This window comes from Aplidium turbinatum, chromosome 13 (assembly GCF_918807975.1).
Source record: "Aplidium turbinatum chromosome 13, kaAplTurb1.1, whole genome shotgun sequence".
NCBI lineage: Eukaryota > Metazoa > Chordata > Ascidiacea > Aplousobranchia > Polyclinidae > Aplidium > Aplidium turbinatum.
The window spans coordinates 15838697-15910785 of NC_137484.1; the positions used below are offsets into that span (position 1 = coordinate 15838697).

General features: G+C 38.2%; 3 protein-coding genes across 3 annotated transcripts; 2 read left to right on the forward strand and 1 right to left on the reverse strand.

The window, feature by feature from the left end:
• The first annotated feature begins 13286 nt into the window (after nucleotides 1-13286).
• On the forward strand, nucleotides 13287-39214 carry LOC145782014 (RNA-binding protein 5-like). The gene is made up of 21 exons (XM_082593743.1): nucleotides 13287-13510; nucleotides 14040-14169; nucleotides 29659-29834; nucleotides 31073-31208; nucleotides 32362-32425; nucleotides 32870-32952; nucleotides 33517-33603; nucleotides 33756-33819; nucleotides 34234-34391; nucleotides 34498-34707; nucleotides 34912-34960; nucleotides 35194-35240; nucleotides 35349-35495; nucleotides 35644-35802; nucleotides 35880-36006; nucleotides 36268-36386; nucleotides 36642-36793; nucleotides 37224-37301; nucleotides 37643-37783; nucleotides 38005-38134; nucleotides 38319-39214. Exons 1-21 carry the CDS (start codon nucleotides 13491-13493, stop codon nucleotides 38445-38447), a joined length of 2406 nt encoding a protein of 801 aa, XP_082449869.1. The 5' UTR covers nucleotides 13287-13490; the 3' UTR covers nucleotides 38448-39214.
• On the reverse strand, nucleotides 24808-26893 carry LOC145782016 (uncharacterized). Its single transcript, XM_082593745.1, has 3 exons — nucleotides 26679-26893; nucleotides 26273-26470; nucleotides 24808-25979 (listed from the first exon to the last, which is right to left on the reverse strand). The coding sequence occupies exons 1-3, from the start codon at nucleotides 26866-26868 to the stop codon at nucleotides 25678-25680; spliced, it is 690 nt and encodes a 229-aa protein (XP_082449871.1). The 5' UTR covers nucleotides 26869-26893; the 3' UTR covers nucleotides 24808-25677.
• An 8321-nt stretch (nucleotides 39215-47535) lies between the features above and the next one.
• LOC145781592 (glucose-6-phosphate 1-dehydrogenase X-like) lies at nucleotides 47536-59823 on the forward strand. The gene is made up of 12 exons (XM_082593263.1): nucleotides 47536-47799; nucleotides 48457-48494; nucleotides 48790-48898; nucleotides 49074-49291; nucleotides 49568-49726; nucleotides 50157-50282; nucleotides 50598-50691; nucleotides 52774-52990; nucleotides 56158-56366; nucleotides 57771-57847; nucleotides 58440-58532; nucleotides 58987-59823. Exons 1-12 carry the CDS (start codon nucleotides 47671-47673, stop codon nucleotides 59081-59083), a joined length of 1566 nt encoding a protein of 521 aa, XP_082449389.1. The 5' UTR covers nucleotides 47536-47670; the 3' UTR covers nucleotides 59084-59823.
• Nucleotides 59824-72089: the final 12266 nt, after the last annotated feature.

Sequence of the window (72089 nt, forward strand, 5' to 3'; positions counted from 1 at the left end):
ACGATCGATTCGCTATTGATCACGCAGGGCGTGAACTGGAAGACGAACGATTCGCCATTGAAATGCATTGGGCAAAAGCTTCGTTGGGGGACTGTCTTCGAACAACGATTGCTCATATATTAATTAAGGTATAAAAATGAAAGTTAGCACTTCAATAAACAGTAACATGTTCTTTTAATTGGTTGTCGTTTAATGTTTTTATCATTGCAAATAAACTTTTGATAATGGTTTGATTTTGGTCAAGTTTAGGTGGCCACCAGATGGAGCTAGTAGTATTTTGGGACTTGGTTATAACTTAGTTGGTTAGATCCCTGCTTGTGCTTTTCAACGATAGCAAATCTGTTGAAATTGAGCAAGAAATGAATAAATGGGAGACAATTAATTATCGTGAACATGCAGGGCGTGAACTGGAAGACGATCGATTCACCATTGATCACGCAGGGCGTGAACTGGAAGAGGATCGATTCGCCATTGAAATGCATTGGGCAAAAGCTTCGTTGGGGGGCTGTCTTCGAACAACGATTGCTCATATATTAAATAAGGTATAAAAATGAAAGTTATCACTTCAATAAACAGTAACAAGTTCTTTTAATTGGTTGTCGTTTAATGTTTTTATCATTGCAAATAAACTTTTGATAATGGTTTGAATTTGGTCAAGTTTAGGTGGCCACCAGATGGAGCTAGTAGTATTTTGGGACTTGGTATTAATTTAGTTGGTTAGATCTATGCTTGTGCTTTTTAACGATAGCAAATCTGTTAAAATTGAGCAAGAAATGAATAAATGGGAGACAATTAATTATCGTGATCATGCAGGGCGTGAATTGGAAGACGATCGATTCGCCATTGAAATGCATTGGGCAAAAGCTTCGTTAGGGGGCTGTCTTCGAACAACGATTGCGCGCATATTGAATAAGATATAACAATGAAAGTTAGCACTTCAATAAACAGTAACATGTTCTTTTAATTAGATTTGATTTAGATTGTTTATCATTTAAAATGAAGTTTTGGTGATGGTTTGAATTTGGTCAAGTTTAGGTGGCCACCAGATGGAGCTAGTAGTATTTTGGGACTTGGTATTAATTTAGTTGGTTAGATCTATGCTTGTGCTTTTCAACGATACTAAATCTGTTGAAATTGAGCAAGAAATGAATAAATGGGAGACAATTAATTATCGTGAACATGCAGGGCGTGAACTGGAAGACGATCGATTCGCCATTGAAATGCATAGGGCAAAAGCTTCGTTGGGGGGCTGTCTTCGAACAACGATTGCGCGCATATTCAATAAGATATAACAATGAAAGTTAGCACTTCAATAAACAGTAACATGTTCTTTTAATTAGATTTGATTTAGATTGTTTATCATTTAAAATGAAGTTTTGGTGATGGTTTGAATTTGGTCAAGTTTAGGTGGCCACCAGATGGAGCTAGTAGTATTTTGGGACTTGGTATTAATTTAGTTGGTTAGATCTATGCTTGTGCTTTTCAACGATACTAAATCTGTTGAAATTGAGCAAGAAATGAATAAATGGGAGACAATTAATTATCGTGAACATGCAGGGCTTGAACTGGAAGACGATCGATTCGCCATTGAAATGCATTGGGCAAAAGCTTCGTTGGGGGGCTGTCTTCGAACAACGATTGCGCGCATATTAAATAAGATATAACAATGAAAGTTACCACTTTAATAAACAGTAACATGTTCTTTTAATTGGATTTGATTTAGATTGTTTATCATTTAAAATGAAGTTTTGGTGATGGTTTGAATTTGGTCAAGTTTAGGTGGCCACCAGATGGAGCTAGTAGTATTTTGAGACTTGGTATTAATTTAGTTGGTTAGATCTATGCTTGTGCTTTTTAACGATAGCAAATCTGTTGAAATTGAGCAAAAAATGAATAAATGGGAGACAATTAATTATCGTGAACATGCAGGGCGTGAACTGGAAGAGGATCGATTCGCTATTGAAATGCATTGGGCAAAAGCTTCGTTGGGGGGCTGTCTTCGAACAACGATTGCGCGCATATTGAATAAGATACAAAAATGAAAGTTAGCACTTCAATAAACAGTAACATGTTCTTTTAAATGGCTGTCGTTTAATGTTCCTATCCTTCCAAATAAACTTTTGATAATGGTTTGAATTTGGTCAAGTTTAGGTGGCCACCAGATGGAGCTAGTAGTATTTTGGGACTTGGTATTAATTTAGTTGGTTAGATCTATGCTTGTGCTTTTTAACGATAGCAAATCTGTTGAAATTGAGCAAAAAATGAATAAATGGGAGACAATTAATTATCGTGAACATGCAGGGCGTGAACTGGAAGACGATCGATTCGCCATTGAAATGCATTGGGCAAAAGCTTCGTTGGGGGGCTGTCTTCGAACAACGATTGCGCGCATATTGAATAAGATACAAAAATGAAAGTTAGCACTTCAATAAACAGTAACATGTTCTTTTAATTGGATTTAATTTAGATTGTTTATCATTTAAAATGAAGTTTTGGTGATGGTTTGCATGTGGTCAAGTTTAGGTGGCCACTAGATGGAGCTAGTAGTATTTTGGGACTTGGTTATAACTTAGTTGGTTAGATCCCTGCTTGTGCTTTTCAACGATAGCAAATCTGTTGAAATTGAGCAAGAAATGAATAAATGGGAGACAATTAATTATCGTGAACATGCAGGGCGTGAACTGGAAGACGATCGATTCACCATTGATCACGCAGGGCGTGAACTGGAAGAGGATCGATTCGCCATTGAAATGCATTGGGCAAAAGCTTCGTTGGGGGGCTGTCTTCGAACAACGATTGCTCATATATTAAATAAGGTATAAAAATGAAAGTTATCACTTCAATAAACAGTAACATGTTCTTTTAATTGTTTGTCGTTTAATGTTTTTATCATTGCAAATAAACTTTTGATAATGGTTTGAATTTGGTCAAGTTTAGGTGGCCACCAGATGGAGCTAGTAGTATTTTGGGACTTAGTATTAATTTAGTTGGTTAGATCTATGCTTGTGCTTTTCAACGATAGCAAATCTGTTGAAATTGAGCAAGAAATGAATAAGTGGGAGACAATTAATTATCGTGAACACGCAGGGCGTGAACTGGAAGAGGATCGATTCGCGATTGAAATGCATTGGGCAAAATCTTCGTTGGGGGGCTGTCTTCGAACAACGATTGCGCGCATATTAAATAAGATATAACAATGAAAGTTAGCACTTCAATCAACAGTAACATGTTCTTTTAATTGGATTTATTTTACATTGTTTATCATTTAAAATGAAGTTTTGGTGATGGTTTGAATTTGGTCAAGTTTAGGTGGCCACCAGATGGAGCTAGTAGTATTTTGGGACTTGGTATTAATTTAGTTGGTTAGATCTATGCTTGTGCTTTGTAACGATAGCAAATCTGTTGAAATTGAGCAAGAAATGAATAAATGGGAGACAATTAATTATCGTGAACATGCAGGGCGTGAACTGGAAGAGGATCGATTCGCTATTGAAATGCATTGGGCAAAAGCTTCGTTGGGGGGCTGTCTTCGAACAACGATTGCGCGCATATTGAATAAGATACAAAAATGAAAGTTAGCACTTCAATAAACAGTAACATGTTCTTTTAAATGGCTGTCGTTTAATGTTCCTATCCTTCCAAATAAACTTTTGATAATGGTTTGAATTTGGTCAAGTTTAGGTGGCCACCAGATGGAGCTAGTAGTATTTTGGGACTTGGTATTAATTTAGTTGGTTAGATCTATGCTTGTGCTTTTTAACGATAGCAAATCTGTTGAAATTGAGCAAAAAATGAATAAATGGGAGACAATTAATTATCGTGAACATGCAGGGCGTGAACTGGAAGACGATCGATTCGCCATTGAAATGCATTGGGCAAAAGCTTCGTTGGGGGGCTGTCTTCGAACAACGATTGCGCGCATATTGAATAAGATACAAAAATGAAAGTTAGCACTTCAATAAACAGTAACATGTTCTTTTAATTGGATTTAATTTAGATTGTTTATCATTTAAAATGAAGTTTTGGTGATGGTTTGCATGTGGTCAAGTTTAGGTGGCCACTAGATGGAGCTATTAGCATTTTGGGACTTGGTATTAACTTAGTTGGTTAGATCTATGCTTGTGCTTTTCAACGATAGCAAATCTGTTGAAATTGAGCAAGAAATGAATGAATGGGAGACAATTAATTATCGTGAACATGCAGGGCTTGAACTGGAAGACGATCGATTCGCTATTGATCACGCAGGGCGTGAACTGGAAGACGAACGATTCGCCATTGAAATGCATTGGGCAAAAGCTTCGTTGGGGGACTGTCTTCGAACAACGATTGCTCATATATTAATTAAGGTATAAAAATGAAAGTTAGCACTTCAATAAACAGTAACATGTTCTTTTAATTGGTTGTCGTTTAATGTTTTTATCATTGCAAATAAACTTTTGATAATGGTTTGATTTTGGTCAAGTTTAGGTGGCCACCAGATGGAGCTAGTAGTATTTTGGGACTTGGTTATAACTTAGTTGGTTAGATCCCTGCTTGTGCTTTTCAACGATAGCAAATCTGTTGAAATTGAGCAAGAAATGAATAAATGGGAGACAATTAATTATCGTGAACATGCAGGGCGTGAACTGGAAGACGATCGATTCACCATTGATCACGCAGGGCGTGAACTGGAAGAGGATCGATTCGCCATTGAAATGCATTGGGCAAAAGCTTCGTTGGGGGGCTGTCTTCGAACAACGATTGCTCATATATTAAATAAGGTATAAAAATGAAAGTTATCACTTCAATAAACAGTAACAAGTTCTTTTAATTGGTTGTCGTTTAATGTTTTTATCATTGCAAATAAACTTTTGATAATGGTTTGAATTTGGTCAAGTTTAGGTGGCCACCAGATGGAGCTAGTAGTATTTTGGGACTTGGTATTAATTTAGTTGGTTAGATCTATGCTTGTGCTTTTTAACGATAGCAAATCTGTTAAAATTGAGCAAGAAATGAATAAATGGGAGACAATTAATTATCGTGATCATGCAGGGCGTGAATTGGAAGACGATCGATTCGCCATTGAAATGCATTGGGCAAAAGCTTCGTTAGGGGGCTGTCTTCGAACAACGATTGCGCGCATATTCAATAAGATATAACAATGAAAGTTAGCACTTCAATAAACAGTAACATGTTCTTTTAATTAGATTTGATTTAGATTGTTTATCATTTAAAATGAAGTTTTGGTGATGGTTTGAATTTGGTCAAGTTTAGGTGGCCACCAGATGGAGCTAGTAGTATTTTGGGACTTGGTATTAATTTAGTTGGTTAGATCTATGCTTGTGCTTTTCAACGATACTAAATCTGTTGAAATTGAGCAAGAAATGAATAAATGGGAGACAATTAATTATCGTGAACATGCAGGGCGTGAACTGGAAGACGATCGATTCGCCATTGAAATGCATAGGGCAAAAGCTTCGTTGGGGGGCTGTCTTCGAACAACGATTGCGCGCATATTCAATAAGATATAACAATGAAAGTTAGCCCTTCAATAAACAGTAACATGTTCTTTTAATTAGATTTGATTTAGATTGTTTATCATTTAAAATGAAGTTTTGGTGATGGTTTGAATTTGGTCAAGTTTAGGTGGCCACCAGATGGAGCTAGTAGTATTTTGGGACTTGGTATTAATTTAGTTGGTTAGATCTATGCTTGTGCTTTTCAACGATACTAAATCTGTTGAAATTGAGCAAGAAATGAATAAATGGGAGACAATTAATTATCGTGAACATGCAGGGCGTGAACTGGAAGACGATCGATTCGCCATTGAAATGCATAGGGCAAAAGCTTCGTTGGGGGGCTGTCTTCGAACAACGATTGCGCGCATATTCAATAAGATATAACAATGAAAGTTAGCCCTTCAATAAACAGTAACATGTTCTTTTAATTAGATTTGATTTAGATTGTTTATCATTTAAAATGAAGTTTTGGTGATGGTTTGAATTTGGTCAAGTTTAGGTGGCCACCAGATGGAGCTAGTAGTATTTTAGGACTTGGTATTAATTTAGTTGGTTAGATCTATGCTTGTGCTTTCCAACAATAGCAAATTTGTTGAAATTGAACAAGAAATGAATGAATGGGAGACAATTTCCTTCTGGTGTATTTCGTTCCATTTCCACCCCGCACTTCCTCCTTCATAATAGTCCATTCCAATGTGTGACGTCATCATTTTGTCTGGTTGACCAACAGGGCGTCTTGTGGAAGAGCACCCTTTTCTCTTGATTCTGGATTTTTTTCACTAGATGCAGTGGTGTACGAATTAGATGTCATCCAGTGTCGCCGGCAGAGGGGGGGCAGCTGCTCCCCCAATGTTTTGGGCATCATCTTTTTAATTTTTTTTATAGTATTACCGGTACATATTATTATTTTTTTAATATTTGGATCCCAACCTGAAGTCAACTCAAGTTGCAAGGGGAGGGTAAAAGTTTTCTCTTTCATTTTTAACTTGCTCGTCTTGCTGCTGTTATTATTACGATTTTGTGATTCTATTCACGTACTTCGCCTGCTGCCTGTCACGTAACAGCAATACAGCATTGTTACCGGTTGTTCAGCAGATTGGCTCTTGCTTGGTTCTTGAGTGGTGTCAGGGCATACAGCAGTGGGTCATTCAATGTTTCAAGGATATAATGTAGATTTAACTCAACGAAGTGTACCAAAATAATATAGTAAGTAGGCCTAAGCAATGGTTTGATGACTATCTCTGGCTGGAGTATTTAGAAGCTAAGGATGCCACATTTTGCTTTCCCTGTCGAGTTTTCAACAGCTTGGTACCGGTATGTTATAGTCCTGTTAATATTAGTTAAAGTTTATTCTATTAAACTGCAATTATGCTCCACTGGTGTTGAATGATTTTTTATTCTTAATGTTTCTTTATCCTATCCATGAAGATTTCATGCGCAATAGGCTATAATGACCAGGCCCGGTGCTAGGAACTGCGGGGCCCAATTAGAAATGTGATGACGGGGCCCCTACTCTTCATAGCAAAATTTATGGGTGTTTATATATCATAAAATACATACCAGTACATACAAACTACAAAGATAGACATTTATTACTTGCTATAAAACAAATTAAAGGTAATGTGGATGTTTATTTACGACATGTTGTTTTACTTTTAATAGCAAAAAAAGAAAATTAGGCAATTAACCTTTAGTTTTTCAGAAAAAAACTTTTCTTGCCTTTTTATTAGCAAAGTCATTCAAAATAACTTCAAAGTCAATAACTTTAGCAATCTTGCATTCTATAGAAAGCATGTTATGAGAAAATTGATGTTATGAGAAAGAATATTATTTCAATTTTTATTTTACGTTTCAGTAGTATTTTAAACCTCGTAATACAGAAAGACCCCCGCTAGCGTGGGGCCCCTTCAAGGTGCGGGGCCCAATTTGATCTAATCGGTCAAATCGGCCTAAAACCGGCCCTGATAATGACAATAAAGTTTAAAACACAAAATGAGCGAACAATTATATTATATATGTATTAAGATGCAAAAAATGCAGTATGATGAAATAATGCAACTAAAGTCAACATGTTCCTACGTTTATTAGACGTTAAAATACGTTTCACTTGTAGTAAAATTCTTTTCTAATTCTTTTATTTCTGAGGATATTTTATTGCGTTGCTTTTTGCCTTTCAATTGGAAGACTTGCGTCTCCGCGAGCAAGATTGTGCATTTTTTACGGGTGCAACGTAGTTCGTACCCTGAACAGTTCGTACCCTGAAAAGATCGAGAGAAAAAAATTCAAAAAAGCTGAAGTCGCTGATCGGAGTTTCCGCAAACAAACAAACTGAAAAGATCGACAGAAAAAAATAAAACAAAGCCGAAGTCGCTGATCGCAGTTTCCGTTTTTCCGCAAACATTTAAAATTTCTGGTAATGATCCTAAGAGTTTGCCGAAGTCGCTGATCTCAGTTTCCGCAAGCATTTTAAAAGGGTTAGGGTTGAGATCGGAGTTTCCACAAACATTTTAAAATTTCCGGTAATGATCCTGAGAGTTTTTGTTTGTTTGAGGAAACTGCAATCAGCGACTTTGCTTGACTTGCGTCTTTGCCTCGCGTCTTTGCCTCGCAATTTAAACGCCATGTGATGTGCCTTTCTCCTATGCTCTGCCATTTCATTTTGCATTTCGTTTTTCAATTCAGTGTTTAGATCAGTTATTCATTTTCATTGTAGATATGATAAGCAGTTATTTTTTTTGTATTACTTGATAAGGGCTAACGTGTGTATGGCCGAAAACATTTGTAGCTTATAGTTAATGTTCAATTTTAATGGATCATGTTAAATGCCGTGTGGTTGCTTGGTTGTATATATATGTCTGTGGTTGAAGAAAGTGACCTCTTTACCAAAATTGTATTTTCAGAAGGAATATTTTAAAATGTTTGCGGAAACTGCAATCAGCGACTTCGGCTTTTTTTAATTTTTTCTCTCGATCTTTTCAGGGTACAAACTGAGGGTACGAACTTTTCAGGGTACGAACTGGGTTGTATCCATTTTTTACATTGATTTAACGCCCTACAACGTTGAATCGATGTAAAATCAGCAGATTTAGCTGGCTGAGATTGGCGTTTTAATTGATTATTTTTACTTTCAGTGAAGCTTGTTTTTACGTCTAATAAATGTACAAACATGTTGACTTTAACTGTATTGTTCCGTCATACAGCATTTTTGCCATCTGAATAAGAAATATAAAAATTGTTCTCCAATGTTGTGTTTTAAACTTATCATTTGATTATGTGCATTTTCCTGATGAAATCTTTGTGGATAGGAAAAAGAAATATTAAGAATAAAAAATCATTTAACACCGGCTGACTATTTATTGCAGTTGAACTACGTCCGGTGGCCGTCACAGTATATTTATTCCATTAACTTTTATTAGTCTCAATTCTTACAATGTCATTGGCTACGCAATACGCATGTGACCGCCTCTGCGTTTGATATATCTACTATGTTTTGACATCTGTATTTTCCAAGCATGGAAAATCGTTTTCACAGTGTTTCAGTACAGTATTTGATAATTTCTCTGTCAACTAACAGACTAGTCAAAATCATGAGGCATATTTAACTAACAGACTGTTAGATAATCAGAAAGTGCATTTGTAAAAAGTGTTTTTTCGATCTGGAAAAAAGCTACGCAGAATTTCGCTAGCCATGGCAGTTGCAAGTCCCATACGGAATCAAACTGTGATTTATTTTGAATTTTATTTTTTCAACAAATCAGACATGTCAAAAATGTGGGACTTTTGGTAGGCTATATTGCAGTAGACAATAGCAGTAGAAAACAAGAGAAATTAAATAATATATCACTGTCTTGCATGTCTTGCACCAGTGGCGTAGCCAAGGGAGGGGGGTTTGGGGGTTTCAAATTGAATTTACGGATGTTAATACATTGTTTGCAAGAAAAGCTTTAGCAGTTTAGCCTATGATGTAATTTTACGTCAAACTGTGCAAGGATGCAAGCCATCTGTAACTGCTGAGAACGCTTGTTCGATCTAGATTAACGTCTAAACAGCTATTCGTTATAATATACAAAACTTGAATATATCAGAAATAAATTAACTTCATTGTCTCAAAGCTTTTTGTTTGACACTCATCAAGATGTATGACGTCTATGACGTTACATTTTCTAAACTTTGGGTTGACTTTAAAGCATAAAAGTTAGTGACTTACCGGAATAAGATCGCTTTTTGATCAACCAAGGAGAAAATTGATAAATAATAAAACTGTAATAATCTAGCAAAAGAAGCAATCAACCTATGTCTCTAAAACAAAGTTTTTCTAATTTTAAACGAAACTGCATTAAAAGAGCGAGTTTTGCCAATACCAAACATTCAAACATCTCAGCCTAAAATTAGCAACAAGAAAACATAGAGACTTAGCTTTATTTCCGAAAAATGCCGAAGAAAACATGATCTTATTCTTTTGCTATGCCACCGGACAGCACCATTTTACAGGATGCAGTATTTTGAAGTAATGCAAAAATCGTCACAAATCAAGTCTGGTCTTAAACTTTTGGCCACGACTATATGTACCCTGTGACGTCACGGCTGGATGCGCGCGAGACCTCGCAAACGGGTATCAAACAAAAGCGGCCTTAGCGAGACGAGGGCAATAAAATTTGGATTTTTTTTTTGCTAAAACGCATGTTGTACACAATGACATCACGCTGAAACAGAAAACTCGCAAAAAGTTAATTTGGGTTTCCCCGCCCTTTGATGGCGTTGGCCCTAATTTCTAGCGCTATTTTATCCAGAGTCTCGAAAAACGGAGGTATTTTGCCTTACCAAGTTTAGGCTAGCAATAGCTATAAATAAAGAACAGGTATTATGTTTTGAAACTGTATTCATATTGTAGTTAGCTGCTTAGCTTATTAGTTAATTCCTTATGATATAGAAGCACAAGCATTTCAAACTGTTTGTCTGACAATCTGCTGCATTTGGGACGCATAATATCCTTTTCAAGTAAAAACATGCATTCCACAGCAGCGCTGGATGGTATTGGTGTGTTGTAATTCAAAAACAAGTCTGGAAAATGTTTACTCAAAAACGAAAAATGACGCTTAAAATCGGCAAAATAGTTGACGGCGCTATCACTTCCGTCAACTAAAGAATGAACTGACGGCGCTAGCTTCAGCGTCAACAAAAATTTGACGCCGTCAACGTAAAACACTGGATACTACATAGAAGCGCTTTCCTTTAAACTAAATTGCCTGCTAAAAAACACTGCCTAAAAGTGAAACCATCTTTTTTAAAGAAGTATTGTAACCTTTTAAATGCGTCGTTTGGCAAACACGATCAGTCGATCACATCCTCTCATGACGAACGGAAAATTACCTAGAGAAATTCTCAAATTCCAGCAAATTAAAAAAAACTCTAACTTTGTTACTCATATTTCAAAAGACATAAAAAATTGGACTATAGGCTACTCAAATTAAGAATTGACCACAAAAATGCAGCGGCCTAACGATTGAGTCACTTCAGGTCAAAATTTAATTATTAAAAAAAAGAATACTTCCTGATTGTGTTGTAATCTAATCAACAGCTGTAACTTGCAATGCATTGTTTTTGCTTTTCATTTACACTGCTTGTTTATTTATATGTGACGCTATTGAAACAAAAAAAATTGACTTGACGTGCCAGCAAGGTACAAGCCAAACAAAATATATGAAATGGTGGATAACTGCCCCAATTTTTTAAGAATAGATATATACCGGTAGCCTAAACAATTTCAAAAACAGGTTGGAAAAATAAAGAAGGAAATCTTGTTTACTTTTCAAAACACAGAAAAGGCTCACTTACATCATATAAAAATTGTTTCTTTTAGCAAATTATACAACTTCTGTCCAACCGTTAGACCAAGACATCATAAAGAATTTGTTTTGGGTGTCGAGAAAAATGCTGCAGCCACTAACATAACATATGCAATTAGTGAAGAATGAAGACGCTTTAATTAATTGTACGGACAATACATGGTCATGAAAGAATGTGTGCTATATATATAGCTTAATATTAGCTATGGTTTTCTAGCTATCTTGCGACTCATATACAAGCTGTGATATAGCCTATGGTTTTGATTTAAAGCAAACCTCGCTGTTTGCAGCATTAAGCTAAGGCAGTGGTCGAGAACCTTTTTGAGTAAGAGAGCCATTAAAGCTACATTTTTGGAAATATAATACATTTCCTTTAGAGCCATAGGTTATATCTTATTTTAATGCTTTAACACTTAATACAATTAACACATGGTGGCACTGGTCAGAGGTGGGCACCCGCTACTTTTAAAGTAGCACGCTACCGCTACTTGGGCCAAAGTAGCGCGCGCCACCGCTACTTGGGCCAAAGTAGCGCGCGCTACCGCTACCAATTTACAAAAGTAGCGCGCTACCGCTACTCGGGCCAAAGTAGCGTGCGCTACCGCTACTTCTTCCGTTACTTTTGTCTAAAATGACACTAGGAAACACTCAAGTCCCTAGTGACGCAAAGATGACCTTGAAAACGAATGTTATCAATTATCATTCGTTTACGCTGTTATTTTAACGTTATAGAAAACACATTCTAAAGGAAATTTATTGTTACGCATCTTTCAAAAACACGAGCATTTCAAAATGAGTCACAAAGTCCTGCCCGCTTTTGCTTAAGCGCATCTTTTCCAACGGAGAAAAGTCTCTCCACCGCAGCACTGGAAGGAATGGGAGTGTTGTATTTAATGAGCAGATGTTTTAACTCGGTATTCGAAAAGCTCAAGGACTTGCTCTTGTCCGAAAAAAAAAAGACGTCTACAATTGCTGCTTCCTTCTGCACCGACGTTTCACGGGATGGTGCAAACACTCCAAAAAATACATCCTCAGAGTCATGACTGGTGTTGGTGTCACTCTTCTCGGTGTCAACCTGGCTTGATGTTTCCCGCAACAGTCGAATTACATCTGTCTAGACTTTTTCTCGCAGTGCGTCAGCATCATCCGTGGAAACGTAGTGCAGAAATTGTAGCCACGACGTCTTGAAGGAGGAATAAAGACTGATGCCATAACGCATTTCATGTCGTTGAAGCACTTGTTGAATCGTTTCTTCACCCCTTCAAGGACTTTCACTTTCAACTCCTCACGGGTCACAAGATCACTGATCTTGGTCAACTTCTTCCCGCAAATTGTGATGGTTGGAAGCAAGACTCCGTAATACGCCTTGGACTCGCCCTGGAGAATGTCTAAAGCCTGGCAGATAGGCTTTATCACATGGAGATATTCGACGAAGAAGTTGACGCCAGCTAGAAAAGGCCGAAACTTTGCAACCAAACCGATTATATAGCTGCTTGACCACGCCAGTATTGCAAAAAAACAAGCATTTTTTTCAATTTAAATTAAAAAGTAGCGGGAGTGCAACTGAAAAAAAGTAGCGCCTCTCCCGCTACCGTTACTTTGGAAAAAAAATAGCGCCACTACTGCAGCCGCTACTTTAACTAAAAAGTAGCACCGCTACTTTTACCAAAATAGTAGCGCGCTACTGCCCACTTCTGATGCAAAGTTTTCAAAGTGGAAACGCGTCTTCGCAAGAAGAGAAAAACAGCGGGCGGGGAGGGGTTTGGGGGGTCTCCCCCACCAAAAAAATTAGAATTAATTTGGTGCATTCTGAGCGTATTTTCAGCTCTAAATTGAAATAAAAAGTTAAGACAAAACTTTTGCGGTTTGCATTTTAGAACATTGGATTTTTTTGTGAGCCAGATGCCCTCATCAAAAGAGCCATATATGGCTCGCAAGCCATAGGTTCCTGAACCCGGAGCTAAAGTATGGCAACTGATGAAATGTAGCCCTGGTAAAGTGAAAACTAACAAAGCTTCCTTTGGATCATATGTCATGATTGGGTTCCATTGAAGTTTTTATTTCAGAGTTAATTGCTTATGTAATTCCTCAACTGATTTTCCAAGAAGGCATTTTATAAAGTGTAACAAACTAATTTTGTTTTACCATGAACCCAAATAGTAGAGGGTAAGTGCCTAAAGGTTGTAATATAGTGATTAGTGGTAATGTTTTATTGCAACTATAAAATAGATCTCCACTTCCTGATTGTAGTAACTTAAAGTCAGAGTTAGCTGTAGTTTTAATTAGGCTTTTTGGTCACTTTTTTTTCTGAAGTTTTTCACATTGTTAGTATTAGACTTATGTTTTGTCTTTGTGCAAGTCTGAGTGTTGCTCAATGCTCATCGCCCTACAGTATGGATTGTGTGTATATCTCATATTGTGGTTTGCTGTATGCATATTGAGTTTGATGAAATCAAATGTAGTAGTACACTACATTATATATTTTTTGTTGTTGTGCAGTGGGTTAGTTTGAGCCTGAAATTCTAGTTTTTAGGGGGATAACAATTTAGAATCAAATACTTCAAGTTGGGATGTAGTTGGTTTTGGAATACTTCAAAGTTAATTACAGTAGTTCAATACAATTTTTTTACATTTACAACACTTTTCATTAGAAAAAGTAATAATGAGCTACATCATATTTTTTCAATTTTGTTAGGTACGAAGGTATTTATCGTGAAATGGATGATCGCCCATTTTATCCTCATAATGATGACATGCGTAGACGAGAGGATGACTGGAACTCATATCCACCAGGACATAGCCCACCCAGAAATATTCCAATGGATGTAAGTAGCACACTTTGCTTCCTAAAGATGTCACAGGCTAGTTATCGGGGTCTGCTACTATTCGGCGAGTCCGATTCGGCGAGTCCGATTCGACTAGTCCGATTCGGCGAGTTCCCTATTCGGCGAGAGCCCTTTTCGGCGAGTGCCCTATTCGGCGAGTTTTTGAAATTTTTAAAAGAAAATTATCGGGTACTGTAGCTTAATTATAATTGCCGTTTTTACATCGTTTTAACGTCGCTAAACGTTGAAATGGTGCAGAAAGGAATAAAAAGAAAATGTTTGAACTATTAAATTAAAATTCGTCATGTCAGTTCAGTTGTTTTTATTTCTGAATATCATGTCAAAAACAATACACGTCAACAAAGCAAAGATAGAAGCGACAAAACGCGAACGTTAAAACGTGCTTGAATTCGTCATGTCAGTTCAGTTGTTTTTCTTTCTGGTCATGATATCAAAAACAATACACGTCAACATAGCAAAGGTGTAGAAAAAGGTAGAAGCGACAAAACGCGAACGTTAAAACGTGCTTGTGACCGAAGTAAGTTATTGAGTTGAAAGAAATTTGGCACGGTCGCAACACTTTCAGAAAAATTTAAGATATAAAGGGAAAATAAAACAAAGAAAATGTTCCAAAAAAAAAAAAAATAGATCATGTTTATGTCTATAAGTTAGTACTTTTGAATAGTTAAAATGATTAGTTTGGACCAACAAATGTGTGGCCTACAGCTTGGATTGAAAGGAAATTATCGGGTACCGTAGCCTAGTTATCCCGACCAGCAAAAATTTGTTCCAAGAACACAGTTCATTTTTACATTGTAGTAACAGAATGAAAAGGCTAAACAAATGTGTGGCCTATCGTGTTAATGTCGCTAAACGTTGAAATCGTGTAGAAAAGGGAGCTTTTGCTGACTAGGATACTTTGAAACTGAGAAACATTCACAGAAGCCCTACGATTTGTTCCAAGAACCCATTTAGCATAACATTTCATTTGTACATTGATTCAACGTCTGAATACATTATCTTAAAAATGCAACGTATCGTAGGGCTTCTGTGAATGTTTCTCAGTTTCAACGTATCCTAGTCAACAAAAGCACCCTTTTCTACACGATTTCAACGTTTAGCGACGTTAAAACGATAGGCCACACATTTGGTTAGCCTTTTCATTCTGTTACTACAATGTAAAAATGAACTGTTAGGCTAACTGGGTTCTTGGAACAAATTTTTGCTGGTTGGGATAACTAGGCTACGGTAGCCTACCCGATAATTTCCTTTCAATCTAAGCTGTAGGAGTGTAGGTCACACATTTGTTGATCCAAACTAATCATTTTAACCATAGGCGTCTAAGCCGTGGGGGCAAGGCCCCCACGCGTATTTCCGCGTGGGAGCAACTTTTTATGCGGCATTGATACATAAAACAATAGATGAACTAGCGATCGGCAGCAGAAAAACATTTTTAAATGCAAACCGCAACAGCTTCGCAGTAAATAATCACTAGAACGAGTAGCGATGCTACAATCCCACCCCAGACAAAAAAAGCTGTCATTTTTACGTTGACTGATTTTGCTGCCTGTGACATAGCAAAAATCTACCATTTTGCGTCGATTCAATGTCATCAGATGTTGAATGCACCCTAAAACAACATAATTTACTATGTTGACGCAGCGTGAGTTTAACTTAATGCGCTTGCAAACAGCCTCGCTGTCGCTTTCGAAAGTTGAAACCTCTGCAGAGAATTGTCGCGGCAGTGAATCGGTTGCTATGAAAATGAACTTGAAGTCTCGGCCCGAGGTTACCACTAACCAACGTAACAAGGGCTGGTACAAACCGCACTGCCCACAGTCGCACAAGCGGCATAATCAACACAACAACGGACTCGCGCAAACTGCATGGCGCACACACGACCGTTGCCATAGAAACCCGATCAAAGGCGGGGAATATGCGCATCTTTTGTTTCATCTGCAACACGAAAACGGGCGTATTACAGCGAATTGAAACTTGAAAGCTGGTCACTGGTCAGCCATAAGTTGCGATATTGTAGTGAAAAGGGAGCAATGTCAAGTCGAAAACTTAATCAAACGTCTCTCTGTAACTATATTTCAAGGGCTGTTTACGGTCAGCAACTTTTTCAAGTCAGCAACTTTTAAATTTATTAAAGGTGACGTGCTGTTGAATTGATGTAAACATGAATGATTTTGCTTTCAACAGGTATATTTTCAAGCATATGATCAAGTTAGTATTTTCATTCCATTTACAGTATATCTTTTAGTAAACCTTTTCGTCTCTTGTTTCATGCTAATAAATCTAGTTCGTTGCTAAACTTGATGTTGTGCTTAGCTTAAAGAGTCGCAGTCCATCAACCGCTAGCCAAGGCAGACGCATAGCATGTGTTTTGGTCGAGCTTTGTTTATAATAATTAACGGTAGGTCGAACGTAGCGATAACTCCGAGTGTGGCAATAAAAGCAATCCTAGTGTGACGACATAATTACGTCATCCATCTGCGTGACATTTCGCCGAAATTACCTTGCTGCTGATGAAACACGCTTTCGCCCCCACGGCCAAAAAAATAGTTAGGCGCCTATGATTTTAACTATTCAAAAGTACTAACTTATAGACATAAACATTATTTTTTTTGTAACATTTTCTTCGTTTTATTTTTCCTTCATATCTTAAATTTTTCTGAAGGTGATGCACTGATGCAACCTTGCCAAATTTCTTTCAACTCAGTAACTTACTTCGGTCACAAGCACGTTTTAACGTTCGCGTTTTGTCGCTTCTACCTTTTTCTACACCTTTGCTATGTTGACGTGAATTGTTTTTGATATCATGATCAGAAATAAAAACAACTGAACTGACATGACGAATTCAAGCACGTTTTAACGTTCGCGTTTTGTCGCTTCTACCTCTGCTATGTTGACGTGTATTGTTTTTGATATGATGGTCAAAAATAAAAATAACTGAACTGACATGACGAATTCAAGCACGTTTTAACGCTCGCGTTTTGTCGCTTCTACCTTTGCTATGTTGACGTGTATTGTTTTTGATATGATGGTCAAAAATAAAAACAACTGAACTGACATGACGAATTTTAATTTAATAGTTCAAACATTTTCTTTTTATTCCTTTCTGCACGATTTCAACGTTTAGCGACGTTAAAACGATGTAAAAACGGCAATTGTAATTAGGCTACGGTACCCGATAATTTCCTTTTAAAAATTTCAAAAACTCGCCGAATAGGGCACTCGCCGAAAAGGGCTCTCGCCGAATAGGGAACTCGCCGAATCGGACTAATCGAATCGGACTCGCCGAATCGGACTCGCCGAAACGGGGTCCACGTCTTTTAGGCGCTGACAGTTAGGCGCTGGTCTAATAGGCGCGCACACTGTGGCGTCTGGATATTTAGGTGCGGAGCACTGTGGCGCCCGTTCATTTAGGTGCTATTCCTAGTAAAGTCTGTAGATTGTATCAGCTTAGCAGGTAGGGGCGTAGGGCAATGCTTTTCACACAAAATATTATATTGAACAGGAAAATATATTGTTTTGTTAATGCGTGTGCGTTGTTGGTCATGGCTTCAGTGAGTGAAGTTGCTTAATCCGCCAATGCTTTTTCACACAAAATGTTATATTCAACAGAAAAAATATATGGGTGAAGCTGCTTAAACCGGGAATGATTTTCACACAAATTGTTATATTGAAGAGAAAAATATGTCATGGCTTCAGTGAGTGAAGCTGCTTAAACCGGCAATGATTTTCACACAAAATGTTATATTGAACAGAAAAATATGTTATGGCTTCCGTGAGTGAAGCTGCTTAAACCGGCAATGATTTTCACATAAAATGTTATATTGAACAGAAAAATATGTTGTTTTTTTAATGCGCGTGTTCAGCGTTTATTTCTTGTTAGTCCAGGTTTGCGTCGGCGAAAGCTTTATCAATAAATTATTCAAGTTTCCGAACATGTATGAGTTCACTTTTAGTTAGGTCAAATAATAACTACACTAAACATCAGTAAAAAATGTACCGTAGCCTGTATTCAACCGGGCGGTAGGCTTAAGTGAAGAGTAACTTAGTTTTCCGTCAAAACCCCGACTAGGTTTAATAACGAGCGAAGTCCCACCATTATGCTTGCAACTTGTAGCCAAGGTGTAGCCTATATGCCCTGTAGAAATGTATTCATGTGAACAGTAGTAGAGCGTCTTACGCGTTCTCGTCACATGGCCAATCCATCCCGAACAGAAGTAATTGCGAAAGATAACAGATTAAGTAAAGTTCCATCTGGCTGCAACTTGTGTTCAGGATGCATTGCAAATGTCCTGTAAAAATGTGCTAATATCAAGAGTAGTAGAGCGTTTTCACGCACCTCAACTCCACACGATCTATCCGTCTCAAGTAGAAGTAATTATTAAAGGTCAGATTGCACAAAGCTGCGCCTTTAAACCGGCAAGTTCTACTCCAGAAGTACATGTCCTGTGGAGATCAGGTGGTCTACTGGTCTAATTGCCCTGCATATAAGCCGATGTTGGATCTGAGCACTTCATTTGCACCGAAAAGTTTGGTAAGTTTGCCACATCATAAAGCAAAGATTGATATGGCAGCTTCGACTATTTCAACTTCACATAATCGTGAAAAAATTGCTGCTGATGGCTTCATGTATACGTTGCAGTGTTTGATTGCGCATTTTTCGTATTTATTAATTGTTTAATAAAAATCTTCATCCTTCCACCTCGTGTAGCCTACCTTCTCAAACAAAAGAGCTTGCTGTGGGTTCTTTGCTGTAGCCTAGGCTACTTGCAAAGTCAGGCACTGCACACCAAAATTTTAACCACCCCCTTCAATATAGGCTAAGGTATGATTTTTTTACTGATGTTTAGTGTAGTTATTATTTGACTTAACTCTTTCGCAACCACCGAGGTCAAGACGTTTAATCTAAATAACCAGACATTTTTCACACAAATCTGTTGTATTTACGCTGTAATCACGCCGTTGTATTTACGACGCACAATCTTGATATCAAATGAAAGCATACATCTTCAGCTATCCGAAAATGCAAAGCTTTGCAATAAAATTTAAAACATTCAATGTACAACTAGCAACTTTCCATACGGTGTTTTTTCTAATTTCTAAAAAAATTAAAAGTTGGCAGAAAAGTGTACTTCATTATAATCTTTACTACCCAAGCATGATAAAATAATTTGAAAATATATGTAGTTTAATCGAATTCCAAAACAATTCTGCACATGAGAAAAATTTTACTTCGTTTCTGCGCGCAATGCTTTAGGAGGTACAGCAGAATGATTATGGAGAAAATTTGGAAAATTTTAAGCAAAAAGTTCACGTAATTTAGCCTACAGTCTTTTTGTTCGAGAAACATTTTGTGTGAAAAGCATTGCCGGTTTAAGCAGCTTCACTCACGGAAGCCATGATATAATTTTCTGGCAAGCTGCCATGCTGATACAATCTACATACTTTACTAGGAATAGCACCTAAATGACCGGGCGCCACAGTGCTCCGCACCTAAATATCCAGACGCCACAGTGTGCGCGCCTATTAGACCAGCGCCTAACTGTCAGCGCCTAAAAGACTTGCTCCCCCGAAACGGGCCATTCCGAGTTATCGAGACACGAAAAACTTCATATCTTTTGTCGCCACTTGTTGATGTTTCTCGGCAGTACAGTAGCAAGAATTGACAGCGTTAGACATGTGTTTCACCTATGAGGTCAAGCTCATTATCACATCACTAACTCAGAATGCTATAGAGTATAGGCTCTCCAGTCTCCAGGGACTTAATCACTACTTGATCACTTTTTATACGTTGTATTAACAACTGGGCTGTTGAGTCGGAGGGATTTTAACATTTCCTGAATCCTAAAAAAAACGTTGACTCCTACTCCAGCATGATATAATATGTTTGTACGTGCAATCTTTTGAAAATATTGTTTCTTGTTCTCCGTATGGCCCTCCAAAACTTTAATAGAAAATAGAAGTGTTTGTTAATATCATTTTTGTGAAAGTTGTTGTTTCTATTTCTATCACAACGTTAGTGAAATTAAGCTTAAAAAATGAAATAGGACACAAGTTTTTAAAAAGTCTGGCAACACTGAAGCCTGAGTCAGTGTCGCATTCAGTCAATTATAAACTGAGGAGTTGGAGTTGTATATTTTTCTTTAGTTAATACAAGTTTGCTTATACTTCAGGTTTGTTCATGTAGTTTTGATTTTTTATTCATCAGAGTACTTTCTTGATAAATGACAATTACAGATCATTTTACCGCTGCTTAACATCATCCATTTTTGCATATGGCTTTTCTTTTCCGTTTCCCCTACAAGAGGCCCCGACACTCATCAGAAAAATTAAGCAACAATCACTAACAAAAATTTAACAACATAATTATGTTGAATAAAACTGTGTCAAAAACAGAACAAAAATTGTATACTGTGTTTGTTTTATTTCGAAGAGGTAACTACGGTGCAGTGACTTCGTATCGGTTCACATCAGCACCATCACCCGTACAACTGAGATTGTCGTTTATGATCTTGTTTGAAATGCTCTTGTCAAACTTATGTGAAAACATAACAGTACCCTACACCAGCTTCTCAAATTGATCAAAAACTGGAATGTACGGATTTAATTTGTTTAAAGGCTTCGTTTTCGTGATAAATCCAGGGAGTCGAACCGAACCCGAACCGGATTTTTGTAAACCGGTTTTGGTGCGATTTTGTCTGAACCTTAACCGGAACTGAACCGAAAATTTGAGTTAGCTTAAACCCTAACCGAACCCGAACCGGTTGAAAAAAGCGATTCACTCCAGCATTACGTCATTGTTCGCATTGTGGTAAGTGAAGTTGTACGTAGCATGTTGTTATCTTGGAGGCCACATTGTACGGATGAATTATAGCCTATTCCGTAACACAAGATCCACTATCATCGATGCTTTGGAGAGGAATTTTTTGAGGTAAACAACTTCTGTTCTGTGACATCATAGACAATATAGTTTGATTGTAACTTGTGCAACAAACAACAAAGGCAAGTTAATTGAGCAAAGCAGTGTTGAGATCAGTGTTGCCAACCTTGCGGTTTTCACGCCCAATTGGGCTAGTTAGTAGTTGGGCAATAGTAGGCCTAGGCCTAATTTTATCGGACCCGAACCGGAACTTATAAAACCGGTTTTAAGTTTCTTCGAACCTGAACCGGAACTGAACCAAATTTTGAAACAATCTTTGAACCAGAACCGGACCCGAACCGGAAAAATCAAACGGTTCGACTCCCTGGATAAATCTCTTCTTTTACTGAGAATAACTGTCACGAATGTACGGTATGATTACCACATTGTAATATTGGTGTATTTTCATCTCAGGTGACATTGTCAAATGATCTGCTCATTAAATAAACTCGAGGTGGATGTTGCGCTTATTTCATTGTTTTAATGCTCATAATTTCAACCATCCCAAATTTCCTCCTTTGACGACATCCTTTTTTATCATGTGTTCTTGGTGGGTTATTTATAATCACTGAGGTTGGCTTCTATATCAAGAGAGGGAGCACTGAACAGCCATTGTTTCAAATTGTCAAGAAAGACATACGTATATAATATATATATACCATGCTTCCCATTTTACAAAAAACGGGATGGTGCATTCATTTGCGACTGCTACCGGTACTTCAAAGAACGCAATTGGACTTCAAAACCCGATAGACTCAGTCAGGCAAGGTCATTCTTCTCTTGGTAGAGATTTTTCATTCAGTGACACAAGACAATCAAGACATACTGCTAGTAATCTGCCAATACTTCTAGTAATAAAGTCGCGTAGTGTGATGATTTATATTGTGATCTTACAATATATATAACCAACTTCTAAAATTTTGTACTCCATATTATTATTGAGACAACTGAATAGTTCACACAAATGCTGATCATGTAATGTGTGGGTGTCTGTGTCAGCGGAATGGCCCGTTTCGGCGAGTCCGATTCGGCTAATCCGATTCGGCTAGTCCGATTCGGCGAGTTCCCTATTCGGCGAGAGCCTTTTTCGGCGAGTGCCCTATTCGGCGAGTTTTTGAAATTTTATTTTTGAAAGGGAATTATCGGGTACCGTAGCCTAACTGTTTTCACATCGTTTTAGCGTCGCTGAACGTGCAGAAAGGAATAAAAATAAAATGTTTTAACTATTAAATTAAAATTCGTCATAACAGATCAGTTCAGTTGTTTTTATTTCTGACCATCATATTAAAAACAATACACGTCAACATAGCAAAGGTAGAAGCGACAAAACGTGAACGCTAAAACGTGCTTGAATTCGTCATGTCCGTTCAGTTGTTTTTAAGGTAGAAGCGACAAAACGCGAACGTTAAAACGTGCTTGTGACCGAAGTAAGTTATTGAGTTGAAAGAAATTTGACACGGTCGCAACACCTTCAGAAAAATTTAAGATGTGAAGGGAAAATAAAAAAAAGAAAATGTTACAAAAAAAAATTCATGTTTATATCTATAAGTTAGTACTTTTGAATAGTTGAAATGATTAGTTTGGATCAACAAATGTGTGGCCTACAGCTTGGATTGAAAGGAAATTATCGGGCACCGTAGCCTAGTTATCCCTACCATCAAAAATTTGTTCCAAGAACCCAGTTAGCCTAACAGTTCATTTTTACATTGTAGTAACAGAATGAAAAGGCTAACCAAATGTGTGGCCTATCGTTTTAACGTCGCTAAACGTTGAAATCGTGTAGAAAAGAGAACTTTGCTGACTAGGATACGTTGCAAGCCTTAAAGCAGCCGGCGGCCATGGCCGCTAAGTAGTGCTTGAATAGCCGCCTGTGCTACCTCCTCCGTCGGCCAAGTTCGGCCGCCGGTTTCTCAATTATTTAATTTCGCAATAGAATGTTCGTGGATTAAATGTCGAAAATATGTAGTATCAAAAAGTGACGCAGAATTAGGTCAGCGCGTCAGAATCACTACTGTTGTATTGAATATATTCAGCTGCGAGCACCAGCGCTGGAAGTCTTGTTTGCAATTCCCGAATGTTTATTTTAACGAAGTGTTAATCCGAAGTGCTAATTTACATCGGCTGGCGATATTGTCGTTTTTATATGGATTCAATGTTGTCGGACATTAAATCGTTGTTAAAAAGGAGAACTTTGTTAGTTGACATCCGTGGGTAAAACACGTGCCTTCATAATTGAGAAATGTCCCCGCTGTGGGTTAGTAACTTCACACCCTCAATGGTGACATCATAACGATATAAATGGTCAGGTTTTATGAAAGGCGGTATGCAGTTGAAACAATTTACTGAGCTGCGAGCAGTTAAAACAATTTAGGGTCGTTAGATGGTCCCGCAATACCGGATTACAATCCCGATAGAGCATTTAATGCGTGGTACAACGATTCTATTGCAGGACGTCGCCCAGACTTCAACAACGCTAAGTGATTATTTTAACATTGTTGCAAGTTTAATGCTATTTACTTGTGCTATCGTTATTGTATTTTGGCCTCCAAGCACGCAGATTTGGCCGCCGAGAAGGAGCTCTCGGTAGGCCACGATGGCTGCCGGAAAAAAACACGAGTTTTAAGGCCTGCGTTGAAACTGAGAAACATTCACAGTAGCCCTTCGATACGTTGCATTTTTAAGATTATGCATTTTTAAGATAATGTATTTAGACGTTGAATCAATGTACAAATGAACTGTTAGGCTAAATGGGTTCTTGGAACAAATCGAAGGGCTTCTGTGAATGTTTCCCAGTTTCAACGTATCCTAGTCAGCAAAGTTCTCTTTTCTACACGATTTCAACGTTTAGCGTCGTTAAAACGATGTTAAAATGGCAATTTCTGCTGGTTGGGATAACTAGGCTACGGTACCCGATAATTTCCTTTCAATCCAAGCTTTTGTTGATCCAAACTAATCATTTTAACTATTCAAAAGTACTAACTTATAGACATTAAACATGATTTTTTTTTGTAACATTTTCTTTTTTTATTTTCCCTTCATTTTGTTAATTTTTCTGAAGGTGTTGCGACCGTGCCAAATTTTTTTCAACTCAATAACTTACTTCGGTCACAAGCACGTTTTAACGTTCGCGTTTTGTCGCTTCTACCTTTTTCTACACCTTTGCTATGTTGACGTAAATTGTTTTTGATAACAACTGAACTGACATGACGAATTCAAGCACGTTTGAACGTTCGCGTTTTGTCGCTTCTACCTTTGCTATGTTGACGTGTATTCTTTTTCACATGATGGTCAGAAATAAAAACAACTGAACTGAACTGACGTAACGAATTTTAATTTAATAGTTCAAACATTTTATTTTTATTCCTTTCTGCACGACTGCAACGTTTAACGATGTAAAAGCGGCAATTATAATTAGGCTACGGTACCCGATAATTCCCTTTCAAAAATAAAATTTCAAAAACTCGCCGAATAGGGCACTCGCCGAAAAAGGCTCTCGCCGAATAGGGAACTCGCCGAATCGGATTAGCCGAATCGGACTCGCCGAATCGGACTCGCCGAATAGTAGCAGACCCCTGTGTCAGAGTCAGACTACATAATAAACAACGAATCTTGAAAGTTGAAACACATTGAATTATTGTTTACGCAGAAACGAAATTTATTTAATTTTAAACAACAAAAACATTTTTCAGTAAACTGCTGCATCTTAGAACAAGAAAGGTTAGAAATGCATCATCATTTCAAAATAGGCTAAGATACTGGGTAACATATGTATATATAATATATATAATGTATTCTTGGTTTTCGATCATACTTGTATCATTGATGTAGCATGTAAAAAGACACATATACATTATACAATAAGTAATTAGTAATAGTAACACATTTTTCCGTTTATAACCGAATCTATTTTTACTTGGTTGGTAAGAAAAAAAGCAACTCCTAATCATCTACAATTGTAACAATCAGATAACTATACATACAATGACCAAATGAAAAAAAAGGAAGAGAATTCTAAGCTAGAAAAATTCTTAACCAATTGTCGAGTTTTCTGTTTGTTTGTTCATGCGTTCTTGTCAAAGTAAAATACCAAAATTTAATGCAAATGTATGCAATCACGTTACGTTAACAAATAAATTCTACACATTATATATACAGTATAACTTTACTTTAAATTTAATCAAGAAATTTTTTCAAAGCATTTGTGACAGCCAAAGTCGTATTTTTTTGTAATTTGTGGGTCCCTGTTTATGCATAAGTTGTAGACATGAAGATGCAATGATAAATTGAATAAAGTTGTAAAGAATGCAGATATCGTATAAACTTGCGTTGCGCAAAAGACGCATAAACCATCACTCAATGCGAGTTACACTGTGCAGTAACTGCTATACAAGAGTTTTTCTTGGATTAATTACTTTTAACAGGAAGATGTTTATGAAGTCGAATGTAATGAGGAGGTGTGGCGTTTAAAAGTTTGTCTGTGTACTTTTTGAAGTGTCAAAGTCGTTGCAAGGCTAAAACATGCCAGCATATCAACAAAACACCAGGAAAAAGGTCTACAAAAGTCATTAGGTTTAGACGCTTGTTTCTTTGAAGATATACTTCATTTCTCCTTCTACAACGTCGTTGCTTGTTGGAGAATTTGCGTTATCATGCGGTTGTTGTATGAAACTGCCAAGTGATGATTTTTTTTTACTTTGTCTGGGGCCACCACCATTGTCCCATTTATTGACGCGACTTTCGTTTTCTACTCCAACTTTCTTTCTTTCTTTCTCAATCCAAGGGCTAGGTGGAATGGCGCTGTGATCATAGGTAATGTGTGGCGCACTTGGGCTTCGGTTCCGTTTTATTGTCTGTGCATCAACTGATGGATGATCTGTAGACAATGCACATGTGATAGGGGCATGTTAGCTTCAGAACACCGACTCTTTGTATCAAGTCCATCGAATTCAAAATATTTTTAGAGATAGTTTTTAAATCTTAACCAACTCTAAGTTTGCAAATGCGTAACACTAAACTTAAGAGCCCTGATTTTAAAACATTTTTTTGCGGTTATGGTCAGTTACAATAAATGTTTTTATGAGAAAATGAACATATTTCAACCATTGCTAACATCACTTATAGGCTCTTTTTAATAATAGAATCAACAATTTGTTGAAAAATTATTACCTGAGATGCTGTTAGTATCTTTATGCTTGTGGTGTCTGGTTGAGTTTCTTCTGGCTTCTACTTCATGTGTTGCTTGTATGTCGTTTATCTGAATTTGGCAAGAGCTGCAGCTTTGCCGAAGCCCATGTTGGTGCGGCACACGCCATTTGTTCAATTCTTCCGTAGATTTTGTTTTTGTGGAAATGCTGGCTTCATTTTCTAAAATAAGATGCAATTAAATTAGTGCTTCGGACATCACGGATTAAAACTGGCTTACTACTACACCATTTTTTTAAAGATTGCATTTGCAATCCACTTTTATGCTTTTTACTCAACTGAGCGAGTATCCGTTTATTTGAATGACTCAAAGCTAAATGGATGAATACTCATGTATAGAGAGATATAATGTACTGTATGACATACTGACCATGATGACAAATGTCTTGGATTCTTTGGTTTTTCGGAACGTAGTTTTCATACTTGTGGCGGTGACGTATGCAAGCCGGGCTGCTCGTATTTATGACACCGTTGTTATTGTAGCCTCTTAAAGGCGTTTTTACCGGACCTTTCATGCCTCCACTTGTTTGCAAATGTGATCCAGACCAAATTGCATTCATTGTTGCCACTTTTTAAGTTATCAAACTAATTATATAATTCTGAAATTTGGCGTCTGTTGGATAAAAATATAGACGAATTGTCAAATAGTTATTGATTGTCACATTATGACATTGATTTTTCTGCTTTTAACATCACATGTGAGCGGATGTAAAATGCAGTTTTTTAGCTGAACAGAAAAGCTTCAATCCAACAAAGTAGCCCTCATACCATTTCTGTCAGCTCAAATTTTAAAGCTATATTCTGATATGAAATTTTTTGCGTTCTTCTGGTGACAACAGGCTTGGCCAGGGGTGGGGAACCTATTCACTACTGCGGCCTCATGAATTATGAAATACCATGTGCGGCGAAAACGTTTTGATTTTGAATATAGAAAACATGATGAAAATAGCCTATAGTTATTCTATCGCAGCTGCCCTGCTAACATTCTCAGCTAGCATAACTAGTAACTACGAATAATGTTTATTTTCTTGTTTGCTGCTCTACATACACTAACAGTCACTGTGTTAGAGCTGGTCCACATTTAGTCTACTTCTCACTGTATGTTCATCACGAAACCTTCTTTTCTTTCCAGATGTTGTTTGCACATTTACAACTAACTACATTTCAGTCCTATGTCAAATGACTTCTACTGTAAACTGTTAATCTATTACAATTCTTGAAGGCGTGAAGAAGAACATTAAAAAACATTTATATATTATAGATAATATGAAATTAAATAAGGAAGAAGTAACTTAAACAGCTAATGGCTTTAATTTCAGCATCTGGATAGTTTAATTTTAAAGTTTTGTACAATAACAAAATTTCCCTCCTTTTGGACTAGGCTACCACTAGATGTTGAAAAGATAAGTTTTTATGTTTTTACCAGTTTGCACTTGTATACGGCGCATCTGATCTTGTTTATGGCCACCCTTTTCTTTCTGCAACTAAGTATCTCCTTTTAAGCCTTTAAGGTCTCATTCCTGGTGCGAACCATTTTCGTTTTGATGTTTTTTATTTTCTTGTAGTCACTTTTGAGTGCTTTCCTTACGTCAAACCTTGAGCGTTAAACTGCTTTACTAATGACGCAACAGCCTCATGTCAATGTATACATCAAATAATGTAAACATAACCATTGCATGAAAAACCTACCACCTACGACCACGTCTTATTCTTGTCTAATGTTAGAAATGCAGTGTTTTTCTTCAACGCTTATTGATTGAATGAGAAGAAGAGTAGGATTAGGTTTTGACACCAAATGGAGTTATGCAGACTAAACGCGCTTTTGATCGATTTTCTAGCTTTTGCGCTGGCTAATCGATTTAAATGACAGAGAACCCCTTTCTAATTATTTATGAGCTTTACTGATTCTTTTGCATGTTGCCCTGTTGACTGCTCCACATGCCAGAGAGTGCTTTCATGTTTTCCAGCTGTCTTCAGAGTTTTTCACAGATTAAAACTGCCGTTAACGATCTACCATACCTAATCAAAATCGGACCAGAATGTTTAACAGGTTTCATTTTGATCCTAACGTCTACCTTTCTTGTAAAAAATATTTAGTAGACGTTGATTTCAAATTAAAATTCGTACAAGCTGTTGTTGTTGTACAGGCAAGTTGTCGTTTGAACACCCATTTTTACGTTGCTTGCGTGATGAAAGCGTCTGACCAACTCCCTTCAATTGGGCCTCTATCGTGAGCATATGGTACATTTTGATAAGTCCTTTAGTGGTATGTACCAAAGTGGAACAACAAACTCGATGACTGTAAAGTTTTTCGCTGCTCCCGACTGTCTACTCAGGTCATAGTGAAAAGTAAACTGCAAAAATTCGGAATACTTAAAAACTAAGATTGAAACTGATCAGTGCCACAGTGATAACTTCTGCTCCTTTTTCGATCTTTGGAAATGGCGAGTTATAATTTCTTCTTAAGTTTATTTCCTACTCTGGTAAGCTTAACCTGCAATTTCAGGAAGTCTTTTCTTTTTATTGAACTGTACATAATCTTCGTTTTTCAAAATCGACTTTTCTAATCTCAGTTGTTCACCTGCTGCTTCTCTACACTGTTTTTCTTTTCTGAAGTTGTGCATACTTCTTTTTAGGTTTCACTTCTTCACGTCGTAAGTGAAGATGCTACAGCCGCAATTCATGCTTTTCTTTTGCCATGCAATTCGTTTTGAGCCTCGGTGACTTCGATGCGTCGTGTTGTGCAATGTGCATCGCGAGGCTCTTTTTTCTAATTGCGTGTTGTTGACGAATCCCTTTTGCTGTCACGTTGCGTACCCCATGTTTCCCTGGACGTGGCAGAGATCGATATCTTGTTCAATGGGCAACCTTGCATTTTGTCCTGTGAAATATTATAGTAGTAAAACGCAGAAGTTTTTCTCATTTTTGCATTGTTTTCTAATCTTTTTAGCTTTACTTGAATGACTAGAACGTTTGTCGAAGCTCTTTCTTTCGCAGGTTACCCCATGAAATATATGTATGTGAAACTTTGTTGCGACAACTTTAACGTCTTGCTTTAGAAAAAAATCAAAACATCGTATATTTAGCACAAAAATGACATCATCGCAGTGCAAAAATTTAAAGTTATTATTTTTAAAAAGACCCCGTCACTTTTATTTCTAAGCAAGCGTTACATTGTTAATAAATTTCGTTTGTGTTTTGTTCAATGTTTAAAAATATTTTGTGTTCATAGATTTGCATTGTAGCCTCAAAGTGTATATATATTTGATATTTTGAGCGATCTTGAGCGGTTAAAAAATATCTTTATATTCATTGCCAAACGAGATAATGAAGAATAGCATTCTTGACAGTATCCGGATTCACGTCGGCGAAGAGAGTTTGACGATCGTGGAAGAGGACGCGATCGCTCGCCGATTCGAGAGCGAAGAAGAGATGAGGATTACAGACGGGATGAGGAATATAGAAGAGATGAAGATTATAGAAGATATCGAAGGTCTTCTCCAAAACAAGAACCTTTCTACAGAAGGTGTGTTATGAAATTAATTCAGTTTTTTATGATGTGTATGAAATATTGACAAAGACAGAGTGAAACTGTTCACCAGGCATTTGATAAATTAAGTGACTTGCGTTGATATAAAATATTGACAAGTTAAATTGCCGCCTGAAAGCCAGCCCTGTAATGAAAACATCAATTACTTTGCATTTGTTGCAGTAATTTTAAAGGTTTGGTAGAGAGTTTGCTTTGTTGAACCATAGAGAAATAAAACATAGTAACTTTAGCGGGTTCAACATACTTTATTTCACACAAAATATAACATAATTAAAATAAAATAAACTCAAACGTTTTCGACACGTACGTGTGTCCTCATCAGGAATTAAATCTGCAATACATAAAATGAAAAATCGTAAGATAAATTTGACATGCACTGTAACTGTAACGACACTCTGGACTGAAAGCACAAACTGAACAAATGATACGAGAATGATTGCGAGTAAATTATGCGGTGGGAAACAGATCACGTGAGGTGTAGACTACAGGCATTGGACAAATAATTAGAACACACACAAAAGGAACGATGAGCCACAGGCGAATAACTGCCGGTTGAGAGATGGATTGTTACGTTTAATTCGGCTTCCATGATCTTAGTCTGAAAATCAGATCTGCCTCGAGAGATGATTTTAAATTGGTCGATCGAGACATTGTCAGTGCACGTTTCACAAGAGGCGATGTGCTCTTTAATTGCACTTTTAATTGGACCGTCTCTCAACAGGCAGTTATTCGCCTGTGGCTCATCGTTCCTTTTGTGTGTGTTCTGATTGTTTTGTCCAATGCCTGTAGTCTACACCTCACGTGATCTGTTTCCCACCGCATAATTTACTCGCAATCATTCTCGTATCATTTGTTCAGTTTGTGCTTTCAGTCCAGAGTGTCGTTACCGTTACAGTTACAGTGCATAGTCAAATTTATCTTACGATTTTTCATTTTATGTATTGCAGATTTAATTCCTGATGAGGACACACGTACGTGTCGAAAACGTTTGAGTTTATTTTATTTTAATTATGTTATATTTTGTGTGAAATAAAGTATGTTAAACCCGCTAAAGTTACTATGTTTCATTTCTCTAATTTTAAAGGATTGTAAACGTTGATAATGTTAACGTTTTATGAACTGTTTATTTGATAGTTTCAATGAGTGTATTTCAGTGGAAGTTTTTTTCCATGGTTTAACGGTTTTATTTTTGTTTATTATTCGTATGTGAGCAGAGAATCAAGAATGGATTATGGGGACAGGGACGACAGGAGGCGAAGTCCGGAAGTCCGAAGAGAGCGTTCGTGGATGAGAGGAGCTTGCTCCACCGTAGTTCTCCGCAATGTTCCAGATATCATCGAAGAATACGAGGTAACAAAAATAATTTTTATAGTAACAAAACTTCCACTTGAAAGGAAAGCTTTGCTTGGTCCAGCAATGTTTTAATTTAAACCAGCGCTCTTCAAGCTTTATCTCAACGCGGAATCCCTGATTTACTTTTGCGTTTGTCACGGAACCCTCACTAACAAAAAATAATATTAAAACAATAACGTTCTTGTAGATTACAATAAAAATTGACGCAATAACCACCACTGTTTCTTTTTCGGCTGTTGATTGCACTCAACTTCTTGTTTAACTAACTGGCCTACTTTGAGTGTGAATGCGGTACAGTGATCTGAAAATTCAGAATAACCCATCAATATGCTGAAGCAAGAAATCTATTTCTGTATGAAACGAGGAACCCTCACGGAACCCTTTAAACCCATGGAACTCCACTACATGTTCTGCGGAACCCCTGTTGAAGAGCACTGAGTTAAACTCTTCAACTAGGTATCGACACTCGATGGGCCTTAGTGTCGTTTGTGTGTTCTTTGCGACCACGTCTAGCTTTTACCTTATTCGATTAGTTTGTAATTTTTGCTTGCAGAGTGAAGGTTGCAGCATGTACTGTGTGGTCGGCGTGTTATGTCATGTATGATATTAGGGTCTGCTACTATTCGGTGAGTCCGATTCGGTGAGTCTGATTCGGTGAGTTCCTAACCTCCAACCCCTAACCCTAACCTCTAACCCCTAACCCTAAAACGGCAATGATAATTAGGTTATGGTACCCAATAATTAAAAAAAAAAATTGAAAAAATCCCCCGTTAAGGGATCGGACTCACCGAATCGGACTCACCGAAACGGGCCATTCCGATGATATTAAGTAGCTACTCTCACGGGAAATCATCACCAAAGCAATGCGATTGAATGTTGTTAATTACGTCTTTCCCAAGTACAGTGATTGGATCCTATCGCTCATTATAACCAATTTGAATATACTCCGCTGACGTCTTTTGTGACATAACAAGCAAATTTACTTCACAAAACATCATCTCTTGTTTGTAACGGACATTAACAAAGTATAATATGCAAAAGATGTTTTTTTTATCTAATGTCCGTTATTTACTTACAAACCAAGGAACGGGTCTTAACTGCTTTTGGTTGAGTGCAGTGGCTTTAGCGTATTTAACTCATTTGCAATCAGGTTCGAAATGAAGTGAAAATATTTGGAGCTCCAGTTATCATGGTGCGAATGGAGTTCGAACAAGGTAAAGTAGCTTTTTAACGTTTTCCTTTGTTTTTTGTTTTTTACATGGGCACTTGTGAAACATTTTACCAACAAAAAATTGCTTTTGGTGAGTGAAGCAAAACAGTGTTTGCAATGTTGCAGCGAATTTGTGGAATTGTGCCGAAGAAGAAGACCATGTCTCACACGAGTTGCTTAAGCTTTTCCAAAAAGAATCTGAAAATGTCACCAGAAACTATCCCGCTTTGCGACATGCCCAGTGATTCCAATGGAAAAGTGAAGAGGACTCGATTTGAAATCCCCAACTACGATTTTTTATTGAGATCTTGAGCTCCAAGCGAATTTAAGTTTTAGCGAACGTTCCTTATCGTGTGTGACCAGGCTAAAACAAAAAACATTAAACTATTGATCGGGGACTTTGCTTTTACGTATAATTCCTTGACACTTTCGACTGTTGGACATGCAGGTCCGAGCGGTTCCAACGAACGAGTGTGTGTTGTGGAATTCGAAGGAACGAGGGACGCCACCGAATGGATGCAGGAACATCAGGTTGATTGCCATAAGCTGGCGCTTTTGCTGGCCCAGGAGCAACGGTGTCATTTGCCGCGGTGGCATTTTGTCTTTTTTACCTCTCTTCCACATTAACACTATTGCATATTAATAATTTGTACGTTTTCTATTGTAACTTCGCCTTATCAGTCAGATTCGCGTGCACTTGGCAAGGTAACCAGAGACAGTTGAAGTCCGTTTGAACACATGCATTAATGCAAGAATTTTTTTTTATTGGTTTTACATTTGATGAAATCTAGCCTTCGATGTTGGTCGTAGAGCTGTACTCCATTCTTTTCCAAAGAAGAATTTTAGTCTGAGAGTTGATTTGAACGCAGTGCAGAAAAGTGTGTATTGCAGTCAGTTGGAATTGATCGGCAGGATTGTCTCTATTACTGAGGCTCGTGCTTCGTCTTCGGCAAGTTGGTAGAAGATGTCGTATCCCAAGTTATGAAGATGTTTTGGTGTGTTCTGGTGCGCTCGGCGCGTTTTGGCACATGGACGTCCGCAGCTTCCACCGTGTTTTCAAAATTTAATTCTTTTCTTTGTGTTTTCTTATCGCAGGGTGTGCTGCGCATAGAAAATGAAAAAATTAAAATGGAATATCGCAATGAAATGGGCGTCCAAAGTAGAGAGTCTCCTGAGAGATCGGTAAGTAAATTTTGACTTTTGTAAATGATAACACAATGCCTACAGTTAACAATTAACATCCTTCTGCTCGAAAGGCATTGACTGCTATACGTGACCATGTGCGAAGTCAAAGCACTGAATAGGGCCGCGGGTATTAATTACTTTTTTTTTAGAATTGGGAGGACAACCGACGCCGCGACGATGACAGATTGTTAAGAGACGTGGCTCCAAGCGACAGTAAGCATAGTTTGACTGTCTCAAAAAGTGGTCCACTGTACGCATCAGTTTCCGTCTCAAAAAATGGTCCACTGTACGCATCAGTTTCCGTCTCAAAAAGTGGTCCACTGTACGCATCAGTTTCCGTCTCAAAATGTGGTCCACTGTACGCATCAGTTTCCGTCTCAAAAAGTGGTCCACTATACGCATCAGTTTCCGTCTCAAAAAGTGGTCCACTGTAGACTTGTACTTTTACCTCAAAAATCGGTTGATAAGCCTGAGGCGGAAACGAGTGCTCGGCAAAAAAAGCTACTTCATTGAATAAAATTGCACTTTTCCTTCCATTTTATCACTTTTTCATACCTTTCTTTACCTTTCAAGCACTTCTTCACTTCATGCATTTCTTCACTTTTAAACAAGCCTACTTTTATGCAGCTATGATCGTCAAAGGCTTGGACCGCACATCTACAGAAGAAGCCATTCGAAAGTCATTTGAATACATAACACACTTCCCTATCACCGACATCAGGCTAGTGCGCGACAAGTTTGGAGTGTCCAGAGGGTTTTGCTTCGTGCAATGGAAGAGTGTAGAGGTGACTGTGACGGCATAATACATATTGTAGTTTTTAATTAAATTTATGACGTTTTTCCGTCAGTTAATCTACCAACGTTCCCAGCTTCACCAGGCAACCTTTGCAGGATTGCAAGCAAGTGCTGGAATATTTACGGAAGGCCACTCCTCGTTTCCACATCGACGGCAAGCACGTCTCACTGGAGTTCAGCACCCCGCAAGGAGCTGGCAAAGAGGTCCGAGGTGCCGCCACTGCACAAGCGTCCAAGTTTTCTGCCAATATTGCCGGCCAGGTGGCAGAAGCAGCTATACAAGCCGCTCATTGGTCCAGAGAAAAGGTGTGGACCACAGCTTTGTTTGCTTGAAAACCTGATGCAAAAAGTATCTTTCATATGCATGAATTGCAATGTAACTAATCAGCCAAGTAATAACAAGCGAGTTTTGTAATTTATTAATTGCTCATTAGAGCTTTTGCAACAGTAACGGTGCGTTCGTCAGGTGTTTCATTCAAATAGAATATCAACTCAACGTTTTATATTCAGGACGATACTCAAAAGGAGCAAAAAAGTAAAAAAGAAAACCTTCCTGCAGGTATTTAATTGATTCTTCTATGCTTGAGTATCGCGCAGCTTCACAATCTAATTGCTTTTGCTGACGCGTATGGCATCGACTGCATGTTTTTTTAACATATTTCCACAGAATTTGGTCTGGATTTTATTAGTTCAATTACGTAAGCAAGAAAAAAATTATTAAAGCAAGGCATAATTTGCGGCTTTCAAAAGCAAAACGATGAAACAACATGATTTTTTGACGTTTTCTTGCAGAAAAAGAAGCGAAGCCTGCCAATACAACTCCAGCCACCGAGCCATCTGTGAGTAATCCTTCTCTTGCCCAATGAGTTCAATTATTCAATAATTGATGGGTTTTTGTTGAATTAAGATTACAATGGCGCGTCAAGTAACCGCAATTTTCCTTTTAGCAAGCTCAGACGCATACGCCAAACACGGCAGCCAACTTAAAGCCGGGACAGTACCCGACGCCCGACACCACCACATTTCAGTATGATTCCACTTCAGGATTCTACTACGATTCAACTACCGGTCTATACTACGACGCAAAATCACGGGTGGGTACCCGTTTGAGGGTTGATGATACCCAGTCTGCAAAATATGTCATTGTTATTTGTTAGCAATGCAATGTAGTTTTGTTGATACGTCTATTTTTGCTGGCAAAGAATGTATTTTTTCAGTGTAAAATACTGTTTTGTTTTGCAGTACTTTTACAACAGCTTTACTGGTCAGTATTTGATGTGGGATCAAAGTAAACGAAATTATCTGCCGGTTTCAAATGAAGTCCAAAAAAATAACGAGAGAGAGAAAAAGGAGAAGGATCAAAAAGAGCAAAAGGAGCAAAAAAAATTAACCGCTAAAAAGGTTGTTATTTTCCTCGATGAATTGTAATGATTTAAGGTTTGATTTGAGATTTAATTCCGTAATAATTTTACCTTAAGATTGCGAAAGACATGGAAAGATGGGCAAAGGCGCAGAATAAAAAGAAAGAAGAGTTCAAGAAGCTTCTGGAAGATAGCCCGACTTCAGCAGCAACGTCAAATTCTTTGAAGAAAGAATCCTCGACAGGTTAATGAACACTGCAACGTCTGGCGACATTGAATCAATATAAAAATGACGGATTTTGCTGTCTGGGGCGTGTCAACGGCTGTCTTTGTATTGCCAGAAAGCATTAACACAGTACTGTTGTGAAAAGATCAGCCCAACTCATTTCCAACTTAAATTTTAACGCTTGTATGGTTTATGTTATGAAACGTTTGAGGTAGGTTGTGCCTTCATGATTTGGCTTTGAAAGTGAAACTAAAATGCATTTTGCTTACTTTTTTTTAGCCGATACAGCATTCTTTCTTCTCGGCAAACAATCTACAGAGTTGGAAAGGCAAGCAGCAGTGCAAGCAGTTTACAGGGAAGACCCGTTCAAACGACCTGATATGCCGGTGCCTGCCTCTGTAAGTCGGGTTGAAAAGATTACATCACATTTTCTTAAACTTTAATGATGAGTTGCTTCTTTGTTACGTCTTTTTGTGCCTGTTGGTATTGAATAAATGTAACATTTTCTCAATAATTTACGTAGAAATGATGTTGCTTAGGACCAACATCAGCTAAACAATTGTGCCAATAGAAATCTAATCGATCGAGATCTTTTCTCATTTTGCATTCGTGATGAATTCTCAGTCAAAGCCTTTATTACTTTGGTTGTTCAGCGCAAACCGGCTGGCTCAACGAACAGCTCGTCATCAGCTGGATTGGTCTCGTACATGAAGACGAGCGACAGTGAAAGTGATGAAGAGGAGAATGAAGAGCAAATTGAGGAGAAGCTAATCGATTGGAATAAACTCGCTTGCTTACTTTGCAGGTTTGTCAAACACTAGCGCATTTAACGCGACGCAATTTTCTATTCAATCACTCCCCAACGCTTTGTTGCCGGCTTGCAAAATACACCGGTTATTTCCATTGTAGTCTTAAAGTTATGTTTCTGGAATTCTGAACTAGAGGTGTAACCAGGCCAAGAACCTGGACTCTCCTAAAGAAGCGATGTATCTAATTTGTTTCACGTCTTAACCTAGAATTTTACATTCTACTACAACGATTTTCAATGTAAATGCCACATTTAGGAGAAGGTCACCTGCTTTCACGTCACTGGTATCTTCACCTTGTGAAAATATAATTATTAGCTAACCTTTTATTTTGAGACACTCGTTTAAGAAAATATTGCAACCTCAACCTCTTTGTGATGAAAAGCTGTGTATTGCAAATTTTGTATGAAGCATTGAATTTCTTTCCAGGAGGGGATTTCCGTCAAAAGACATGCTACAAAAGCACAAGGATCTTTCCGACCTTCACAAGACGAACCTCGAACAAAGGTAGTAGATGTCATAACACGGCATGTTTTTTTGGTAAAAAAAAGCTAGTGAGTTCTCGGAAAATGTGTTATATTAAGATCGTAAATTTTTTAGTGTTTTTTGTTTTTTTGACTGAAAACTTCTTCACTGAAAAGCATGGCGAAATTATTAACAAAAACAAAACGTAGAACAAAATGAAGATTGTTCATAAGGGAGATCACAGCTGACCAAGCATGATCAATCTATTGAATTTTTTTTTCTGTTCAAAGTACACCTGCAAGTTGGTGGGTTAGCCCGCCGCGTTATGCTGATGCTCATGTCTCGTAGTCTCCTGTCAATGATTTTGGCACAAACCGTTGCAGGGTCAAAAACAAGACAGGGAGCCTCATCAAGCCGAAAGGTACGGACAGTCAACCCAAGTATCGAGACCGCGCTGCGGAAAGAAGGAAAAACTTTGGATCCACGGCCCCTCCTGCCAAGAAGAACGTGTTTCGCGCTCCCGTGTAATTATTTTGTGCCGACTTTCATTTGCCAAATTGCTTTGATAACTTAGTGATGTTTCTCAAACTTTTTTAATGCTAATATTCGTGAGAAAAAGCTTATTGAACAGAAATTTCTCTACTGGTCCAAAAACCTTTTATGTGTCTGAAAACTACACGAGCGTAATATACTAATAATTTAAAAAAAACGTTGTTCATAAATTAAGTTCTGATGCTTTTTCCAGACCATTCGAACAGCCCACCAAGCATGGTCTTGATGAAACGAACATCGGAAATCAGATGCTGCAGAAAATGGGGTGGAACAAAGGAAGAGGACTCGGAAAATCGCAATCAGGAAGAACCGACATCATTGAGGTTGGCCTATGGAAAGCGAATGAAGTCTGCATTTCTGCTTTGACTATAAAACCATTCTAGTCGATTTTTGCGCAAAAGAAATGGTAAAGGAACGTGAAGTTGCAAGCGTATTGTATTTTTCAATTAACACAGCTCCGTGCTCATGAAACACGCAAGAGAGTTTTTAATTGTTTTTTTATTTTAGGTAAAACAAAGGTCTCGCGGGGTTGGTCTTGGAATGAAAGGAGCTTCTTATGGTCTTGATGCCGGCGACGGAGACTACAGAACTGCTGCCAAGAAAATAACACAAGCACGATATTTGGAAACTGACTGATAACTAGAATGCTTGTCACAACCGCACAACGCATTGCTGAAGTCTTCAAGCATAGTCCAAGCTTAAATCTACAAGCGAAATCTACAAGCTTTTCCCAATAGCATTACATAGCAGAAGCGGAGTGACAGTAAAGACTACATGTTAACTTTCAACCATTTACTTGCAAGCGTTATTTTCTATCATGGAATCCATTCTTTGGTATCTTAAAGCGTTTGGTTGTTTCTGACGTTTGAGAAGTTGTGCTACCGCTATAGAACGTTTGGAAATACGGACATTTGAAATTGCCGACTGCAAATTTTAAACACTCCAATGGACTCTAAATGTTGATACAGTGGGTGAAAGTTGAATGTTTTAAACTCGCCATTTTGTGTGAGGAAATCCAGTTTGCACTCCACACCATCATAAGAAAGGACTTCACACTTTAACAAAGTGATTCTTTAAGACAGCTTGATCGACTGTCAGGTTGTTAGATTATGAAGACCTTTCTATCAGTTGCCCATCAACAAAAACATTTTCGCAACAACGTAATTAAATAACTTGCCTTTTGACGCTAGGCTAGATTCAACTTGGAGAAATATCACATTTTGATATAAGCTTTGACTTGGTCTGTTCTGTATTATATGCAGTCAGTTTCTTTTCGGTGAGTAGAATTGCATGGTATTTGTGTCCAAATTAATGTGATTTTCGAACCAAGGAATGTAATTGTTCTTATCATAAAATTGTGATGTAACAACGTTGGACTCAAAATATCAACTCTGCTGCCAAGCCGTGTAAAGACTGCAGGAATATTACGATATAGTTAACGATGTCATCCTTTTCTTGGTTAGGGCATTCTATGAAGTGGAACGTTCCTGTGTTCTGTACAGTCTTCTCTGTATTTCATATCACTTTTAGTCTGACTAGGGAACGTTCAAATATTACGTAACGCTTTTTTTCCGAATTTTTGACCCCCCCTCCCCCATGTAACGCCAACGTAACGCTTTTTTCAATCCCCCCCTCCCCCATGTAACGCTTTTTCACTACAAATTCAGCACAAAAAACTATCATTCCGTACTCGAAAGCGTTACGTAACGTTTTGCTTGAACCCCCTCCCCCCCGATGTGACGCTAACGTAACGCTTTGCATAAACCCCCCTCCCCCTCGAAGGCGTTACGTAATATTTGAACGTTCCCCTACACTTAGTTCAGTTTAGTCGTTTTTGTTTCTGACCATCACAGAAAAAACAATAGGCTACATGTCAACATAGCAAAGGTCGAGAAAAGGGAGAAGCGACAAAATATGAACGTTAAAACATGCTTGTGACCGAAGTAGGCTAAGTTATTAAGTTGAGAGAAATTTGGCACGGTCGCAACACCTTAACGGTTCCAAGTCATCAAGTTAAACCTCGTTGCCCTCATGCAGTGGCCTAGTAAGCCATAGAATATTTTGGACATACCGTGGCAAGATTGTGTGGTAGCCTACGGCAAAATTAGGCTGTGTCGTTTTCTGATGCAAATAATACTAATAATGTCGAGTAGCCTGGTTTTTTAGGTTTACTCATCCAGACATTCGAAAATTCTCGTCCGTTTCATGATTTCAGCGTCCGTCTCATGAGGCCCATCACAAAACCAAGACAGGGGACTTGAAAAGTGATATTTCTGTTTCAAACCATCCCGAACTGCATTTAAGACTATAATTAAACGTTTGTTTGCAAAACCTCTCGAGTTTGGTCTGACATACGCCTAGGCAACAGGTCAACGTATTTTCAAACTATAGCCTAGTTCGTCGTAGCCCAACCCAACCATTTTTGTCGTGATGGCCAATAGACCACCTTGTAGAAGCTTCAAGTTGCTACTTGCTATTGAACAAGATGTAAGTTTCGTTTAGCTTACTTACAAAATAACTATTTTTTTTTTATTGTAGGCCTATTACTGAAACAGCGGTTCCACCAACCCATCACTTAGGTCTACACTGATAACTTCCAAGGTAGGCCATAGAGGTCGGAGGACAGAGGGCTTTGATGAAGGATAGGCCTATATGTAGCATGTGGAAAAGAAACTTTCTAACTTTCAAAACAAGGCTAAAAGTTTTTAAAGTGTGCTCCGCAATAAGTCATGAACGAAGATATAGCAACATCAACCGACGCTGACACGACTCTAGTGATAACCTTTGAACAACACATTTCAAGGACAGCTTATCCAAATGCGGCAGCTAGTCGATAAAATAATCTACAGACAGCAATACGGTAACCAAAAACCTCACTTTCCTGTCAATCTCGGTCACAGAGCCTGTGTCAGTGATTAATTTTATTACCTACTAGTGATTCAAAGTATGCGAAACTGCCAGGATTAGCTTAAGCTTGCAAAGAAGCTTTTTCAATCCGAAGATGAAAGTTCTTAAAATCAAATCAGACAAGAAGCTTTAAAATATTATCAGCACTGCAGAGCGCTGTTCGAAACGAAACTCCAATCAAATTCGAAAGGAAGTTATGTTGCGTCGAAAAGAAGTTTTGTTAAAAGAATTTTAAATTCTTTTGTAAAACTTTTAACCCGACGACGGTGGGTTCAAAGGCTTTAAGTTAAACTCGTTAATCTTATTAGGAGTGGGCTATACATGGGTCAAAAATACTTTTTTTGTTATTTTTCACTGGGAACAGTTTTTTTTCTATTCCATTTAACCTATCTCAACACAAAATGACAAAATTTTTGATCTTGTATCCAAGAAAAAAGTGTGGAGAGCAAAAATCCAAAATGGCCGCTATTTTCCATGAAAAATCACATTTTTAGCCATAACTTTGCTATTTTGGGGTTGTTTTCACTGGTTCTGGTGTCCAACCCTTTGTCTGTGGGGTCAGGCAATCTGTTAGTGCATATCAGAAAAGTCACTGACGATTGGAGGTTGACTTAATACTAATTTTTACCAAGTTTATCGTTTTTTCACCTTTATTGGGTTTTCTTTAAAGTCAACACAGTTTCAATTTCAGAGGCATTGTTTAAAATGTAACATGGTTTTTTTCCGAGAAAAGACCCAAGTTCCTGAAACTGTCACAGGGACAATCTGTTGCTCCATGGTGTCCTGAATGTCATCAGTGCCAGGTGGTCGCTTCCAAGTTTCAAAGGAAAGGGGAACTCTTATATCGAACATGTTTTTTTGGGTTCACACATCCAAAAAATATTTATTGTTTCAGTTTCATTGGTAGCCTATTTACGTCGCTTTGCTCTATCATGTTAGACTAGAGCCTACATAATTTAGGTTGGCTGCATGGGTGTAGCCAAACCAAATTTTTGGGAGGTTGAAAAATAAACATTTTTGCACATGTGAGTGAGCTCGTCAACGAGTCACCGAAGATGGGCCGTCCAAAAGAGATTCTGACGGGCCTCTCCCAGAAAATTTTGAAAAAAGTATCTTAAAATTGAGCTTTCTGAGACTACTTTCAGGCTTCGGCCTAGATCAATAGTCAAACTTTGTCAAATAATGCTGTAACAGCGTGTAAAATATTTCTCGAGAAGAGGAAGAAAATTGTCCATTTGCCTCTACCCTCTGACTACGCCCTTGCCTACATAGAATGTCAACAAACACGAAGCTTATCGTTATTTCGTTCATTTGGAAGCTTCAAAACTTTGTAGACTGTTTTGATAAATGGAATGAGGTTGCACAGCAAATTAGGTTTGATGCAATAAATGAAGTGAAGAATTTAAAAAGGCTAAGCAAAAAAGTCAAGGCAATTGAATGTATTTGATGTCATCAAGCTACTGTGCTTTTGCCACAGTGATGATGAAAATAGTAAACCTAGAAGATAACTTTTGCAAATTTCCCTAAGGCAGTAGGTGGTCACAGCGGTAAACCATAATTCTTCGTGGGAAAATTGTAACATAAATTCCCGGATCCGTTCGTCTGCATGTAATGACCGAAAAAGAAACACTCTTTCGAAACGTCTATTCAAAAAGTGTATTCCTGTAAAATTAGCCCGCGGCTATCGAAATCGAGATGCAACACCGTACACCACTAAAAATTGTCACTACAGAACAGATTACTTGGATAAAGACGGAATTTTTGTCCAGCTAGCAAGCACTAAGCAAACAGTTAAATGTGCGACTAACTCTCAAGCAACCATTTCACGAATGACCAGAATAGATAGCAATATCTCAAACTCACGTTCGCAGTACTGTGACGCAATAGTGAAAGACATTGTCACGCAATTCAAACAGGTGTTCAAAGCTGGTGATCCAATATTTCATGTTTAAACAGGTTTGACACTGAAACAGGTTTAAACAGGTTTAAACAGGTTTGACACAAGTCGTACGAACGATGGTGCAATCTCTGCTCATGTTTAGGAAAAATTCCATGACGTAATACGCTAAGATTCAGTAGACCTGAACGGTTTTTATATGACGTTTGATTAGGTGAACAATTGTCTGGAACAGTAGGTGGTGCTCTCAACTTTGCTTACCACATTCGAAAATTCTTGTACGTTTTGAAATGACAGCGAAATCGAAACCAAGAAGGAATTGAAAAGGTGATACAGTAGAATTCGCCTATAACGGCTTCGTTTATAACGTCAATTCGCCTATTACGTCACATTTCGCTCGGTCCCGGCAGAATTCCTATCTTTTACGTACATTGTAGTTCGGCTACAACAGCATCGCCTATAACGTCAATTCGCATGTAACAGCACCCTTTATTGGTCCCCAGACGTCTTTTGTTCGTTTATAACGTCACTTTAAGCCATCATCTTCACCACGAACGGTCAGTCTTTTAATCCAGATAGCGCTGCTGCTTGCAAAATGTCTTCCATTTATTTTGCTACGTCCTTTACAGCAGGGACTTTAATTAACTGAATTAACTTTTTTCCCGCGTGAAAAACTATCACGTGTAAAAAGCAGCTCTACAGCTGAAGATCAATGCCTTTTTTGCTAATAAACAATGAACTTCTCCACTACTGCATGTAATGAGCTGCATTGCGCAAATTTCCTGTACCTTTCGCTGTAGGTTTTTTTTTAAAACAATTTCTTTGTTTACTGTATTTTCTGCGTGACTTTTGTCAGTTTGGTGGTACACAGTAAACCTGACTGGATTATACACCTTTTTCTTTAATCAAAAGACAGTTTTGTAATAGTTTGCGGTAGTTCGTCTATAACGTCAATTCGGCTATAATGTCAGTTTTTGCAATCCCCTAGAGCAGGGGTCCGCAAATAGTGGGTCGCGACCCAAATTTGGGTCGCGAGACCATTCACAATGGGTCGCAAAACGGTTTAAAATTACCATAAATATAACTTGTATGGCAAAAATAAATACAATCATATAGTCTTTGATGTGCTGAGTTTCGTACAATTTGGTAGGCTACAAGAAAATTTATACTTTCGATTGTAGTACAGTAGTTAAGCCCACGGTTATATATATAGCCTGGAAGACAGCTTGAGCCAGGGCATGAAAACTCTCTCAGCTTATCTCCAGAACTGGCGACAGAAACTTAGCGAAAACAAAACTTTGGCGGCAGCTTTCCACCTATACAATCGGGAAGCTGATCGTGAGCTACATGTTCAGAACAATGGAAAACCTTTGACCTTCTGCCCCGAACCAGAATATCTTGGGGTGACACTAGACAGATCGTACACATACCGCCACCATTTGGTGTCACTGCGCAAGAAAATGACATCCCACGCTGCACTACTCAAGCGCCTGGCAGGCCACAGCTGGGGGGCGAGGGCTGACACTTTGCGCATAGCAGCCTTAGCCCTTGTCTACTCTTCAGCAGAGTACTGTGCACCTGTTTGGTGCTGCAGTGCATACTGCCATAACATCGGCACTGCCATAAACAGCGTTCTGCGCACAGTTACCGGATGCCTGCGTCCCACACCATTGGATAATTTTGCCATTCTCGCTGGCATCCAACCTTCTGAGCTTCGTCGCGAAGAAGCCACTCTGTTTCTTGGCCGACGGGCACTAAAGCCTAACCATCTTCTCCACCACAAGATCTCTGCTTCCCCAAACCAGCACCCCAGTCGACTGAAGTCAAGACAACCATTCGTGCCAGCTGCTCAACTTTTGATCAACGCAGCAGATGAACTTCATCTCTGCGGCTACTTGGACGGACTATAAATGGAATTCTGAAAGGAAGTCAAGTACCACCGGACTTCATTCGTTCATCCCCAACGCCGACACATGCCCCATCGGCCTGACACTACAAAGACAAGCATGGGTGCGCCTCAACCGTCTTCGTACGGGCGTCGGGCTTTTCCAATCAACCATGCGCCATTGGGGAATTGGCCTCTTCCTCCTCCTGTGAATGTGGTGCCGAGGAACAGACTGCAGACCACATCATCAATAACTGTACCATCTTCAAGCCACCTAACGGAGTGGAAGGTCTGCGTGTCATGGATGATGAAACTAAATACTGGCTGCTCTCTAGTAGCCTTCCAGTGTAGTCCGGGAACATCTTGAGTCTGGGCTGGTAAAAGGATAGAGTAGACCCTCGGCCCCAGAGGCTTGCACGACGACAAAGCGCACGATTAATAGGTCCACCCGCTTATTAAGCCCAATTTGGTCCATTCCGGAATTACTGAAGGTATAGGAGTGGTAGAAAATTGTCTCCCGCAGCCAAAATCGTCCGGTCCCGATGTGGCCTTAATAAGTGGGGACGACCGTATTGGAATTGATATTAATTTTCTAAGTGTTTTGCGCAAAATTATATGCTTCCGAAACGTTTGGGTCGCGAAGACTTCGAACGATTGCTTTTTGGGTTGCACCAAAAAGTATTTGCGGACCCCTGCCCTAGAGGTCCCGTTATAGGCGAATTCTAGTGTAGGCTATTTCTGTTTCAAACTGCAGTTGCGACGCTAATTCTCAAAGGTTAGTTTGCAAAACATCAGTTGAGCTGACGTAGACGTCAGATCAACGTATTTTTTAGTTAGCCTACAGTCTAGTTCAGGGGTGGGATACCTTTTTAACACAAGGGCCAGTTAGGAAAATGTAATGCTTACAAGAGGGCCGCACATCAAATAAACACTACTTTATATTTTCAGCAATGGAGTTTATCTTATTGAAATTTTGCACAAAAATGTCATCCTCCTGCAGTGAATTCAATTCAAGCTGGATTTCTACAGGCGCAAAACTTATTTCACCGATACAGGGAAGTGAAAAGACGGTCATAGGCCATCACTTCTTAAGCTTCGAAATTGTGTAGAAATCGAGATGAAAATAGCCTTTATTTAAATAGGCTTATTTGGGAAAAAATAGCTGAAAGAAGATGAAGGGCCGCCTAAAAAATGGAAAAGAGCCACTTGCGGCCCGCGGGCCACACGTTGCCCCCCTGGTCTAGTTTTTCGTAACCCAACCTGGGTCGATGGAGGTACTGTTGGACCCGGGTTCGGCATGATTTTAGGAGTCTGTAACCTTTCCAAGAGGCCCGGAAATTTAAAGAAACCCTGCGTGTTCTTTGAAATTAGTGCATTTTTTCTTAGAGTTGCCTTGATTTGGGACCCGATGATGTCATTGGTACCGGGCCCAATCATCCTCTCAACGGCCCTGACCCAACCATTTTTGGCCAATAGACCACCTTGTGGAAACTTCAAGTTGCAGTAGCTACTTGGTATTGAACTAGATATGAGTTTCTTTACAAAATAATCATTTTCTCTTTATTATAAGCCTATAATCGAAATAGCGGTTCCGCAACCCATCATTTACTCGAATGATTTCAGTGCATAAAAGCGAATTATGACGCTATGCACACAAATCACCACATTTTGTTACCTCTGCTTAGAGTTCAAAGAAATTTAAACAATCATTAACGTCTCGGTCACTTCATTCTAGTCAAAGACATTGCCAATGGAAATTCTGGTATAGGCTACAGTAGTTGCGATAGACAACGCGCGTAGGCTGCATTTAGTGGCAGTTGCCAGTTGCTATCGTGTCATGAAAGTGTTGGCTAGTTAGTGAAGCGGCTTTATATTTTATGCATGATGTTGGAAAACGACACCAAGTAGGCTAGATAGCTTACTGCTAGTTGATCAGTGACGCTTAACAAAGCTGTAGACCAGTAGGCCTATCTAAAAGGTGCCATACCGAAAAAGTAGTGCAGTTTCAAATCTGCTGTTTTTGCTATGATGCTGTAGCTTAGTTGTGAAAGTAACCCAGGACAAAGCCAGTCGTTTATCATCACATCGTGATTGTATTGGTTTGCTTTATAGACTTTCTGTGACTACGTACATCCGTTTGTAAACGCAAACATAAATTCACTCCTTCCGTGTTTAACACGAAGTAGTTAATAGAAAGCTTTTTAGACAATAGGCAATACTAGAAAGACAATAGCCAGAAATACGAAGGAAGTTGAGTACAGAGGTGGCCATGTGGCATGTCGATGAAAGCGAAACTGCGAGAATAACTTGGATCTGTTTATGAAGTAGATTTGGCTTACCAAAATTTAGTATTGACCAGACGATGGTTTAGATATGCAATACGCTGTAGGCTGTAACCTGAATCACGGAAAAGCCACATAACTCAAACGATATGCAGTGTAAACTAAATCGGTTCATGATTATGAGCTGAACTGCCAATGCCCAATGAAATTAAACTCCATAAAAACGCAACCATTTCAGCGTGCTGTAGGTTTACAGTCCTCAATTCATGAAGTGTAGTGAAATTCCAGAGCTCAATTTAGAATCATAAAGCATAACATTTACGTTGAATAAATATGAGATAAATCTTGTTGGACACGTGACCATAGCTACTCTGTGACTTTTCTTAGAAACTTTTCAAGCGTGAAGAATATTGCAATGGAAAACATGATAGGCCTGCAAGGCTGCAGCTGATGTTTTGTAAAAGCACTCCTGGCTATAGAAGCACCTCGGGGCAAATTTCTGCACAGAAAGACCATCAATTTTACCCATGACGCACGACCGACAAAGTGTTACTGATTTGGACAGCACACGCCACATGGAATAGAAAGGAGATTTTGCTTGTTGCATGAGCTGACTCTTTTTTCAGCCAACAAATATTTTTTATACTGTATAATCAAACGTCTGCCGACGTATTTGCGTGCAAAAATAGGCTAAAGTTTGCACCGCTGACTTGTTTATAAACGAATTATCTCTTGCATATTTTTAAAGGGCAAGTGGTTGCGTATGTCGTCTAATCTGGTTTGTAATCGGAAACGTGTTATATCTTCTATTTAAATCCTGCTTACGTAGTCCCCTGAATTACGTTGTGTTGAATAACGCCTCACCAACAAAACAACTAAGCAAGTAAGATGGCAGCCAAGTCACCCATTGTCACAGGTGCTGAGACACCTGTGCTAGATTTGATGGCAAGGTTTAAAAAAGATCTCAACGTACAGATGGAAGGAGCTTCTCACTTCTTTATTATCCTTGGAGCATCAGTAAGTTGTACGGTAGCTTAAGTAGCCTATTTAGCTAAATATTTAGCTTACGCTTCTATCTGGGTTTGTTAGCCTACCTACAGTAGCCTATAGTTTGAAGCAATGGACTTCCACTTATTTTTTTTTTAATTCTGTAAACCTTTGAAGCTAAACCAATTTCAAAGCGCTAGAGTTCATATAAGAATTTATTACTCAGTTTTACCAGACTAGAGCGAATCAGTTTTTGAGCTCACAGGAGCAAAAACTAGGAAATTAAATCAAACATGCAGAAACGAAGCCCTTCCCTCTTTTAATAGGGGTGTGAGGTGAACTCTCACTACTAAAAAAATAACACTAACTGTTAACATGACTTAATCAAGGCGATAGGTGATGGTGATATCTCCAGCACAACGTTCGAAAAGTAAACGGTTTGATACTCTGTGTTTTATGCAACGAGTCATCTTTGGGTTTGGTAGGCTACAACAATATACAAATCAAATCAACATTCTGTCCACAAAATCACGATCCCACTTCTAATTGTGTTTTGATTTATTGATTTTTTTGTAGACTAACACAAATCTGCGCAAATTTCTGTTTGGCACAAACCCACATAACAATGAAGCCCAATAGGCTATATATTCTTGCCTACATTACAGAAACTATTTTTTTTTGCTTTAGGGGGATCTTGCAAAAAAGAAGATTATACCAACATTATGGTAAGTTGTCAGTAATGCGGTTTATTGTTAATAAATCCAAGCATGGCTCAGCGCTTTGATCAACACTTCACAGCCACGTCGGCACTGCTTGTTGAATTCTGACCGTGACATAGCATAGCCACGTAGGCTATCACAGTAGCCTACTAAGCTAATAAGCTTACAGTGTGCACTGTGCAGGTTTATGACTGCTTAACAAAGTTTTCTGTGATATAATGCTAATTTTGGGTCAAGGAAGTCATTTTCATAAATTTGTTCTTTGGCAATAAGGTTTGCCCTAACACCAGTTTTGTTTTAGGTGGTTGTTCAAAGATGATCTCCTGCCGGGTAACATTCAATTCATAGGATATGCGCGTTCAAAAATGACTGTTTCACAGCTAAGGGAAAAGACAGAACCCTTCATGAAGGTACCCCTAAAACTCTTGTTATCCGAATGTCAACTTGTGAAATATTTAGTCTTGGTGTCACTTGGTAACATACTGACTATGTTTTATCGCGTATGCTATTTTTGAAAATTTATCAACTTATCATTTTTATATTTAGAAATAATTTATGCAAAAACGTAAATCAATTTTGTTCTAGCTCAAGGATTCGGAGAAGGCTAAAGCGGAAAAGTTTTTTAAATTGATGATGTACGTACAAGGATCCTACACCGAAGAAGCTGCATTTGCTGGTATTGACAAAGCCATAATGAGCAAACCGAACGGGAAAAATGCCAATAGAGTATTTTACTTGGCTTTGCCTCCAACTGTGTTTGAAGACGTCACAAAAAACATTCACGCAACCTGTATGAAACATGGGTAACTCTTATAACTTTATTACATATTATTGTGTGGTAAATAAATGGCAGGACAACATTCAGGCATAAACCGGACTCAATTTGACGACACAGGGCGAGTTAGCTCAAAACCACCAATCTTGTAAACAAATAACCCATGCTGATGCGCAATCTGCTGCAAGCGGAGATGGCAACTGCTGATGAAATAACCTCAACAAGCAAAAATATAGGCCACATAGAATCAAAGTTATAAAACTAACTCTTCGGCAGCACTTTTTTAACAACTGCTTATTTACAGTGGTTGGAATCGGATCATCATCGAAAAGCCTTTCGGGCGAGATTACGACTCCAGCATGAAATTATCGAACCACCTTTCTGGGTTGTTCAAAGAAGAACAGTTGTATCGAATCGACCACTACCTTGGAAAAGAAATGGTGCAAAACATTTTGGTTCTCAGGTATGGACGCGTTTGTTTATTTGGTTGGAAATAGCATATTCAGATTGTACTTTGACACACTTACATACCTATCATATCGACTTTACATCAAACCAAGGTTTCTCAAACTTTTTTGTTGTGTCACTCCATTTCACAATATATATAATTTTCAATGTGACCTCTTAGTGAGCAGTTTACAATGTAAACTACAGTGTCGGCCCACCTTTGATTTGATTGGCGACCTTAAAATTACGATTTGCGACCCCGTTTGGGGTCGCGACCCATAGTTTGCGAAGCCCTGCAATAACTGGTACAAACTGCTTGATACAACTTGTAGAAGCAGTTTCTTTATGTCCGAATCGCAGCGTTGATTAGTAGTAGTGGTCCAGTTTTAATCCGGTGATGTCCCCGTTACCGAGGGTGGCAGGATTAGTAAAATCATTGTATTTAGATTCGCTAATCGGTTGTTTGGTCCGGTGTGGAATCGCGATAACATTTCCTCGGTGGTCATCACATTTAAAGAACCGTTTGGAACTGGAGGAAGAGGAGGATACTTCGATCAATTTGGAATCATTCGGTAAATTGAAAAAAGATGGCTTTGTGTGTTGTGTTGAAGCTCCATTGCGTTTGCATCCAGGCCGACAGTTTGGTTAAAATAACAAGATAAGTAATTTCCGTTTAACTAATCAAATCAGAGATAGAAAAAGCTTATATTAGTTTTCAAGCTTAATATATTATGTAAATGTATGAGACATAGCCTACCAGGGAAGCTTTTCTGGGATGTTTGTAGGTTACTCGTCGAAACAAGTGTGTGAGAAACCAGTGGTGATAGAATTAATTATTTTCAATTATGTAAAGCAATTACAAGTTGTATCTGATATGTTTACAACAGTGACATCATGCAAAATCACTTATTTCAAATCCTGAGCTTGATTTCGATGGAGAAGCCTGTCAGTAATTCTGCTGATGACATTCGCGATGAGAAGGTGTGGTATAAGTTCTATATTTCTTTCAATAAATTGTTTCAAACAGGTGTAGTTGTTGCGCACCATGTAAGGTTTCCGTCTTTGGTTTCTGTTCTACAGAACTTCTAAACTATGTTGAAGGAAGTTGCCCTGTTGGCCCAATACAATAGCCTACTGTCAGTGTTGTACGTTGACCCCGTCAATTTGACGGCGTCATTTGACGGCGTCAACTTTTTGTTGACGCTGAGGCTAGCGCCGTCAATTTATTTTTCAGTTGACGGAAGTGATAGCGCCGTCAACTATTTTGCCGATTTTAAGCGTCAAGCGCTATGCGTCATTTTTTATTTTCATAGAAAAAAAAATGAAAAATCTCGTTTCACAATTAGAGTTTCACCTATGGTTTCACAATGTATTCTGGCCAGCGCGACTCATCCGAATTACCGGCTTTTGCGTTGGTTGGAATGGCTCCCTGGAATACACGCGGAAGAAGTTCGCCAAATGGTGATCAGTCTAGGGCCATTTTTATTTTGACCTAAAAAAAAAATTTTTTGACTTTATTTTTATCAAATTTTGACTTTATTTTGACCTAACGAAATTGCTTATTTGTAAAGGTCACATTTCTTCCTTGAATTGATACTAGTTATCCAAACATAATATTTTGTCGATTTCAGACCCAAACGTAATATTTTGTCGAAAAGTCAAGGTTTTTATGGATTATAGGCCTAAAAAGTGCGTCGTGTTTTTCGGCGATAGGAAAATCTCCACAAATCTGTCTAACTTTTGCTGAAGACGATTTAGCTTGGCTATTCCTAAAATCCAAACTGTTGATTTTCGAAAAGACTACGTTTGTGAAGATGGAGCTTTTTATAAAAAATATTTAAATACGTAACAATGAATAAACAATGGGCAATTTGTGATAAAAGGTACTGCTGATCCGTCAGCATTGTGACATATTTCCTGCTTTTATAGGTTAATATGGTTTAATTGTGTCGCAGTTCCTGATTTACAATGCTTCCACGAGGATTTTGACAAAAATTACTTTCAAAAAACGCAAAAAGTTTGTCAAAAGCCATAATTTGACAAATTTTGACTTTATTGAAAATTTTGACTTTATTGTCAATTTTGACTTTCTTTTGACCTATAAACTTCTTAGAAACAGTCCCCTAGGTGCTAAAAATAACTTTATTCTTGTATTCGTGGATAGACGAGGTCCTTAAAAATTTTTGACTTTATTGACTTTTGCGGGCTCTAGTGATCACCCATGTATTGAGAACGAGAGATCAGAGACAGAAAGCGAAAAATCCATGATCGGCTTCGCGGAACGTTGAAGATACTTTATTTCAAGAGCTTTATGCCTCTGAAAAGAGCGATGTTGGTGCAGTGAACCTGGTTAAAAGATTTATACATGCTAAACTATCACAGCACGTTAGGAACAGTGATACCTTTCCGAGTAAACGTTTTCAATTTATTTTTGAAATACAACACACCAATACCAACCAGCGCTGCTGTGGAACGCATGTTTTCACTTGGAAAGGACAATAGCCTAGGCTATGCGTCCCAAACGCAGCAAATTGTCAGACAAACGTTTTGAAATGCTTGCTTTTTCTGTAAGGAAATAACTAATAGGCTAAGCAGCTAATTACAATACAGTCTCAAAACATAATATCTGCTCTTTATTTTTAGCTATTGTTAGCCTAAACTTGGTTGAAATATTTCCGTTTTATGAGACGCTGGCAAAAAATAGCGCTAGAAATTAGCGCTGACGCTGACGCCGTCAATTTCTTTAAGAGCTTACGCAGTACTTTACGCCGTAAAGTTTTTAGGCAATTCGCGCTGACGCTGACGCCGTCAATTTATTTCAATGACGCGTACAACACTGCCTACTGTGTTGTATGTTAAATCACTGTCATTTCCTTGTGAAAAATGACACTGCGTCTTGTAGTCTTTTTCAAATGATGTTATGTCTTTATTTTCAAGGAAAATGTTATTAGCAGGCTACTGGCCTGCATAGCTTAATTATTAAACTGCTGTCATATTTACTCCTAATAGAAAGCAGGTGTCCACTAAAAAGGTCAAATGACAATTGCACGATATGTTTGTTAGGTCAAAGTTCTCAAATGCATTCCGCCTCTTACTTTGGATGATATGGTGTTGGGTCAATATGTTGGAGATCCTAATGGAACTGGTGATGCCAAACTTGGCTATCTTGATGATAGCACTGTGCCGGCGGACTCTGTCACTCCAACCAGCGCTGTGGCTAAGTTCAGCATAAACAACGAAAGATGGGATGGTGTACCTTTCATTCTGAAGTGTGGAAAAGGTAGACTGCCACTCGTGATTTTTAGGTTAAGGACTCCGATATAAATTTTTTTTTTGTAAGTCAAATTATTGTAATTTACAGCACTTGGTTAAGCAAAGTTGCCTTCAAATAATTTTACTTGGAGAGACAATTTCGTTTATGAGTCTAGCGAATAGCCTACTAGTTTCTTAGAAATCGACATAGCTCTTATCATATTTTAGCCTATAAATAGAACATGTCGTTAAAGATTGGCTAGCTATTAAATGTTAGTACCCCTTTTCACATAATAAATTTAACGATGTAAAATTTTAATGTTTTTTGAAGAGGTTCATTGACAAAAGCAAAAAAAAATAATGTGGTTTATCATGTGTGTTGTGTTTGCTGTCAGGTTTTGTGTTGGGTTTTAAAGATTGTCCAAAAATCTTACTAGGGCCTATATACGTATATTTATCAAGAAACTATACATTTCAAAAATTCGACACGTTCTTCTCATTAGTCTACTATACGTTTACTTTTAGTGCTAATGTTTCTACATGAAATCCTTTTAGGAACCTAAAAGGTCTTTATTGATTTTGTTTTGTTTTTGTCTTCATGTTCATCTCCTTTGTTGATAAAAGATTTAAAAGGTTTCTCTCTCCCTAATAAAAAGGTTTCCCTCTCGCTTTCTTTCTCTCTCTGTTTCATTTTGCAATCACATACAGCAGGAGTCACCAAATAGCGGCCCGCGGGCCGCATGTGGCCCGCCAAGCTGTTATGTACGGCTCGCAATTGTCACTATTGTTGCCTGTATTGCGATGTGTCAAACATTTCTTTGGTTACTGAAACTGTTAATTGCAAGATATCTTTTGTGAAGCGAAGTGACAACACCACTCTTGCTTGGCGATGAATATTCGGATGAAACCGTTCGCCTCGCTATAAGTGCGCAAAACAAGTGGCCTCGTTTATTAGGCATTGTTAAAGAAGTCAAAAGTGTTGTTAAAGGAGCTTGGCCTGGCAGTAGCGTTGTTCGACTAATTTTGTTGCTACGGTATTCTAAGATAAATATTAACAACATGTAACGCTGGGTACGAAATGCATTCTTTTCTAGTATAAGAGTCAACCTACCTAAACTTTTATTAGTGCAGCCCGCCACAGCTCTCCTTAGTGCCAAAGTGGCCTGCATGAAAAAAAGGTTGGTGACCCCTGACATACAGCCTTGGACTGCATTATTGAAACACTATGAGTTTAAAAGTTTCATTTGCAAAAGAACGTTTTCTTTTCGTTGACGCCTCATCAGAGCTTTGTAAGGTTCGTTTGTCATAGCCAATGTTATTATGGCTACTATATTCTTGAAGTTTGTCACAACTGAAAAAGATTGTTTGTCAAATTGTCTGTGTTTCTTTTGTGTGTTACTTGATAGAAGGAACTTTGATTTTCTGATAGAGACAATCTCATCGGTAGAGTGTTTCATGTAACCTACTTGCAGCGGCGTTGAACAACTGACGAAGGCCCGAGAGCAGTGCTTCCACTTTTACAAAACTAGATTACCACTTGTATTACCACATTTGTCCTCAGATTACCACATTTTTTACTGTGATTTTTTACCCGATCTTAACCGTATTTTACATTAACACAGTGGCTATCTTTACCCACTTGTTGCCATAGTTACTATCAGGTGTTGTCAGAGTTAGGATTAAAGTTAGTAAGGGTTAAGGTAAGACTTGGGAATAAGGTTAGGGTTTTGATTTTTACCCAGAACTAAAAAAATTTCTAAAATGCAAGTTTTTGTTTTCAACAGCTTTAAACTTTTCTCAAATTACGACAGAATTCCTTATCCGGCAACGCTATTATTTGGTTATATTTACATTATATAGTGTAAAATAAGGCCTAAAACAACTACTCAGTTTATTAACAGAACGTCCGAAATAAGAAAGCAAAGTACCAGTAGCTTAGCCAGGAATTTTGAAAGGGGGGGTTTTGACGGCCGCCGGGCTTCGCCCGCCGGCCTCTTCGCCAAAGGCGACACCCAGCGGCGGGGGGTCTGGAGGGCTTCCCCAGAAAATTTAAAAAAATTACTTTAAATTTGGTGCATTCTGAGAGCATTTTCAACAAAAATGTGGGTATAAATATTCCTGTAAAATAGTGCTGTCTGGTGGCATAGCAAAAGAATAAGATCATGTTTTCTTGGGCATTTTTCGGTAATAAAGCTAAGTCTCTATATTTTCTTGTTGTTAATTCCTGGCTGAGATATTTGAATGTTTAGTATTCGCAAAATTCGCTCTTTTAATGCAGTTTCGTTTAAAATTAGGCAAACTTTGTTTTAGAGACATAGAAACTGAAAGCATCATTCTCAATATCGTGACGTCACACGCGTGCCAAAGGGGGGGTTGTAACCCCCAACCCCCCCCCCCCCCCCCCCTGGCTACGCCACTGCAAAGTACTGTACTTGACACCGCAGCTACAATCTGAAAGACATCTTGATTATGAATATGATCACATGGTCAGTGGTCACCCTACCTTCAAATTCAAAAGTCAGGACGCATTCCAAAATCAAATGGAAAACAGCGGAACATGCTAGTCACATGCTGTTATAAGTAGTTTTTTGCATATCTGTTCGATTTTGGAGGACAACAGTTTAAATGCTCTTATTTATTGATAGTATTTTATGTCAAATTTTCAAAAGTTATAATTTCCACATTTTGGCAACATTTCCACACAAAATTTCCATATTACCACATTTTTACCACAAATTTTTCATTACCACATTTTTACCACAAACATGATGAAAATTCCACAATTGTGGTAATTACCACAAAAGTGGAAGCGCTGCCCGAGAGTGAAGTTGGCAACTTGTTGAAATGAAATGTTGTTGCCTGTACATTTTCTATCCGCAGAGCTCAACGCGGATGAATGGAGAACTCTTCTTTCAGTAGCTTGAATTGTTCAAGCGTAACTCTCAAATTTGAACTAGCCTTTGTTTGGTTGATTTTTAACGTTGTTTTGTACGATAGAAAAACATTGGCCTTTATGAAATATGTAGGGTATAGATGTCCCCCGGTAGTAAGTTTGTAGGCCTAGACTATAAATGTCGCCCGATATAAAGTTTGTAGGATATAGCTGTCGGATAGCCTATAAAAATTCTGACCGAAATTCACCCACTATCGTGACGGACATGTGGATTGAATTGACGATTCCAATTAAAATTTTAGCTTTGAACGAACGAAAAGGAGAAATTCGTGTGCAATTTCGCGAAGTAGCTGGTGATATTTTTAATCCTGGTGTGGTGAAGCGTAACGAGCTTGTCATCCGTGTTCAGCCCAACGAAGCAGTGTACTGCAAAATGATGACAAAGTCACCGGGCATGAACGTTGAACCGCTGGAAACGGAAATGGATCTATCCTACAGCAAACGCTACAAGGTTGGTAGCCATGGTAGGAATGTCGCTATTTCAAAACTAGTTTTTACTCTAGTGTTAAATGACAGAAGTTTGAAAGACTGATTGCCAATGACTCTATTAACTCAGGCGTCTAATTAATAATTAGATTACCCCCAGCCTAGGTTATACTGCGTAATATGGTTTCATTTATCGTTATTTGAAACTATGAACACGCATCGAACCTGTAGTATTAACAGTGGGGGGAGGGTAGGCTTCAAAAGCTACTTATAGTTAAGGCCTGGAATCTTTCTTGAGAGTTCAGAGACTTCGAGAAGCACCGCATGTTCGTTTGCAGTAGCGCGTTTACATTCAATCTGTGTTGTTTTAGAGACATTTCTTCCTTTTGGTGTAAACTCGGCAGCCTACTTATTTTCTCGATGACTTTACCGAAATTTTTGTATATTTTTCTCTTGAGAGCTTCTGCTTTTTAGAGTTGTCTTCCCAGACAGCATAATCCGTAATTTTTACATGCAAAAATGACAGATTTTTGCTGTCACAGTTATACGGTTATGGGGGCTTAGATTTTTCATTGGTACCGGGCCCAAACTGTTTCAACAGCCCTACGTCGAACTTGATTGAATATACAAATTGCAATAAAACTAAACACTTGCTACATCATATTTTTGAGATCATCTGCAAACTAACGTACTTTATGTAATTTAAAAAATTACGATTCAATTTGTGTGAAGTCTCGTTAGCACCTAGACCTCTTAAATTATACTAATTAAACTTATCGACTCAAACATTGCACAAACAGCTGGTTTATACCGCAACGACATTCAATGTTGTTTTATTGTGTTCTCGATGGCATTTATCACTTTCACCTTTGGGTCAATATGTTAAGAAAATGGCGGAAAGCTGACACGTTTGAGTTTGGCAAAATGCAGTGGCTGAAGTTGTTTTTTATTTGCCAAGTGATGATGTGGATGTAGTTGTCAACTTGTCATCAATACTTCTTGTACGTAGGTTTACGTTTGGTAAAAGATTTTCCATCGCCCCGGTAGGTGAATCGATGAACAATTGGTTTTGTAGCGCAGCTTAAATGCAATACGTATGCCACAATAGAAAAGAAAATGCTTAGCAACGATGGTGGATTTCATGTCACTTCAAAAACAGCTCTGTAGGGGCACCCAGTTGATAAAATAATTTATGCTCAACTGCATTTCATCTAGAAGGGAAAAATATCACTTTGTGAACCTCTGTGGTTGGGCCCACTTTAATAGCTCATAGCCTCTACAATTAGGCCTATGCGAAATTACCGGGATTTAGCTTCAAAAGAGGCTTTCTTAGCTCAATGCTACATGTGTTTAATCACTTGCATCTATTTATTCTATTAGGATTAGGAGATGTTAATTGAATTAAAAGCTGTGATTGTTTGATTAATAGGACGTCAAGATGCCTGACGCATACGAGCGACTTATTCTGGATGTTTTCACTGGATCGCAACTTAACTTTGTTAGAAGGTAATATTTTGTCTAGCTATCGCAGTTATTGTAGCTGTTGTTCAAAATTCTTCTAAAAACGCAGTGAGAAAGATTTAGGTAGGCTGCTGCTACTAACTTATTTAACAACGCTATCGAACTTTCATTTTGGCAAATCATTTGTATGGTTGCGAGTTTTCTCTTTTGCAGGTATTTTGTGTAAGATACAAAAAAAGAACGTGCGCTTGCAGCATGCATTGTTTTTCTACTTAGCATACAAAAATCATACGAATTCTTTGATATTTCTTGAAAAGCTATCTTTTTCCAGCTTTTTTGTAGGAGACTATTCAGTTTTAATCACTACTTTTTCTAAAACTTTATCCATATTTTACAAAAAAGAGAATTATGTCGGAGTTAATTTCTATGTTGAACGACTTTGTATCAACTTCAGTGATAGTCCGTCAACTAATCGTTTGTTTTTGGGAAAAGTCTTGATGGCTAGTGTGGAGGCTACACCGGTATGGTTAGCGCAACACAATGCCCGCTGTTTTATATAGTGAGTAGTCAAGTAGTGCTGATTCTCAGCAAGATTACTCCTTCTCAACTAATCGTTTGCCATTGATTTGCTTTGCAGTGACGAGTTGAGGGAAGCTTGGCGTATTTTCACACCTGTTTTGCACAAGATTGAAAATGACAAAGTGAAACCCATCCTATACACTTATGGAACGTAAGTCTTCTGAAAAGCAGCAATCGATCTTTATTTTACCGCAAAAGGTTATCAGAAAGAACCCCACTTTTACATTTAACTAACCATCAGGAGTAGTTTCTTTCCAGTCCATTGCCAGCAACGTTCGTGTTTTGGTTCCTATCTAACCAAGCTTTGCTAAAATCCTTAGATGTAGAAATATTTGGTGTGCTTGTAAAGTTCGGGACCTTTTCTAAAGCTGTTTTGTGACAGTTCTGTCTTGTCGCGGCCACACTTTAGGTGGACTTGCCTTATACATAGGTTGCCTTTATGCATCAAACTAATTTTATAAGCCAAATATATAGCGAACATAAAAGTATATTTGGCATAATTCATTATATTTTTGCATAATGTTTGTTGGTGAAGTTGCATACGTTGTGGCAGGTTAGGCCTGCCCTGCATGTTTTGCTTTTTTAAATCTCAAACCATGTTTTAGGCGTGGACCTGCAGAAGCCGACGACTTTATCAAGAACGCTGGTTTTGAATATTCGAGCACTTACAAATGGGTTGAACACGACACTGCTAAGCTTTAAATCTGCTATTATTGTCACTTAACCAGCATCTGCTATTTTCTATGGTATCAGCTATGCAAATATGTTTTCCCTGCGCTAAACTGACTGTTTCAAACAAACCACTCATTAATTTCTATTACTAGTTTTTATTTAATTTTTGACTCTATAACTGCATAGGCTTATGAGATGAGTTTGAGTCGTAGGCAATCACAATGAGGAACTTTGTCTACGACATGCAAATAGTTTTAAAGCATTTAATTATTTTGTCCATATATTTATTTGTAGGCCTAGTGCTTTTAAACGATTTAAGCTGAGATGAAGATCCGTGTCCTTAACAATTGACATTTTTCGTGATTAAGACTAGGTGTACAATTATAGGCTATGATGTAGCCCATAATCTCGAGTGGTTTTTTAGTTCTTCAGTTATACACACATATTCATGTCATTTTGCTATTTTGCACTATTGAACCATTCTGTGGCTGAAATGTTGCCTGATAACATGTCTATCATTATTGGTCATGAGCTTTTTCGTAATGCTATTTTCAACTTTCGTTATTCAAGATTGATAGCCTATAATCTAGCTATAAGAAGATGTACTCCAGCATAATAGCTGATATCGTCTGTTATGAGCAATTATGCTGTTTGCACTTCCTTTGTACTGTACAGAAGAAATTAACCATACAAGTGATAGGCCTAAATGTTCATCTTTGTTAAGCTATTAATGCCATCAGACATATATATATGGAATAAATTGCACAAAAGAGTGATTTGCAGTGCTATCATGACTAAGAAATGAAAGCCTTGGTTGGCAGATTACTAATTAGGTGTACCTACTATCCAGGGCCGTGTTAACCGCCTCCCGTACTCCCCGACCGGGGGGGGGGGGAGCTGTTTAGGGGTTCACTCATTTTAGTTTATTTAATGCTTTTTTGCTATTTAAAAAAATCTGCTTCAGAAGCTCGATAATAATAATCAATAGCGTAAATCATGCCACGCCGTATATTTACTGTTTTTGAAACCTTGCCTGGGGACCCACCTACGTCTAAGGGCCAATGGCGTAGGAGCATATGGCTGCCGCCCCTGCCTTTCGATGGAAATGCCGCCCTAAGTAGACTGCAGTAAATTTTGAAATAGTTTCATGTTTAAGCAATCTTTTTCAATGAAAATAATTACAAATAATGTGCCGCGTCTCAGAAGTTTTATATTGCTTGAAAAAGAAGCCTCACTGTCTCAGCGTTAAAGCCAAAAATAAAAGACAAAAAATGGACAACAACCGTATTAGGCAAATAAAAGATCAATAGCTGCCTCAAAATTGAACTTTTCGAGCTTTCGCCGAAGCAAAATCAGCGATAATATCTTCAAAATCAAGTTTTTGAACGTAGACTCTTTCTGTAGAAAGAATCGATAGAGCTGATAGCCGATCATCATTCATGGTAGAACGTAAATACGACTTTATCATTTTGAGCTTTGGAAAACTCCTCTCACAGCTCTCAATTGAAAATTAAAACACCAATGGTAAGATAAAGTTTCAGACACAAGCATAAATATGGTGTCGAATCAAGTAGGTGTGATTTAGCTAACCAGTGTAAAACATCAAACGCTGTTGCATTACGATCAAACGTGGTTTCACTGCTTCGCACCAGCCTCATCTGTCAATTTCCACAGCTAACTCCAAAAAGTCCACCTCGTCGTCATAAGTGCTTTTAAAGCTGTTGTTCTATCCTTAAATTTTTTAAGGTGCACTAGCTGTCTTTTTATAAATCATTTTCTTGTTTTACTTTTTATTTATTTTTGCATTACTTCATTTCTCGTGCTGTGTGCACTGTGCAGTCTCATTTTGCCGCCCCCTTGCAGCCTGCCGCCCCTGGCGCAGAGCCAGAACCGCCAAGTGGCTGCCACGCCACTGCTAAGGGCCCACGCATATTTAGTTTGTGCGTTTTTCGGCATGTAATTTTACATTTAGCCTAATATGGTTTTTTCTACTTTTGCAAAAATTTCTCGCTCGCTTTCCGCGCTCAACGCCCCGATAGCTCAATTGGTTAGCGCGTCACTTCTGGAACGAAGAAACTTCAAAATTAATAGCGGTGCTGGTTCAACTCTCGGGGTGTGCGCTTGAGCAACGCACGTTAAGGACTGCTCTCCATTCAGCGGCATCTAATGGATGGAATAATTCCGCGGCAACAAGACTTCAACAATCGGAAACTTCACTCTGTCAATCTCGGTGACCGGGCCTGACTCAGTTATTCAAAGCCTCTACAAGTATGCGAAACTGCCAGGATTAAGCTCTGCAAGAAGCTTTCCCAGTCCGAGGATAAAGATTCAATCAATCAATCAAACCACCTTTTATTTATCGAACCAGCGATATTGAGTATCCATAGGCAGGCCCAGATTTAGGGGAGGGGGGCAGAGGGTGCAGGTGCCCCGAGCCCCCCGACTTTTGAAGGGCCCCCCTATATGGAAAAAAAGGTGATTTTGTGTTATTTTTTTCCTTTTGGCCTTTAAAGTTTCTGCAAAATGCTGTGCAGTACTGAACTGATGCTACTGTAGACGTAGAGATGGTTTTTCGCGCCGTAGGCTTGAAAAATAATTTTGCACGGGGGCCCCCCGATCTAAAAGTGCCCCGGGCCCCCCATCAGCTAAATCCGGCCCTGTCCATAGGTTGAGAAGCGGAACAATTGGGAAAATTTTTTTGTGCGTAAACCACATAAACCTAACAAAACAATGTAGGCTAATATTGGGAAATAAACACTGCTTACTCAAATAGCCTACAATTACAATTAAATTGATAAATTTCAGTGTTAATGGAGACAGGCTATAAAGTGAAATTTGCCGTAAATATAGGCCTATTAGGCTATAGGTGAAAGTGGGGAATACCTCAGATGATTTTTCGAAGTTCTAGCCTGCTGAAAAGCTACACCACACTAGGCTATACAAATTTTCAAGATATAATTTATTGACGTGTTTCTGTGATCTTGAATAAATTTTTAAAAATGATAAGCTAACTTAGAATTTAAACCCAATCATCTACCCAAATCCTATTTTGATTTGATGAATTTGGTTACACTGCGATGTATGGTTGCAGTATGGTGATACAAAACGTGCATCTTGATAAAAAAAACAATACATTATTGCTCCTAAAAATACCCAAAAGTGACCAAAACAAGATTACATTTGTAGAAAAATTTTGGAAGCAAGCCCCCACCCCTCATCCCTTTATGACTTTACTTTTTAGAACAGGGGTGGGGGAACCTTTTTAGTATTGCGGGTCACATAAAATGAGAAATAACACAGGCGGGCCACTAAAAATTTCGAAATTTTATTTACAGATAAAAAATGCAGCGAAGTAGACAATGATTTATTTCACTTTCACACCTATAGTAGGATGGCTGAAAGTTTTTATTTTTGGTAAGTCGTAAGCAGTGCTGTATTCGTAAAAAAAGCACAGGGTATCCTGTCTCAGATTTGATAAAATGATAAATACACAACTTGCAAAATACTAATCTTTATTCTACCATAAAATGAATTATCAACACCAAAATTGAACGAGAGATACAAAATTGTTTATTTTTTATGAGTAGGCCTACATTCCAAACAGCCTGCCGAGAAGAATCTACATCTTTATCCTCTTTACAAATTTGGGATTTAGTATCCTTAGTTGATCGGTGGTTTGGCAGCCAGGATCTTACACATTTTTTAGCAGTAAATTGAGCCACAGGTGGTCCATTGCAACTAAGTTTAGTAAACATCGAACACCCCACATTATCAATAAGCAAAGATGCTCTTGAACCTGTGATAATATCGTTCAATAAACCGAAACCACGTTCATATTCTGCTGTAGAACAAGGAAAGTTGAAATAGCTGTCAAGAGAGGCTTCAAATTATTGGGCACAATTTCAAAATTTTCACTAAAGTCTCTTAACCCTTGGATTGACTGTATTTTATCAATGTCAAAGCGTCTACAAATTCTTCTCACCTCTGCTTCTCCATGACGCAAATTTCCTTCTATCATTTTTTCAGGTTGCAAAATTAGCAATATCAACCAGTAGCTGACCATTGTTAGTGTCGGCATTAGCACAAAGTCTCATTTGCATTCTGCTAACAACGCTCTGAATGATCCCTCTGAATGATCTCTCAGAACGGGTTCATGGTACACCCATGTACCATTGTACACCCGTATACCATTGGTCCTCAAAGGGTTAAGTAATTAGTTAGTAGTTGTCAAGAATCAGTAGCCTAAAGATAGCATAGGCACTCTATTTGGAAACCAGAGGGTAGGCTATACTATAATTGCTCGAAAAAGCAGAGAGTATACTGAGTATACCGCCGTATACCCTACGAATACAGCACTGGTCGTAAGACACGGAAGATGCTGCAACTCTTAACTGCATCTCCACGTTTTTATCAGTCAGTCTGGAGCGAAGCCGACTTTTTGTTAGATTCAATTTGGAAAAAAAAACTGCTCGCAGCGGTAGGTGCTTCCAAACAGAGACACATATTTCAAAGCATGTTTAATGTTTATGCATGACTGGAAAATCATCAGCATTTATATAGCGTTGATAAAAGTTGAGCAGTGGAATGTTTTGGTACATCGCTTTCAACGTACCGTCACTCTGGAGCTCTACTATTTCATGTTGGAAGTTACCTACTAGCAGTGATGGGCATTATCGGCGATAATTCATCGGCGATAATTATCGGCGATAAATTTTTATCGCTTATCGTTATCACTCAATTATTTTTTCAGCTATCGTTTATCGTTATCGCCAAAGGCAATATTTGATTATCGCCGATAATTAATCGCCGATAAATCTTATTTTGGATCAACACACAAGTGGAAAGATCATGAAAAGTAATATTTTTACTAGCCACCTAGTTAATGAAACTAAAATTAAAATCAGTTCTTCTTCAGTGCCTGAAGTGTGTGTGCAGTGTGCACAGGTCGTTATCAGGGGAGGGGGCACGCCCCCTGCAGCGACGGCCCTGACAACACAATAATCTTTACAGTTACAAATTGCAATGCAATGAAATGCATGCAACAAGTCTCTTGTTGTTTTGCTGCAATGGGCAGTCGTGAGTGAATTATACAATTAAAATGTAAGCGCAAAAGCGGAACAACTTCCTTTGAAGCGAAGCGAAAGAAATTGGCAAGTGGTTTGTGAAAGTGTCGCAATGCGAGGCCGCTTTTACATCAAAAACATGGTCTTTCGTGCCACCTCATGATCAACTATTTTATTCTTGTGTTTTCTTTTTTCGTTGGAACTGTTAGTTTTTAGTAATTGTCGTAAAAAATAATCTCTTTCGTCAAAAAATATCTCTCTCGTCAAAACATGAAACTTACTGGTTTAAGCGCATTAAATCTTTAGATGAGTAGATTAACTAAATTTGCAAGAACTTGCCTTGAGACGTGCGGTTACGTCACAAACTCAGATTAAAAGACAAAATTCACACACAATAACAACACAAGATCGGTTATAGACTGTAAGATCGATTTTCTTCTAGCTTGGCGATATAACTTTAATCCAAAAATAATAACCGAATGCGTAAGTGCCATTTAACTTAAAAAGTTAACCCATTTGTGCCGAAAGTGAAAGTACTTAAAAAAATTTTCGGAAAATTTAAATGTTGCATAAGTATGACCTAAAAAACATATCACAATTATTTTTTTCCTAATCGTGTTTGTACTTTTTGAGAAAAAAGTCGTCCTATATATAAGACGCTAAACAAATCCGTTATCAAATTTCACAAGTTTCTTGTGCGTAATGCTTAAGCGTTATTACATTTTACTTATCGCTCAATGTGATAAATGGGAAATGTCTTGTTCATGTCTTGTCATGTCATTATTGTCATCGAGCATTTTATTGAAATAAAAGTTCAAAAAATATGAAGATGAAAATTAGCAAAGTAACACAACATCACTGAAACAAGTCATTGCGGAATATGATATTGCTTGAAGCATTTAACATGCAGACCGACATCACATTTTTTGCATCTTGTAGTAGTTTTTGCATGACAATAGGCAGATCGAGTTGCGTGGTAAAATTATGCTAAATACAGTATAACCTTTCTCATTTACTGTAGCCTACCTATGCGACATAGTCTACCTCAATCAAATATTTTTATTCTCACTATTACAGTGCCTACATTGTAATTCTTATCTCAACAACTCAGCGTTCTGCCATTGCTTTAATGAAGGTGTTCACAAAGAAAACAAAAAAAAATGATCTGAAATTATCAGTAAATTACGATAATTATATTATTGTTCTTAAACAAACACGACTAATTTGACAAGCTTGATGGATTTCACAGTATGCACGTTTTTACTACCAATAACGCGATTACTGATAAATTTTCAAGCATTTTGCGTTTTTGGGAATTTTTTCAATTATTGCTGACATTGCTGTAAACAGCTTTTTAAGCAGAAAGCAAAATACAAAGTTTAGAATTTTTTATGGTATTTTCATTTGATTTAATTATTTTGCTTACTGCACGTAAGCGGCAGTGTAATTCAATTGATAAAAGCATCCAACTGGTATCTAAAAGTATAATTATAAGCACAGCGGTTACCTCAGTGGTTTGATTCTGGATCAAGAGGTTGAAGATTCGATACCCACTGCCGCTATTGCGATTCTATTTATGCATAACTTACAAAAAGTTTGTCCCTTTACAGTATATTATGTTTGATTTTTCGGCATGTTGATGAAAACAGTTCGTGCTGCATGGGATGGGGCAGCGCTAATCAAGAAAAAAAAAATTATCGTTATCGGACATTATCGGCGATAATTTATCGTTTATCGTTATCGCTTAACTTTTTTTTGATTTATTGTTTATCGTTATCGCTGTAGGCATTTTTCGTTTATCGATTATCGTTATCGCTTAACTGAAAAATGAGTTATCGCGCCCAACACTGCCTACTAGGAACATCGATCAGTTGCAACCACATTGAAAGGAGAGGCAAAAATATCTAACTCCATTTTTTTACCCTTTATGTCCAAAAATCTTGCATTAAATGTCTCCATAAGATGGACACATCCATGGGCATATTTGGCTGTTGTAGAAGGCTTTTGCTCTTGCAAGGTAGGGAAATGTGCGATGTTATTGTTTTCAAGTTGTAGCCTACTTTCCACAGATGTAGTTTAGCTTCAAATGATTTCACTTTTGCAAACAAGGAGTTCAAAAGCGATATACAAGAGAATGCAGAGCCTACTCTTTTTTGAGCTGTTGTTCCAATGTATTTTGGGTAAAGAAATTTTGACGCGGGCCACATGGAACAGTCACGCGGGCCACATTCGGCCCGCGGACCGCAGGTTCCTCACCCCTGTTTTAGAACAATCTTTTGCATTGTCTATTTATATTATAAACTTTAAAATTCTGATACTTCCTTAACTTTTTTCTACATGGATCAGTGACTGCAACGTCGGCTTACCCTATAAAGTGTTTTTTTTTAGAGTAGTTTACTCTGAGTAGTTTACTCGATACTAAAATGATGAATGTGAAATTTTTCCTTTCATGGAAAGCGTTTCAAGCCCTAACCGAATGCTTTCTTGTTCTATTTTTAAGTGCCATCACTTAATAGCCTATAAGGGCCCACTAGTAGACTTCGGGGGGCCAAAGATAGTGCTCACACGGCCCTGCTATAACTTACTACCTATATGCTGTCGAGCGTAAGAAACAACCCTCAATGAAGCCGTATATATGTTGTAGACAATTTTTTTAAAAATTAGAATTGATATCTAGCTCTGTAGTCTATTTTTTCCTAAATTATCTTTTTAGTCTGTTAGACCTACTACTTATCCATGGCATTGTTTCCCCCGCCTTTATTAAGTCTATATTCAGATTTTCAGAAAATTGTGCATTTCTGCTCAAACCATGCAAATTTCATTACACTCAGCTTCATTTCACGCCTTGCCTGTGTGCCGCGGCACAGTGTCGAAAACAACTTGGCATACGGTATCTGGAAAAAATAGAAATTTCAAAGCTAAATTGCACTAGGCCTACTTTTCTTCCCAAATTGGACTACTTTTGAAACGTTATTGCCGTAAAAAGAAAGAGATTTGGTTATATTCTGAAATTTGGTCTGTAGTTTTTTGGGCAGTTTTTAAAAAAAATGTGTTTTAACCAATAAAGATGCAATAAAACTCTAAACAACTTTTTCAAAAGTCCAAACCAATAGCTCTTAACCTTTTTCCTTTCTTTTTTTGCTTTAGTTTTTGATTGCCAAATGTAGGATAACACAATCAACAAATCGGTGCTTTTTTACATTGGCTCAGCACCTGCCAACATTTAATCAATGTAGGCTAAAACATGCAAAACAGTTGCTGATCGTAGCAAGCTTGTAGAAGAGAGCATTGTTTGTTCAATTAACAAAAGAAATTCGTGGAACTTATAATTCGTAATTTTGAATACAGTACGTCAGCTGAATAAATATGGACGCTGAATATTTGTTCTTTAAAACCTTAAAGATGCCTAATTCTCACTTTGCGAGTGCGACGATTTGAATACGAATATCTACGTCCAGGGCCGTGTGAGCACCATCTTGCCCTCCCCCCCCACTAGTGGGCCCTTATGTTTAGAGATGGCTCTTAAGAATATGAGCGTTAGGTAATGGCCACAAACTCTTTCAATGTAAGAAAAAAAAATCGCATTTGTTATTTCAACAAAGAATGAACAATTCTAAAAAATGCTGACAATGCAGTTAGCAGATGTCGAAAAAGTTGGGGAAGGATCAGAAATTTAATAAAGTAAAATTTATAAGATAAATGGACAAAGCAAAATTTAATGTCAAAATGTAAAATTGGACAGGGTTGTGGGGACTTGCACCCCGAAACATTTTGACAAGTAGGCCTATAATCTTGTTGTGATGACTTTTTAAGGCATTTTTGGTACAACAATGTTTTTTTTTTTTTTCAATCAAAATGCACATTTTGTATGTAACCAGAAGTCGCTTTGTCGTAACTAAATTTATCTAATTAAAATTGACTTTAGGTAGAAGCCCGGGTAGAAGGTTTGGTTTAAATTTAAGTTAGCCTAACATTTCAAAAAAAAATTCATTTACGACCACAGAAGGATTTCAATAATTAATTTATTTCTAGAAAATTTGTATGGTCGAGCATAGCGTAGCCTTACAGCTATAGTTAGAACTTCGAAAATCTATCTGAGGTGTTCTCACCTTCGCTTCACCAAGAGTATTTTTGCAGCACATTTCACTTTTCAACCTATCTCCATTAACACTGAAATTTATCAATTTGATTGTTAATTATTATAATTAGGCAATTACAATTTTCGTTTTATGTAGCCTATATTGCAGATTTAATTAATTCCTGATGAGAGGACACACGTAGGCCTAGCCTATGTGTCGAAAACGTTTAAGTTGATTTTTTTCAAATTATGTCAGGCTATATTTCTGTGCAGGGCCGGATTTAGCTGATGGAGGGCCGGGGCACTTTTAGATCGGGAGCCCCCCGTGCGAAAAACCACCTCTACGTCTACAATACCATTAATCCAGCACTGCGCAGCATTTTGCAGAAACTTCAAAGGCTGAAAGAAAAAAAAAATAACACAAAATCACATTTTTTCCACGTAGGGGGCCCTTCAAAAGTCGGGGGGGTGGGCACCTGCATCCTCTGCCCCCCTAAATCCGGGCCTGTCTCTGTGTAATAGGCTGTAGGCCTAACATGTTAAACTGGCTAAGCCTAAGGATAGGCTACTTTGTTTTGTTTGTCTATAAATCAATAAGAATTAATTCAATTTTTGATTTCGGACTGCAGCGAACCGTAATTTTCCCGCTAATTGGAAAGTGTCAATTTGATGAGAAAAGTTGTGGTAAAAAAATGATTTAAATTTGTTAAAAATAAAAATTTGAAAAAGACAGGAATTCGTCATTAGGACAGAACAGTCATCTGAGATAGATTCAAAATACAAGAAATTAGATAGGCTACTAGCCGCACAAATATGTAGCCTATTAAAATTCAAAGGAAATGAAGGGTTGTAGCAGCAAACAGCTATTATAATAGGATTAGCCCATGATATGTAGGCTACAAGAAAAGGATCCACAAAGGATAGACTTCCAAACTGATACGGTATGCATAAATCATCTTTTTTAGACATTTGGCTATTTTTTTTTAAAATAAAAAAGAGTCAATAAGTCATGTAGCCTACTTTTCACTTTATGTGGAGCTACATAAGTGATGGCTAGATGATGGCTGTCCTTCGTCTTCATGGATGGTGGTCATCGCAATAAAGTCTTGCAAAGACGCCTGTGTGCGTGGGTTGATTAACATGGACTTGATGTAGGGACAGTGGAATAAGTGGACTTCTACCATCCCTAACTTGATGGTGCACTCAACAAGCACACATAAACTTGACAAGGCCATCAGCTTTGTCCAGTGGCGTAGCCAAGGGAGGGGGGTTGGGGGTTTCAACCATGGGGGTTGGGGTTTTCAAAGGAGGGGGGTTGGGACTAAAAAGTAAATATTTTCAGCTTAAAGTTGATTGGGATGCTGAAGCTATGCTAGGCGTAGCCTAAGCGAAGATAGCGTCAAAGTTTCATATAGTTTATAGCTATCTTAAGCACATTACATTTGTGTAAGACCGATAAAGCTTTGCGTATAGACATAGGTGGGCAAAGTTACTTTCAAAAGTAACTGAGTTACAGTTACAGTTACTTGGCCAAAATATTAACTGAGTTACCGTTACAGTTACCGATTTTAAAAAGTAACTAGTTACCGTTACAAGTTACAGTTACTAGTTACTTTCGATTACTCCTAAATCTGAACATAAAATTCTACACCTGGCCAGCTCTGCATGCTAGTCCAATTTAACCGCAATGTTTGATATACAGTAGAATCAGTGGCGTAGCCAGAAAAAATTTTTGGGGGGGGCCAAATATTTGATGAATTGAAGAGAACGACAAAATGTTTGATTTAAGTCATCGCCACCTGATGTGCAGTGGCGCATCCTGGTGGGTTAAGCAAGGGAAGCACTAAAGCTGGTGGGGGTTAGAGCGTGCCGAAAGCACGCGTATTGTAGGGGGGTCCGGGGGCATGCTCCCCCGGAAAATTTTTGCAAAATTACACTTAAATAATAGATTATAACGCTTTCTGGAAACACTTTCAGGGTAATATTTGTATGAAACTTATTAGCAGATAAACAGCTATTAACTTATTAAAGGTAGCTCTTATCTACACACAAACGGGCAAAAACTGCGGCTAAAATCAGAGAACACAAAAAACTCAGCTACACAAAAACCCTACAGAGTAAGCGATTCTGAAATTGCTTCCACAGATTAGTTAAAAGAAGCATAAATCGCATAAACTTTGCGCGATTTACGATTTGCAAAATTTATTGGTGTCTTTCTGTGTGTCTAAAACAAGTCCTGGGGGGTGTTAATAATACCAGATGTCTTGGAAAACAATATAAATTTATACAAATTATATTATATTTTTAACAAAGGGTTCAACTTCGGAATCCAAACTTTGAAAATTTGGGGGGGCCATGGCCCCGTTCGCCCCCCCCTGGCTACGCCTATGAGTAGAATTCGCCTATAACGGCTTCGTTTATAACGTCAATTCGCCTATTACGTCACATTTCGCTCGGTCCCGGCAGAATTCCTATCTTTTACGTACATTGTAGTTCGGCTACAACAGCATCGCCTATAACGTCAATTCGCATGTAACAGCACCCTTTATTGGTCCCCAGACGTGTTTTGTTCGTTTATAACGTCACTTTAAGCCATCACCTTCACCACGAACGGTCAGTCTTTTAATCCAGTTAGCGCTGCTGCTTGCAAAATGTCTTCCCTTTATTTTGCTACGTCGTTCGCAGCGGCGACTTTAACTGAATTAACTTTTTTCCTGCGTAAAAACTATCACGTGTGAAAAGCAGCTCTACAGCTGACCTTTAAACAACTCAAAGCAACAGTTGTACGTGCAGTACTGTATAAACTAATTAACTGAATTAACTTTTTTCCCGCGTGAAAAACTATCACGTCTAAAAAGCAGCTCTACAGCTGTGTGTGTCAAATCCGTGTCAAAACCGAAACAGCTGAAGATCAATGCCTTTTTTGCTAATAAACAATGAACTTCTCTACTACTGTATGTAACGAGCTGTATTGCGCAAATTTCCTGTACTTTTCGCTGTAGGTTATTTTTTTAAACAACTTCTTTGTTAACTGTATTTTCTACATGACTTTTGTCAGTTTGGTTGTACACAGTAAACCTGACTGGACTATACACCTCTTTCTTTAATCAAAAGACAGTTTTGGAATAGTTTGCGGTAGTTCGTCTATAACGTCAATTCGGCTATAACGTCAGTTTTTGCAAATCCCCTAGAGGTGCCGTTATAGGCGAATTCTACTGTATAGTGTTAGAGCCATCCATGCTAACATAACAGCACAAGTACAAAACCAACAATGTTTTATTTAAAAAAAATTACTCAGTGGCTTATATGTTTATTTCCTTTGAGAAATACGAGCATTTCAAAGTGCTCGTCACTTAGGCCTGCCCTTTTGGGCTTTAAAATGTCCTTGCCCAATCGTGGTCGTCGTGTGAGCCTCTGAGGCCGAGGATCTATCCTTTTACCGGCCCAGATCACGATGTTCCCGGACTACACTGGAAGGCTACCAGAGAGCAGCCATTCACTCTGTCAATCTCGGTCACCGAGCCTGCGTCAGTGATTTAAAGCCTTTAGTCTACAAGTAGGCGAAACTGCCAGGTTTAAGCTCTGCAAGAAGCTTTCCCAGTTCGAGGATAAAGATTCAATCAATCAGTGATGTGGTCTATGGTCTGTTCCTCGGCACCACATTCGCAGGAGGAGGAAGAGGCAATTTCCCATTGGTGCATGTTTGAGCGGAAAAGCCCGACGCCCGTACGGAGACGATTGAGGCGCACCTATGCTTGTCTTGGTAGTGTCAGGCTGATGGGGCGTGTGTTGGCGTCGGGGATGAACGAATAAAGTCCGGTGATGAACAAGTGCTGCAATGAAAACAATATTTTCACTGCAGCACTTGGCGGAATGGGAGTGTTATGTTTTTAAA

What these genes read in the sequence shown, in the direction of transcription:
- LOC145782014 (XM_082593743.1), top strand. Translation starts at nt 13,491, where the DNA reads ATGAACCCAAATAGTAGAGG. An exon ending in AATGGATGCAGGAACATCAG is followed by an intron (nt 32,953 to 33,516) that starts GTTGATTGCCAT and finishes TTCTTATCGCAG; the next exon opens with GGTGTGCTGCGCATAGAAAA. An exon ending in AGACGTGGCTCCAAGCGACA is followed by an intron (nt 33,820 to 34,233) that starts GTAAGCATAGTT and finishes ACTTTTATGCAG; the next exon opens with CTATGATCGTCAAAGGCTTG.
- LOC145782016 (XM_082593745.1), bottom strand. Translation starts at nt 26,868, where the DNA reads ATGAATGCAATTTGGTCTGGATCACATTTGCAAACAAGTGGAGGCATG. An exon ending in CCAAGACATTTGTCATCATG is followed by an intron (nt 26,471 to 26,678) that starts GTCAGTATGTCA and finishes ATCTTATTTTAG; the next exon opens with AAAATGAAGCCAGCATTTCC. An exon ending in AGATACTAACAGCATCTCAG is followed by an intron (nt 25,980 to 26,272) that starts GTAATAATTTTT and finishes CATTGTCTACAG; the next exon opens with ATCATCCATCAGTTGATGCA.
- LOC145781592 (XM_082593263.1), top strand. Translation starts at nt 47,671, where the DNA reads ATGGCAGCCAAGTCACCCATTGTCACAGGTGCTGAGACACCTGTGCTA. An exon ending in AGACAGAACCCTTCATGAAG is followed by an intron (nt 48,899 to 49,073) that starts GTACCCCTAAAA and finishes ATTTTGTTCTAG; the next exon opens with CTCAAGGATTCGGAGAAGGC. An exon ending in GATCAATTTGGAATCATTCG is followed by an intron (nt 50,283 to 50,597) that starts GTAAATTGAAAA and finishes TGTTTACAACAG; the next exon opens with TGACATCATGCAAAATCACT.